At 39.1% G+C, this 72,089-nt stretch overlaps 3 protein-coding genes across 11 annotated transcripts; 2 read left to right on the top strand and 1 right to left on the bottom strand.

Annotated features, from left to right (window-relative positions):
• Positions 1-41,071: 41,071 nt before the first annotated feature.
• On the top strand, positions 41,072-48,320 carry LOC133721200 (uncharacterized). Its single transcript, XM_062147750.1, has 12 exons — positions 41,072-41,181; positions 41,386-41,561; positions 41,663-41,725; positions 42,236-42,370; positions 43,318-43,420; positions 45,429-45,499; positions 45,656-45,760; positions 46,308-46,341; positions 47,122-47,222; positions 47,328-47,387; positions 47,447-47,650; positions 48,068-48,320. Exons 2-12 carry the CDS (start codon positions 41,451-41,453, stop codon positions 48,164-48,166), a joined length of 1,086 nt encoding a protein of 361 aa, XP_062003734.1. The 5' UTR covers positions 41,072-41,181; positions 41,386-41,450; the 3' UTR covers positions 48,167-48,320.
• A 2,366-nt stretch (positions 48,321-50,686) lies between these two features.
• Positions 50,687-51,507, top strand: LOC133723755 (heavy metal-associated isoprenylated plant protein 21-like). Its single transcript, XM_062150622.1, has 3 exons — positions 50,687-50,799; positions 51,015-51,090; positions 51,160-51,507. Exons 1-3 carry the CDS (start codon positions 50,728-50,730, stop codon positions 51,447-51,449), a joined length of 438 nt encoding a protein of 145 aa, XP_062006606.1. The 5' UTR covers positions 50,687-50,727; the 3' UTR covers positions 51,450-51,507.
• Positions 51,508-57,396: 5,889 nt separating this feature from the next.
• LOC133722212 (uncharacterized CRM domain-containing protein At3g25440, chloroplastic-like) lies at positions 57,397-64,233 on the bottom strand. Of its 9 annotated transcripts, none has more exons than XR_009852561.1 (9): positions 63,833-64,233; positions 63,159-63,304; positions 62,677-63,051; positions 61,995-62,433; positions 61,445-61,846; positions 60,751-60,906; positions 58,903-58,976; positions 58,408-58,797; positions 57,397-58,320 (listed from the first exon to the last, which is right to left on the bottom strand). XR_009852561.1 is itself a non-coding variant. In XM_062149032.1 (6 exons), the coding sequence occupies exons 3-6, from the start codon at positions 62,697-62,699 to the stop codon at positions 60,754-60,756; spliced, it is 1,017 nt and encodes a 338-aa protein (XP_062005016.1). In that variant the 5' UTR covers positions 62,700-63,051; positions 63,159-63,304; positions 63,833-64,233; the 3' UTR covers positions 58,987-60,753. The 9 variants fall into 9 exon arrangements, 1 of the variants encoding a protein (XP_062005016.1); XR_009852557.1 differs by having other exon boundaries at positions 57,398-58,325; positions 60,746-60,906; XR_009852556.1 differs by having other exon boundaries at positions 57,399-58,325; positions 62,677-63,054.
• Positions 64,234-72,089: the final 7,856 nt, after the last annotated feature.

Here is a 72,089-nt window from a genome sequence, read left to right as displayed (position 1 = left end):
ATTTTATTTTGATAACGATCTGTCAGCTCTTTTATAATTCAGCGGGATTACATAACGACATGCCCACCTGGGTTGACAAAAAAAAATCATTACATAAGCAATTCAACCTTTTAAAATTCTATGAAGTCCAAAATCTAGTCATCACTACCCATGGGGCATCAAAGAGTCATAGATAATGTAACCAGCCTTGGCGACATCTCGTCTAAGCAAGCACAGAGGTCGCAGATTCCCCATCCATCTTAACAAAATAAAAAAGAAAATTAAAAACAACAAAACAAATCCTAACAAAAGTGGAAGCCCAAGTCCTGTTAAAGGCCCAGGCCCACCCAATTCTACTCAGGGCACCCAAGGTACTAGACAACCCAGACACAACACCGCCACCGTCACTTGAGCCGATGCAGCCTCCGCCGGTGTCGTAGTCGCCAGCCCCAGAGTCGGAGCCGCCGCCATCAATGATGTTGCCGCCCCCCTCAACATATCCACAATAACTCGAATCCCAGAGCAACTCAAGGACGGTAGCAGAAGAGTGACATGCTCCCTACCTCCGGCAAGCCGCCACCAATCTGGCCTGGACAGAGATCTCGACGCTCCTTAGGGCTAGCCCCCAACCTAAACATGGCCAGCCATCACGAGAAGGCTGCCAACTATTAACCGTGCCGCCACTATCACTGAACCCAGACCCGACCTCCACCTTGTGCTGAAGCCACAAGTCTCTGCCATCTCCACAGATCAGCCTCGACCCTGGATCCAAACGACCACATGTAGACCAAACCTCCTGGAGCTGAAGACAGATGTCGCTGCAACCACCATGATCTGTAAGCTTTTATTTGGACTTGCATATAACACAGAATTCATCAAGCACATGCATTTAAAGTTTAATTAAGAACAAGAATTAAAGTTTGTACATTGACTACTATCCGGATCATATTACAATTAGGAAAGTGAACAAATATTGTAATATGTGGAAATCTAATTAAGATGTGAAGTAATATTCACATGAGCATAATATCTGGTAATGTTTGCAGATTAGAGACTAACCATATGCAATTAGGATTCCTCAATGGGTAAGGATCCTTAAGCATTGTCTCCTATAAATAACATGGTCCCTGCCATCACAATACACACAAGCATTATACTATCCCCATTATAGAGAGTATTGGAGAAAGGCAGAAGATCAAGTTATCGGCTTCGACACAATGGCGTCTTCTTCATCAAGTAAGTATTCCGGAATCATTGGCCTCTGTTTGATATATCTATGTTTGTGTTCTTATGGTGATATGCTATTTCAAAGGATTATTTTACATTTGGTATCAGAGCCCTAGCATGTTTGCCTAGGAACCAACCAAAGTAATTTTTAAGCATGCCAAAAGTTTTTGTCAAGAAACAAAAAAAAAAAAAAAAAAAAAAGGAGGAAAGATTTTTTGTTTTTGGGCTTGTAAAGAATAAAATAAATAATCCGGAAGCCCACCATTAACCTTAAACCCGAAATCTCAGCCTTAATCAAGAACAACGGCAAAAGATAGTTTTTTCTCGACTGTTGACAACAAAAGAAGGAGGGGCTGAGGAATTCCTTTCCTCTGAAAGTTTTTCAATTCAAAACCCGATTGTTCCTTGCTTGAATTATGAATGCGATGTCGAATTTTGTCTGCCATAACCTTGATTGCAGGTTGCTGTGCTTAAGGTACGCAAACTAAACTCTAGATTTTAATTTGATAATTTCTGCAAATTTATGGGATTGTGTTTGTGTTGTTGGTTATAATGATTCGTTGTTGTGATTGGATTGATGGGCTGTTTCTTAATTGCTGCTTTAATTATAATCACGGATAGAAGCTTAGGATTGCAGGAACCTTAGAATCCTATGAAATTTTTTTTTTTCCAACTACTGAAGTTCTTATCCCTTAAAGGATTCGTGCAGATACATATGTTTTTATTCATATGAGCGAAATTTTTTGTCAAAACATCTTTCTAAAATCAAGTTTAATTTCCGCTGCAATACAGTTTTTCAAAATCAATTTTATGCTTGTATGAACAAAACAGTGAAACATTCTTGATCCAATTGAGAAGTTTTGATAAAATTTTCAGCCAAAGCAGTTAGTTTTGTTAAGATTTCTCAAAAACTACAGATATAAAGATCAAGGTTGCAGGGATGTACAAAGCTATTAGATGTTCTTCCAAAGAAGGTTCAAAAATTCTTAATAGATGTTGTACATAACTGGCACATTGCAGAAACTTTAAAACACATAAGGAAAGAATAATTTCTTAAGGCCAAAGCTAGGAAGTTATTCATAAAAAATTGATGTTTTAAGACCTCTGGTGGTGTGATAAAAAACATAAGGGTTGGTTGTACTTCTTGCTCAAATGTGTTGTGCAGCTAACAAAAATTGCAGAATGGGGTTGTTATAAAGATTGATTGCTTGTATGATTGTTTTCCATGCTTATGTGTTATTGACGTATGTATGTAAATCTAAAGAAACATGCATAATTGTTAGGCTAAAATAGGTACTTATGCTAGTTTATTTCTATTTTCAGCCATCAACCCTGCTACCATGAATCTCACCATTGAGACCTTGACTGGAAATAATTTTAAGAAGTGGAAGAATGACCTAGAAATTTATCTAGGTGTGTGGGATTTAGACTTAGCTCTCAGAGAACCCAGACCAGTTATTGTGACCACCAGTACTAGAGCTGAAAAAGACAAAGCAGAAAAATGGGACAGAGATAATAGATTGAGCTTAAAAATTATGCAGAAAGCTATGACGAAAACAACAAGGGGAGGGATTCCAATGTGTAATACAGCTACAGAATATCTTGAGGCTATAGAGGAGAAATATAAAGAGAGTGATAAAGCCAAAACAGCAAACCATTTGAATTCTCTAATGACCTTGAAATTTGATGGAGTTAGTAGTGTTAGGGAGCACTGCTTGAAGATGATAGATGTAGCCAACAAACTGAAAGCATTAGAGTCCCCTATAGCTGATCCTATGCTAGTACACATGATCCTGATGTCTCTGCCTCCTCAGTATAGTCAACTTATCACAACCTACAACACTCAGAGGGAAAAATGGAGTATAAATGAGTTGATTTCAATTTGTGCGCAAGAAGAGAGTAGGATCAAGAAAGAAAAGGGAAAAGGTGTGACTACTGTAAACCTAGTGAATAAAGAGGAAACCAAAACTGTTCACCAAAAGAAGTCTTCTAATTCATCAAAGAAATTCCATAAGGGCTCTACTTCCGCTGGAGGATCTCACTCACTGAAAGTAAATAAGAATCCAACAGTCTTCAAGTGCTATTTTTGTGATAAGGTAGGGCATCTGAAAAGGAACTGTCACAAGTATAAGGGATGGTTGTCTAAAAAAGGTAATAAAATCTGTTTTGCTTGTTTTGAGTCTAACTTAGTTAATGTTCCATTAGATTCTTGGTGGCTAGATTCAGGGTCCCCTATTCACATAGCTAATTCTTTGCAGGGATTCATAAGAAGGAGGGCACCAAGTAGGGCTGAAAAGAACCTGTTCGTAGGCAATGGGATGAGAGTCGCAGTAGAAGCCATAGGAGATGTCAGACTTAGATTAGGACCTGATTTTGTTTTAGAATTAAACAATGTTTTTTATGTACCTTCCATGAGAAGGAATTTGATTTCTTGTTCACAACTTGTTGAAGCTGATTTCAGCTATTTCATTAATAAAATTGAGTGGATTTTGTTTTACAACAATGCTCCTGTTGGTAAAGCTTTTATTGTGCATGGTTTATGGCAATTGACTTGTTCTTATGTCTCTGAAACTTTTCTTGTTGAAAACTCAGGAGTTAAAAGGAATTTTGTGAATGAAAAATCTTCAAACCTTTGGCATAAAAGACTTGGTCACATATCTAAAGAAAGAATTCAGAAGTTAGTCAAAGAAAACATTTTGCCTGATCTAAATTTTGCAGATTTAAATGTGTGTGTAGACTGCATTTAGGGAAAACTAACAAATAGCAGTAAGAAGGGTTCAACTAAAAGTCAGAATTTGTTAGAAATAATACACACAGACATCTCAGGGCCCTACTCCCCCCAAACCATATGTCGAAACCAGTATTTTATAACCTTTATAGATGATTTTTCTAGGTTTTGTTATGTCTACCTAATTTCGGAAAAGAGTCAAGCACTTGAAGTATTTAAAATTTTTAAGAATGAGGTTGAGAATCAGTTGGAAAAGAAAATAAAGATAGTGAGATCCGATAGAGGAGGTGAGTACTATGGAAAATACGATGAAACAGGACAACATAAGGGACCTTTTGCACTTTATTTAGAAGAGTGTGGCATCGTAGCTCAATATACAACACCAGGGACACCACAGCAAAACGGGGTAGCAGAGAGAAGAAATAGAACACTAGTAAACATGGTGAGGAGTATGATGTGCACTATAGGGTTGCCGAGATTTTTATGGGGAAATGCTTTAAAAACAGCAAATTATATTCTGAATAGAGTCCCTAGTAAAGCTGTAGATAAAACTCCTTTTGAGTTATGGACAGGGAGAAAGCCTAGTTTAATGCATTTGCATGTCTGGGGGTGTAAAGCTGAAGCAAAACAGTATGATCCTCAGTTGAAAAAGCTAGATTCTAGAACTGTCAGTGGCTACTTTATAGGATATCCAGACAAATTAAAAGGTTTTAGATTTTATTGTCCTAACTACCATCTTAGAATAATAGAAACGAGGAATGCAAAATTTATTGAAGACACTGAAGCTACACAGAGAGAAGATATGAGTGATTTTCTTTTGGAAGAAGAGGAAGCTGTTGCTAGAACCTTATCAGAAAACAATCAGCAAAATTTTGTGTTGCCTGCACCTTTCCCTATTACAACAAGAATTGATAACTTTGAAGGGATCCCTGAACATGCTGAAAATCCACCTCAAGTTCAGATACCAGAACCAGTAATTGCACCGAATCCTCCACCAAGTCAGCAACCTCCAGAGCATCCTCAACCACCTATTCAGCCACAAATGCCAATTCAACCCTTGAGACAATCGCAGAGAGTTAGGCGACCAGCAATCTCAAGTGATTATGTCCTTTACCTTCAAGAAACAGATTTTGACATAGGAGAGGAAGATGATCCACTAAGTTTTAAGCAAGCTGTTGAAAGTGTGTATGCCAAGAAGTGGCAGGAAGCAATGGAAGCAGAGTTACAGTCAATGTATGAGAATGAAGTATGGGAATTAGTTGAGCCTCCTCCTGGTATCAAAACAATAAGCTGCAAGTGGGTATATAAAACAAAGAAAAATTCAGATGGGAGCATAGAAAAACATAAAGCCAGACTTGTAGCTAAGGGGTTTACGCAGAGAGAGGGAATAGATTATAATGAGACATTCTCACCTGTTTCAACTAAAGACTCTTTCAGAATAATTATGGCCTTAGTTGCACATTTTAACATGGAACTGCATCAGATGGATGTTAAAACTGCTTTCCTGAATGGTGAATTGTATGAAGATATTTATATGAGGCAGCCTGAGGGTTTTATTGGTGAAGGCAGTGAGCACTTAGTGTGTAAACTTAAGAAATCTATCTATGGTTTAAAGCAAGCGTCTAGACAGTGGTATCTCAAGTTCGATTCAGTAATGGTGTCACATGGTTTTGTCGAAAATCCACTAGATGAGTGTGTATACCTGAAAATTAGTGGGAGCAAGTTTATTTTCTTGGTTCTATATGTCGATGACATTCTTCTTGCCAGCAGTGACTTATCTCTTTTACATCAAACAAAAGACTTTTTATCTAGAAACTTTGAGATGAAGGATTTAGGTGAAGCCTCCTATGTACTTGGTATCGAAATCTGCAGAGATAGAAAGAAGGGTCTTTTAGGTTTGTCTCAGAAAAATTACATAGACAAAGTTCTTAAAAGATTTAAAATGGATAAGTGTGCTCCAGGGGATGCTCCTATGACTAAAGGTGATTTGCTGCATAAAGATCAGTGTCCCAGGAATAATTTAGAACAAGAATCCATGAAAGATAAACCCTATGCCTCACTTGTTGGGAGCCTGATGTATGCTCAGGTTTGTACTAGGCCTGATATTGCTTATTCTGTTGGAATGTTGGGTAGATTTCAAACAAACCCAGGTCATGCACATTGGGTGGCTGGAAAGAAAGTCTTAAGATACTTGCAGGGCACTAGAGACCATCTTTTAGTGTATAAAAGAATTGAAAATCAAGAACTGGAAGTGATAGGATATTCAGATGTTGACTATATAGGGAAAAATAAGTCCAAAACTCAGAAAAAGTCCACATCTGGTTTTGTGTTTATGCTTGCAGGTGGCGCAATTTCTTGGAAATCTGTAAAACAGACTTGTGTGACTACATCTACGATGCATGCTGAGTTCATTGCATTATATGAAGCCACTATACATGCTGTGTGGCTTAGAAACTTTATCAAAGCCATTAGAGTAATGGATTCCATTCACAAACCCTTGCAGATTTATTGTGATAATAGTGCAGCAGTGTTCTTTTCAAAGAACAATAAGAGATCCTCAAAAACTAAGTTTGTAGATCCTAAGCATCTTCTGGTTCGAGAGAAAGTGAAGCATGATGAAATTATAGTTTATCATATTAGTGGAGATAACATGTTAGCATACCCTTTTACAAAACCCTTAGCAATTGGGGTTTTTAGGGAACATGTTATGAATATGGGATTGATTCAGTCATTTGACATGGCTTGAATCAGTGGGAGCTTGAGAGAAGCTCAGTTTTGTAATTTTTCTTTTGGTTTCTGTTTGTAACCTCTTGAATGCCATAATAGACAATATTTCCAGATTTATTAAACTCAATATACATGAATTAATGTCTCAGATTCTTATGTTTTATGATTGCTGCAGCATATGATTGTTTGATAAGTATGTACATGTACTAGTTTTTCGGATGTTTGATAAATGCATCCATGATATTAGATCTATTTGGCTGTTTGATATGTTTTGACAGTTGCAGAAGATCTTGGTTCTCTTTATGAGAAATAGCAGACTTCTCACGAAGTATAAAGAATGATTCTGCAAGTGCAGAATAAAGGAGGACCTTATGTGGAAATTCAGGTACTTTCATTCACAATGCAGTATTCCACATGATTGTATTATGCTGTTGATGGTTTATGTGATTACAACTTTGTTTCTAGTGATTATAGAAAACTGGCATTGCTGATTTAGATGCAAGTTTTTCTTTAGTTCTGCTACAGTGGTTGTGATCATATTAACCTTGAAATTAGATTGTAGAAATGTACAATATCAGTGATCACAAAAGAGGTTCTTGTCATTGCAGTTGCTTGATGAACCAATATGAAAGTCCAAGTGGGAGAATGTAAGCTTTTATTTGGACTTGCATATAACACAGAATTCATCAAGCACATGCATTTAAAGTTTAATTAAGAACAAGAATTAAAGTTTGTACATTGACTACTATCCGGATCATATTACAATTAGGAAAGTGAACAAATATTGTAATATGTGGAAATCTAATTAAGATGTGAAGTAATATTCACATGAGCATAATATCTGGTAATGTTTGCAGATTAGAGACTAACCATATGCAATTAGGATTCCTCAATGGGTAAGGATCCTTAAGCATTGTCTCCTATAAATAACATGGTCCCTGCCATCACAATACACACAAGCATTATACTATCCCCATTATAGAGAGTATTGGAGAAAGGCAGAAGATCAAGTTATCGGCTTCGACACAATGGCGTCTTCTTCATCAAGTAAGTATTCCGGAATCATTGGCCTCTGTTTGATATATCTATGTTTGTGTTCTTATGGTGATATGCTATTTCAAAGGATTATTTTACATGATCCTCAAAACAGATCCAAATTAGACCACCACCCCCAAAGCTTTGATACACCAAACGTAAGAGGGAAAAGAGAACAATAAGGTGATGGAGACAGCTAAGGTAACCGAAGAAAGGAGAAATCCCAAATCCACCGGCGAAAATTCTAGCACTGCCGCCACGAAATCCTAGCAGCGGCCTACTCCTCTCTCTTGCGTTGAGAGAGTATTTCATTTTTTTTAACAATAGAAGTGTGTTATTTGGTCTTAATAGCCTGTTGCCCAAAAGTGTCATTTTAAAAAATTTACATTATCAATTAAGTGACCATATGTCTTTATTCCTCATAAAAATATCACTGCATTTTTACTTTTTATTATTTAGAAAAATGCTACTGCATCCAACAATTATTGTTATTAATTGAAAACCTACTACCTATTGCCCAATTGTTTGCTAGTAGTAAACAATTGAAAAGGAAGTGTGTTATTTTGTCTTAATAATATATAGCAAATTGCCTAAAAGTGTCATTTAAAAAATTTAGGGTCATCAATTAAATTGCCATATGTCTTTATCCCTCAAAAACCCACCAAAATATAAAAAATATCACTATTTATAAAAGTGCCACCGCAATTTTACTTTTTATTATTTAGAAAAATGACACTACATCCAAACAACTATTGTTATTAATTGAAAGGCTACTACCAATCAACGAAAAAGCTACCAAATAACAAACAAACTACTTCAATGAACTGAAAAACTACTGTTATTATTCTTGAATATTACTGTCATTCATTGAAAAAGTCACTACCATCACTTAAAAAGCCACTACCCCACAACGAAAAGCTATTGATGAAAAAGTGAAATGTTACGGTCATTCTCCAAAAAATTTACGGTCATTGACGATAATAGTTTGAAAAGCTATTGGCATCTTTCGAAAAACTAGTGTCGATGAACTATAAAGCTAATTATAGCAAATACTTACGAGTGACTTAATTATCCATTAATTTGCCATATATTTTTATCACTAATTGTAAAAAAATGACAATATTCTTAAAATTTGCAATAGCTTTTCGATTTGTTGATAGTAGTTTTTTGGCTATTTGACTATAGCGTTTTTGTTCATTGGCAGTAGCTATTTTGTTCATTGGCAGAAAATTTTCAATTTATGAAAATAGCTGTTTTGACACGTATTCGTAAATAATAAAAATTAAAAAAAGCTGTGGTATTTTTTATATATTGATATTTCTTATATTTTAGTGGTGTAATGAGGGATAAAAAGATTAGGTGGTCAAAAAAATATTGAATGGGCCGAGCGGGCGCCCATGGGCTTTTGGGCCCGTGGGCCAAATGATGACCCATATTGTGTACTTTGTGTTGTATTGAGTGTGACCTTGATATGATTAGGTGATTGACGGGATGTGTGAGCGGAGGTTTAATGATATTGTACTTGTCTCGATTTGTGTGTGTAGACACACTGGGATAGTGAGGTGAGTAAATCTCACGACGTTTCGGTTGTTAAATTAGATATGTTTTAATTTAGTAAATTTAATTGTTAGCATGTAAAATCGTATTTAGCAAAATAAATATTTGTTTTGAAATATATGAACTTGATCGTCAACGGTTCATGGGTAAGTTAAAATAATATTTTGTTATAAAATGAATTTTCAGTAGGGTAATTTGTAAAACTATAGTTGATATTAGTGGCATCCCTGAGTGGAGGACTAGATATATATATTTACGTGAAATATGTATATATATCTCTATATATATCTTGGTAGAATTGTGTGTGTAGTTTACTATTGTTGTGCAATGTGATGTTGAGGAAAATAAATGATTTTTTGGAAAGAAAAGAAGGTTTTGTCAGCTTTGTGTTTTGAAAGAAGTAGGTATGATTTTAGTGATGGTTTTGAGTTGAGAAAACAATATTTAGGAAATGATTTTGTTATTGTTTTGAGGCTGTTGGAGATGGGGAAACAATATTATGTGACAACCAGTGTGGTGATCTGTGTGATGATCTATGTGATAATTTTGTGTAAATGATGTGGGTTGTTGTTGAGTGATTAATGTTGTGATTGGTGTGATGAGTAGATGAATGTGTATTGATTTCTAGTTTATTTCTGGTATTAAATTGCTTGGATTTAATGTAATATCCTGAACTAAATTTTATGCAGGGATTACTATGATTTTAAATTGATTGTTTTAATGTAATCTCCTTAACTAAATTCTACGCAGGGATTACTGCTTTTTGAATTGATTGTTTTATTGTAATCTCCTGAACTAAACTTTACGCAAGGACAACTGTGATTTTGAATTTATTATTTTCACGTAATCTCCTGAACTAAATTCTACGCAGGGATTACTGCTTTTTGAATTGATTGTTTTAAGGGTTTTTGCACCAACAATGTCTGAAGACTTGGGTGACTGATAATATGATACCCGAATTTATAAAGTTATCAAAGTAATACCCAGACTCAATTTTTTGTATCTCTGTCGTATGGTCATTTTCTGTCACGGCGCCGTTAATCTTGACCACGTGTGGCGCACATGAGTTGCAAAATGAGGCAAAATAGACTTTTTAACTCTATCAAAATTGAAAATAAAAACTGAAGATCCCAATTGGTGGAGGGAGGTCCTAGTCGAAAAAAAATCGGTGGAGGGAGGTTATGGGACTTGAAATCTCATATTCGCTGAAATTTGGGAACTGGATCACGTCCGGACCAAGGTTTTCTGTTAAGAGAGAGAGAGAGAGAGAGAGAGGAAATCACAGAGTGAAGTGAGAAGCTTTCATGAATTCCGACAAGTCGAAGTTGAACTCCGGTGAGGAAGGGAAAGGGGTTGTCTTGTATGAACCCATGCCGCCGAGTTCGAGTCTTTTAGAGAATAGTGAGGCGGCTACAGACCATAATGGGCGGCGGCGGGATCAAAGTCGGATTTTGAATGTAGTTCAAATTTGGGGCTGCACACCTGCACGGGACCTTCTTCTGATGTTTTGTTGCAGCAGGTTGGCAGAGGTGAGGCTGGGATCAAAGTTCTTGTTCACTGATGTTTTTGTACACGTGATCCCGCGATCGAAGTTCTTGTTCACTGACCTTGGTTTGGATCAGATTGTCCGGATCTAAAATTAGGTAGGTGGGTGAGCATGATTCAAGAGGCCTCCTGCTGGTCTCTCACCCCTCTATTCTCCCTCAACCACGTTCTGCACACAGAAAAGAAAGGCTAAAAGGGCTGTCATGTTTTTAGAACGTTTTGTTAGGTTTTTGTTTTTCTGTTAATAACCTACCTAAATGTTAGGGTAGTGTAGCTTGTTGTTGACTCTTTCCTTGCACATTTACCACGTATAGTTGATAACGTGGGCTGTTCTTCTTATCTTCAAGTTAGGTCTTTTGTAGGCTATATAGCCGATATGCATTCATGAATAAACTGAGGTTATTCTCTCATATATGCTACTTAGTTTGTGTTTTGCAAAATCAAGGCTTTGTAACAATCTGGTATCAGAGCCTCCTCACGAGAATAGAAAGGAACCGCGGTTCCCTAAAGAGAGAGAAGGAGAGAAACAGGTGAGAAGAGTGATTGAAAGATGGGAACTGAGGGAGGCAGCTTTGTTCAATCCTCCATACCCAAGTTCGATGGTCATTACGACCATTGGGCTATGTTAATGGAGAACTTCCTCAGATCAAATGAGTATTAGGCTCTCGTAGAGACAGGATATGTTGAGCTGGAGAATGGAGCAGAAGGCACTAAAATACAATGAAAGAAATTGGATGAGTTGAAGCTTAAAGATCTCAAGGTGAAAAACTATCTCTTTCAAGCTATAGACTGCACTATTCTGGAAACAATTCTTCAGAAAGACATTTCCAAGCAAATATGGGATTCAATGAAAAAGAAATTCGAGGGAAGTGCAAGAGTCAAGCGGTCACACCTTCAAGCTCTCAGAAGGGAATTTGAAACTCTAGAGATGAAGTCCGAAGAAGCAGTAACAGAGTATTTCGGGTGATGATGGTGGCAAACAAAATGACAGTCCATGGAGAATCAATGCAGGATGTGAAGATTGTGGAGAAGATACTTCGCTCATTAACAGAGAAGCTCAACTATATCGTTTGTTCTATAGAGGATTCAAAGGACATCGATACACTCTCTGTTGATGAGCTGCAAAGCTCTCTAATAGTGCATGAGCAGAAGTTTCGAAGAACAGGCCTTGAAGGTGACTTTTGAAGGTGGTTTAGGACGTGGACGTGGCTCATTCAGAGGCAGGGGTAGAGGAAGAGGCAGAACCGGGCTCAACAAAGCGACTGTATAATGTTATAAATGTCACAAGCTTGGACATTTTCAATATGAATGTCCACCTTGGGACAAAGAAGCGAACTATGCAGAGCTTGGAGAAGAAGAAGAGATGCTTCTCATGTCCTATGTTGAGATGAAAGGTGCTCGGAGGGAGGATGTGTGGTTCCTAGATTCAGGGTGCAATAACCACATGTGTGGTGACAAAACCATGTTTTGTGAGTTCAAGGAAGATTTTAGGTAAAGAGTGAAACTTGGGAATGATACAAGGATGTTGGTGATGGGGAAAGGCAATGTGAGATTGAAGGTGAATGGGATGAGTCATGTCATAATTGAAGTGTTTTTTGTACCGGACTTGAAGATCAATCTGCTAAGCATAGGGCAGTTGTAGGAGAAGGGGCTAGCTATTCTCATTCAGAATGATTTGTGTAGGATTTACCATCCTCAAAAGGGCCTCATCATTCAAACGGAGATGACTGCTAATCGAATGTTTGTGCTGCTTGCAATGACTAACCAAATTCCACAAGACCTTCAGGCTTCAACGCTGCCACAGAAGATCTCTCACACTTGTGGCATCGTCGTTATGGACACTTGAGCCAAAAAGGTATTAGAAACTCTACAAGACAAGCAGATCGTTCATGGTTTGCCGAGGTTACAAGCTTCAACAAATGTGTGCAAAGATTGCGTGTTGGCCAAGCAACATCGAGAGTTATTTCCGAAGAAAAGCACTTGGAGAGCCTCAAAGAACTTCAACTAATTCACCCTGAGATCTGTGGGCCTATCACTCCGACTTCCAATAGTCATAAAAGGTACATCATTACCTTCATCGATGATTATAGCAGAAGAACTTGGATTTACTTTCTAGTAGAAAAATCAGATGCATTGAGTATTTTCAAAGTTTTTAAGAGTAGTGTGGAGAAGGAAACATGAGAATATATTAAGTGCTTACACACTGACCGTGGGGGTGAATTCACTTCAACCAAGTTCAACAATTTCTGCAAAGAGCATGGTATTAAGAGACAGTTGACCGCAGCTTACACTCAGCAGCAAAACGGAGTGGCGGAAAGAAAAAACCGGACCATCATGAACATGGTACGTAGTATGCTATTGGAGAAGAAAGTCCCCAAGATGTTTTGGCCAGAAGCTACAAATTGGACCGTGAACATTCTTAATCGAAGCCCTACAATTGCAGTGCAAAACAAGACCCCGTAAGAGGCATGGAGTGGAGGTAAACCTTTAGTTGAATATTTTAGAGTTTTTGGCTGCATTGCTTACGTACATGTGTCTGATGTTAAGAGGACAAAGTTAGATTATAAGAGTGTTGCTTGTGTCTTGCTTGGAGTTAGTGAAGAGTCAAAGGGTTACCGGCTTTATAATCCGGTAGCAAAGAAGGTTGTTGTTAGTTGAGATGTAATTTTTGAAGAAGAAAAAATCTAGGACTGGGATAAGAGCTACAAAGAGCAGATTTCGATGGACTTAGAATGGGGAGATACAGAAGAAGATGCAGAAGTAGACAGTACAAGTGGGTCGAAAGGCAATGAGAATGGTGATGCAGAAAACAGTGATTCAGAAGGAACTGGTTCTAGTTCAAGGAACTCAATGAATGATGAAGATTCTTCAAGTTTAGTAGAAGCAAGAAATCGAAGGCCACCTGTTTGGATGCAAGAGTATGAAAGCGGAGAAGGCTTGTCTGGAGATGAAGCTAATCAAGCTTTATTCGCTGGCACATATCAGATTCATTTCAAAGAAGCTGTGAAGGATAGCAAGTGGAGAGAAGCTATGGAGGTAGAAATGAAGTCTATTGAAAGAAATGAAATGTGGACACTCACTGACCTACCTGCAGGAGCTAAAGCAATAGGGGTTAAATGGGTGTACAAGACCAAGATGAATGAGTTAGGAGAAATTAACAAACACGGTTGGTGGCGAAAGGGTATGCACAAGAATATAGAGTAGACTATTCAGAAGTATTTGCACTGGTAGCTAGACTAGATACAGTGAGGTTGGTTATTGCATTTGCAGCAAGAAAGGGATGGAGCATTCATCAACTTGATGTAAAATCAGCTTTCCTTCATGGGGAGTTGAGTGAGGAAGTATATGTTGAGTAGCCGGAGAGATATGTGCTACATTTTGATTGTTAGTTTATATGTCGATGACTTAATATTTACTGGAGATGACGATGTGATGATTGATGAGTTTAAGAGGTCAATGAAGAGTGAATTTGATATGAGTGATTTGGGGAAGATGAGATATTTTCTCGGTATCGAAGTTCTACATAAGGATGATGGGATCTTTATTTGTCAAAAGAAGTATGCTCTTGATGTGCTTAAGAGGTTCGGAATGGAGGGCAGTAATGTTGTGCACAACCCCATTGTTCCAGGCTTCAAGAGGGATAGACATGAAGATGGTGTCAAAGTTGATTTGTCAGGACCCACCCCGGAATTACCCTCCTAACTCCGAGATGGACCTGCGGGGCCCACTTTTCGGGAAAATTCGACAGAACCTCCCCTAAAAGTGGACAACCCTAAACCTGCTGAAAACAAGAACCTCCCCTAAAAGTGGACAACCCTAAACCTGCTGAAAACACTCCAAGGTAACAATTTGTATGCTTGAAGCCACCCTGCTTCCAAGCAACAATCCGCAAATTTCCAAGTATAAACATCGAACTACTTATATAAATTACAACCCAGCAAGTCAAGTCATTCAACTTCCTCCAATATTATACAACTCTCATACACACATAATTATACAAATGTATAAATCCACCCTTTTTAAGTAATCAGAGCAATCTAAAGATCATACTCGAAATATAATACATAAAGTAGTTTAATAAATAACCTACTGAGGATAGATGGCAAAGGTGGTGCTAGCCTCCACTCCTAAGCCGGTCAGCAACGCTGCGATCTGGGCAATTGAAACCAAAGGGCCCAGGGGGAAAGTACATAAAAACGTTAGCGTGAGTGGACAAAATAAATAAGCATAACGGAAGAACAGTTTATACTTTCCCACAGATTTATATTTATAAAATCTCGATGCATGCAATGTTTATAAAATGTGTTTCTTTAAATTCAAAACTCGTGAAAAACATACCAGCCCCGCTGGTTAAAAGAAATCGGACTAGCCCCGCTAGTCAAGTAACGATAAAATATGGGGAAGAAATTTCACCATACGAAAGAAGGGAGCCTCCCAGGCTCGGGTCGGAGTGTCCCACACTCTGGAGCATCCCATGCTCTGCTCTTACTCACCCACAAACACATAGTAAGCAGGGAGGAGTACTAATAGGCTAGCTAGCAATAAATATGACGACCCAGGTATGGTGGGTTAAAAACTAGTAAAATCCAATAAATCCTTAAGGCTTCCCCATGTCCCACGAATAAAGAAAACACGGGTACAATTCCCAACCGTACCCGGAAATTCTCGTAAAGTCGTATAAATTAACAGCGTGTCCCACACGCTAAAGGAATAAATAGGTTGTCAATGAGGCATTCCCAATGCCAAAATCGAAAATCGATAAATAAACATGAAGATTTACTCCATCAAAACTCATTTCGAAAATAAAATCTCAAATCGACGAATATAAATAGAATATAAATAGTATAAATCCGGAAATCACATCGGAAATAATAATTCGTCGAATAGGATTATAAATCATAACCAACTTCGGAAACAAATCACGATCGAAAACAATTATGTGGGGTAAAGCGAAATCAATCTCCGAAAATAAATCATATGCTCGAAATGTAATATGTTAATTAACTAGAACATGCTTTAATAAATAAATGCATGCATCACTTATTTAAAAACAAAAGTCCACTCACAGTGTACGGCTAAGCCTGCCGTCGATCCGAACCCTCCTCGAGGGAATCCTCCTCACGTCCTGTACAATATAATGTTCGTAAACCTTAATTACTGGATGGAAAACTAAATTACGATAACTAAAACCAAACCCTAACATTAACTTTATTTGCCCAAAACCTCCAAATCTTCTTCACTAATGTTATTCCTTTGGTGTGTGGGCTTAAGGGCCGAACCGAGGAAATCCGATGGATGGATTCCTCGCAATTCAATTAACAATTCCACCATTGAACAACATCAAAATCCATGTTCATTACATCCTCAATTCTATCCCAAAGCTGCAATTATAAAACTAGATGTATAATTGATTAATTATCTCTACAGCAGAAGTCAAAGTTCGGCCCAAAACAGTCTCACGCGCCACCAACAGTGGCGGCGCGTGGCATCCACGCGCCGGTACCAACCTCCACCAAATTCCATGTATAGCTACAACTCAACCCACTGATTAATTTCTTCAACTACAACACATCCAAATAACAATTAAAAACGGCCGAAATCATTTGATGAACACAAACCCAGAAATTCCCAAGAACCCTAGAATTTCATTTCGTCAATTCGACTTCTACACAATAAATCACGATACAAGGCCATAGGGGAAATGATCAGTGATGAAAACCGAACCTTCGACGCCGGTTTGGTAGCCGGAGATGGCCGGTATCGCCGGAAATCGCCGAAAAACCAAAACTGCTACAGTGATCTTCTTGGTTCAGTTCCGAGCTCCTCCGGTCGAGACACCGTGAAATACCACCATGGGTGTGACCAGGAGGAAGAGGCGAGCCTAGGGTGTCTGGGTTTCGTCGTGGGGTGGCCGGAAACGGAGGAATTCGGAGGAGGAAGAATCAGGCCGAAAGGGGGAGGAAGAATCGGGGGAGAAGAGAGAGAAAGAGCCGGGTAAGTTTCCAAATTTGGAAACTTACCACAGTAACCCGACTATTTAAAGAACTTACTATGAACAGTAACCCTGAATAGTAACTTTAGTTTTTCGCTTAAAACTTTCGCATACGAGCTCCGATTTTTACGAACCACATATGCACGTTCTCGGTTTAACATCCCCTACAAGTTTCATGAAGAACATTTGCTCAAATTTTGACCCGAACAAAAAGTCAACTTTTAGGGCCACTAAAAGTACTAAACCGAAGGTAAAAGTGAAAGTAAAGGTCGTTTACCGTCCAAACGACTAGTAAACCGGTAGATTCAGGTTCGGGACGTAACATGATTCAACCCACTTCAAGCAAATTGTGGGCTGCTTGATGTACCTAACAGCCACACGTCCAGATTTAATGTTTGTGGTGAACTTAATCAGCAGATTTATGTATCGGCCAACTCTACTTCATCTCCAAGTTGCAAAAAGGGTCTTGAGGTATTTGAGGGGAACTACAAGCTTTGGAATCTTTTATAGAAAGGGAGGGGTTGATGACTTGGTGGCGTATACTGACAGTGACTACGCCAGAGACCTTGAGGAGAGTAAAAGCACCTCCGATTATGTGTTTATGATGAGCTCTGGTGCTGTTTCTTAGTCCTCAAGAAAACAACCCGTTGTTGCGTTGTCTACAACCGAAGCTGAGTTCGTGGCTGCAGCGGGGTGTGCATGTCAAGTTGTTTGGGTACAGAGAATCCTAAAGATGTTCAATTGTTTGCAAAAAGACTGTACGACTGTTGATAGGAGCACAATGTGTGACGTTTTTAATATGTATTTTCCCTCATTTGGCTAAGTTATTTTCTTAAAATTACTAATTATAATATTATACTATATACGAAAGGCCGGTTGGGTTGGTACTGTTACTACTGTTCATCAGGTCTTGAAAAGTCGCTTTTGCCCTTACTTTTGGATTCATACCCTTTTGTCAGTTTCCAAACCGTGTTTCCAGATTCTTTGAAAAATATCTGGTTTTTGTCTTCTTTATCAAGTTCTAGATCGATCTGAACTTTACCCCAATTTTCAGTTATGCGATTTGCCCTTTCTGGAAGCATCCTTCTACACCGACATCTCAACACCGACATCAACTCTTCCAGACTATAAATTGAAATCAACTCTTCTAGATCGATCTGAACTTTACCCCAATTTTCAGTTCTGCTTTTGCCCTTTCTATTCGGTTTACTTACGGTTTTGTGGTTAGAGTCCTGACCTTGATATATCACCTCCACTTGATTTCTTCTTTCTTCTACAGTCTTGTAAACCATCTTTATCAATTATCAAGAACGATCGAGGAGAGAGAGAGAGAGAGAGAGAGAGAAATCGGTTGTGTTTCTTTGCTTTGCACGAAGAGATAGAGAGATAGAGAAACGGGTGTGTTTCTTTGGTTTGCACGAAGAGAGAGAGAGATCGGAGGCAAATTCTCACGTCATCATCTGAGATCGGAGGTTAGTTTCTCTCCTTCAAGTTTCAACCTTTATTGCTTTGGATCGTTCGTCGTATCGTTTGTTTAGATTTTGGTGAAAGACGTATGAGATTGAATAAAGTTACTGTGATTAATGAATCAATTCACATTTTGGTCTGAGGTGAGTTGGTTGCTGACTTAGAGTTTTATTTTTGCTTAGTTTTTTCAGGTAAAATTGTAGTGTTTGATCATTTGAAAATTTTGATTGATTCTGGGGTCTAGAGTATTCAAATGTTTTTCGTTGTTGTTGTTGTTGTTGGAAGTATATGGGGTTCTAATTTGATAAGAACTTATTGAGGTATTATTGGGTTTTGATTTGGGAAGGAAGGAAGGAATGTATCTCAATGTATAAGTTTCAGTTACCCATGTTGTTATGCTGCTGTTTGATTTAGTTTTCTAATCTATCAATTTTGGTTTATGCTTTAGAAAGTGTATATCTGGTATGTCTCAAAGTAAATGCCTCCAAGCATAAGATAGGAAGGTTAGCCTTACATTATAGAGTCCAAAACAAAAAGGAGTAAATCAAATAAACTTCAAAACAATATCAGGTATGTTTCAAATGGTCTAGGAGAAAAAGGCAATGTGCTCTTCTAGAACATGGCTAAAAGGAAGTGATTAAGTAAAAAAGCAAAGAAGCAAAATGTGTAATTTTGTTCATCCTTATTCATCAAGGGAATTATTACATCCTGGCCAAGTTTATGGATATCCACAGAATATGAATAGACGGAGATACCGTCATGAGGCCATTAACATATATTATGTATCAAGCCTCCGTTTCTCTATGTTGGTTTTGCAGGTGAGACTTACTCTTGAAGAGCCTAAAGCTGAAACCAGAGGCTTTGAAAATCTAATTTTGAAGGTCTGGTATTGATTCCATTCTCACTCTGTTCACTAGGTTTCAGTTCCGACTTACTTTTCCTCCAAAATTTTACTTTGATTCTCTATACACGACTTCATTTATGTACATATTGACTGTTTGGAATTTTTTTTTTTTTTTCTTTTTCCTTCGTCTTGAGTTTCTGAAGATGTTGGTTTAGTTTTCACCCAAAGGAGGGAAACATTTGATGCTAGGATGCTCCATATTCTCATACTATGTGCTGGAGAGAGCTGAAGATTTGGAATTTATTGGGTTTTGTTGACTATAGGAGTGGAAACAAAACACTGCTTTGACTCTTCCTTTGTATTAGTATTTTGCTGGGGTTTCTTATTTTAACCAAATATTGTGCAAGTGATTAACCACAGAAAACAATGAAATCTATGCACGTTGTCCTCTTTTCTCTTTTGCCAAGAATGTTATCGCTTAGTGTTGGTTGAGTTCCAATTCCATCATTTTTACTTTGCAATTCATGTCATATCATATCTGTATCATGTGAGTTAAAGCTGGCCTTTGATTTTTGAAAAGCAAAAGCTTATGTCATTTTCTTTGAAATGCATGTATACTCGGTAACTTTGGCATTCATGATTGTTTTCATCCATATTAATTAGCTGTAAATTTTGTCTAATGTGTTTCAATGAAATAATGAATTGTGGTAAAAAAAAATGAACAGTTTGTGTCTCTTCACAAAAACACTATTCTGATTAATGTAATATATGGTATGTTATCAGTTTGATCGATAATAAAGTCATTTTCAATTATATTTTTCATTATTGTAAATTTTTATTACCAAACAACAAATCCCGCAGCAAAGCGCGGGTACCATGTCTAGTAGTTTCTGTTTTTAGGTACTTCAAGGTCGGAAATGGAGAAAAAAGGTAAAAAAGAGCATAAATGAGCGTAAATGAAGGACAAGTCATTTTAGAAACTTTCCTATTTCATTTTAGGAAATATTTCCTATTTTGTTTTAGGGAACTTTCTTCATTTGAACTTTCCTATTTCTAAAGAGAGTCCATCCCATTGAGAACTCTTGAGTGATGAAATCAAGGAAACTTGAAAGAGAAGAAGACCTTGCATAAATCAGGAAGAATTCAAGGAGATAAAAGGGAGTGTTTATAGTCAATATTTATTCCTAATTATCTTATTTTCTATTGATTATAGACACTAATTAATTTCTGATTTTTCTTGATTGTAGGAGTTCATTTTGTGCACAATTCTTGGAAGAAGAAATTAGTGCAATTCAAAGGAGAAGAATAAGGGATGTATTTGGTCACTATTCAAAGGAAAGAGAAGGAGCATTTTAAGGGGAAAAGAGATCAGAAAAATCAAGACTATGTCATGAGAAAATCAAGGAAATTTGGAGGAGAAATCACCTCTAGATGATTGGCCATGATTGCATCACAAGATAGGAGGATTTCACTATAAATAGCAACCATTCTCTACTCCAAAATCATCACTTCTTCACACAAAATGCAGTTCATTAGCCTAGCTCTCTTCTCTCCAAAACCCTCTCCAATATTCAAAAAAAGCCTCTTGTCGTGAAGAGCTTTAGGACTTCTCCAAGGCTGTTCGTGTTCTTGAAGGCCTAGCCCTGTGTTCTCTTGATGTTCTCCAAGCTTCCTTGAAGATCAAAAAGTGTAATCCATGGCCCTTATTTCTGTTTTCGTACTCTTTAGTATTGAATTTCAGATTTTGATTATGAACTTTGTTATTGGAGTTGGATTTTTGTTGAGAATGAGTTTATATTAGTAATTTTCAGATTCATTTCTTTATGTTCTTGAGTTGTTTATGATATTTTACAATCTGATTTTGTGCCATCCTTTTGTATCTTTAAGCATATGATTTTGGTTGAACAATGATGTTAATCTGCAGGTTAATAAAGCCAAATTTGTGTTCTAATTCCCCTAATCGTTTTAGGGCAGAAATTGAAGTGGTAAAGGCTATGCACAATGGTCGAGATTATATGCTACATGTTTGTGCGTTTGTAACTTCTTATGGATGCATACATGTTTGAATTCAGAATTCTAATTGCACTTAATGATTCATATTTAATGTTGACGGATGCTCTTCAGTATTAACGTGATGTTTTATATGAAATATTTTAAGTTATGGACTTTTCCTAACTTAGGAGATTAAAAAGAAGAATTCAAGTGGTACAAGATCTCTTCAGACTTGTACGTCGAATTCATTTATGATATTTAGTGTTGACACGATTTTATGTTGTATAGATTGAAACAATTCATTGCATGTTGATATGGTTTGAAAATTCTGATTTGAGTGTGAAGAAGTCGATCATTGTAGATAGTTTTATTTATTTTGTTTTTATTTTAAGTAGATTAGAAACCAAATTTCAAAACCCAACATTTTATTCTTTTATTTGTTAATTGACCTTTTTGTGTATGTGTACCCTACAATCCCCGGACTGAACGATCCCTGCTTATCCTATACTGACAACTACATTTTGCAGGGTTAAATTATGAGGCTATTTCAGCCGCACCAACTGTGTTTTATAACAACAGCTCAACAATCAAATTGTTTAAGAACCCAGTTTTACACTGTCGCAGCAAGCACATAGAAGTGCGATTTCACTTCTTAAGGGAATTGAAGAAAAAAGGAATTGTAGAGATGGTGCATTGTGGGACGAAGGATCAAATAGCAGACATAATGACCAAACCACTCAAGCTTGAACTATTTCAGAAACTGCGAGGTTTGTTGGGAGTGTGTTAAGAACCTGTCGTAAACTAATGTCTTAGTGCAGTTAGTTTAAGGGAGGGAATGTCAGGTTTTTAGGACGTTCTGTTAGGTTTTTATTTTTCTGTTAATAACCTACCTAAATGTTAGGGTAGTGTAGCTTATTGTTGACTATTTCCTTACACATTTACCACGTTTAGTTGATAACGTGGGCTGTTCTTCTTAAAACAAGAATGGTGAAGGATTTCTTAGTTGAACATGAATAGGCTCAAGAACATGAACAATTGCTAGGATTTCTTAGTTTTTTTTTTTTTTTTCAGGCTTTTTTACTGGATTTAAGAAGATGAACATGAAGAATTGCTAGGTTCAAATACTTATCTTGATTATTGTCACTGAGGTAGGACTAGTGGTGGATTTGAATGGAAAAGAAAATTGCAAGAGATTGAATTTGATGAGAGATGAAATCAGAACAATGATAGTTAACCAAATCTATTTCAAGGAAGAGGATGATGAATAAGAGAGAGAAAATTTAACGAACTGAGTATTCTTAAAAAAAAAAAAAAACAAACAAAAGAAAAAAATCAAATTGAGAGCAAATAAGTCTTTTTTGCCTCATTTAACGAGTCATGTGCGTCACACGTAGTTAAATTAACGGTGCCGTGACGGAAAATAACCATAGGTACGACAGAGATACGAAAAATTGAGTCTTGGTATTACTTTGATAACTTTATAAGTTCGGGTATCATATTATCAGTCACCCAAGTCTCTAGACACTGTTGGTACAAATTTTTTTTGTTTTAATGTAATCTCCTGAACTAAACTCTATGCAGGGATTACTACGATTTCTATTGATTGTTTTTAATGTGATCTCCTGAACTAAGTTTCTACGCAGGGATTACTGATTTTACTTAATTCGTATTGTGAGTGCAATTGGGGTTTGAGATATGTAGTGAGTTGTAATGTCATAATTTTGACAAATGCTTTATGTTGAGAGGAAAGAAGTGTGATTTTGTGGGTGTGTCGTTGAGACTAAAAATGATTTGAGTCGTCACTGAGATGACAACAACTTTTGTTGAGACAAATGAAGGTTGGTTTTGTAGATTGTTGTGTTTTAAAATGTTTAAAACGTCACTAGAGTTTGATTCTTTGTTGAAGTATTGTGAAATTTGATGCATGAGTCGAGAGTCAGAGCATGTGGATTTTTAATATGAGTTAACTTACATGAGCATGATATTGTAGGATGTGAAACTTGATGTTATTTGTCGTGATAATTGCATATCGATTTTTTTTAGGTTGAGATGGTTTAAGCATGTGCTTCTGTTTGTTTGTTTTGAGTTACTCACACGAGCTTGGAAAAGCTTACCGGGTTTGTTATTTTAACCGGGTGCACTATTAATCAATGGTGTAGGGGGTCTATTCTACAGGTTAGGGTGCACGTGATGGAGCTGTGGTCCCTTGCCATTGCAGTCGTGAGTTTAGGAACTTATTGTTGTATGTACTTGTTAGTCTTCCGCTGTGTAGTAAGTGTGGTGGGGTTGTCTGCTTATTGAATTGTTATTTCAATTTAATTTGTAAACTTGATGTAATGAAAGATGTGACTCTAAAGAACGAATCTGTATTGACATTGTGGGTTCAGCGCATCATTTTGTACTTGTTTTAAAAAAAAATTTCTAGGTATTTAGTGTTGATGTCTGAAGCATCACGCCCGGGGTATTTGTGTTTGTTAATTTGTGTATTAATTGTGCTTGAAAATCGGGGCATGACAGTGCGCTTCAAAGTGACTCTGAACATGGAGGAATAAGGGTAATTGTGAGAGATGAGGCTGGAAACTTAATGGATTGAGATCCACTTATTATTCCAAAAAAAATGTTTATTTTTAGGTATAATAAGTCCTAAATAGAATGCAAACCGGGTTTGAGAAATTGAAGTTGTGTATAAAAGATTTTTCGATGTAAACCTTAAATCCACTATGCTCCACTCTGCCTATTCTTGGTACTAGTAAAGTTTTAAACTGTGATCAATTTTAGAAATTGGACATTGATGTGCTCATATTGTCATATATTTATATGCCCTCTTAATCTTGGTTTTTATGTTTAGTTCTCTATATTTATGATTCATTTACATCTTTTAGTGTTTTTGTAGGTTTGTTTCGTAGAAAGAAGAAAAGAAGCTAAAATGAGCTAAGTAGGATTGAAAGGCTAGGTGCAATCTGAAGCAAAACTAATGAAGATTGAAAAAGAAAAACGAAAAGTGGAACCAAAATGTTGGTGAAAAATAGATAGAGGAATTAAAGCAACTGCCATAGAAAGACGAATAACATTATGGATCTAAAGCAAGCTTTAGAGGAAGAGCACAGAAAAAAAAATATGAAGCAAGGATAAGAAATTCACTCCCTCGCTCAAAATTCACAGACGTAATTTAAACTTTGAAGACAACACAAGAAACTGCCACATTCAGAATTATAGGCTTGTTACAACTCATTTATAGGCTATTAGCATTATCGCAACAATAGATGTGGCCAACTCAACAAGCCAACAATTATCATATGAGCAAGCCAACTCAACAACTCAAGCAGAACAAAAGTTTGCAGCTCAACGATAGCATATGAACAAGTTTCCAACTTTCCATATTCAACTCAGCAATTATCAAATTGATTATCAATTGACTGCAATTGACTGCAATTGATTGCAATTGATTATCAGTTTATCACTTATCAGAACAAGAAGATGAATTATTCCCAAAATTGATTATCAAAGTTTCCAACTTTCCATATTCAACTCAACAATTATCAAATTGATTATCAATTGACTGCAATTGACTGCAATTGATTGCAATTGATTATCAGTTTATCACTTATCAGAACAAGAAGATGAATTATTCCCAAAATTGATTATCAAAGTTTCCAACTTTCCATATTCAACTCAACAATTATCAAATTGATTATCAATTTATCACTTATCAGAACAAGAAGATGAATAATTCCCAGAATTGATTATCAAACTGACAAATTCCAATTTTCTAATTCAAGCAAAGATGAATAATTCCCAGAAACCCAGATTATCAATTTCTCAAAACAAGAAGATTGGAAGAATAGAACTTACGTTAACTCATTAAGATGTAAGGCTGGAGGCTGACGGAGGATCTTTGGGGAGGAGGGGCGCGGTGGGGACAGAGAGAGAGAGAGACAGCGATGTGAGATAGCAACGGCGAAGAACTGATCAGCGACGACGATGTGAGATGGCGACGGCGAAGGCTTGATCAGCGACGGCGAAGTGGGACTGACAGTGAGTCAGTGACGAAGTGAGATAGCGAATTAAAGTAGCAGAGGGGGGAGGGAAGCCAAGCCCCAAATTATAAATCCAAGCGTGTAATACCAAATCAATCAAAACAACATCAATAGATCCAAGCCAAAGAATCAAACCACACCAAAAAGATGAACTGGCTATTGCTCGAAACTCCGGGAATCTAAGTCCCAAAGCAGCAGAGGGCGAATCGAAGTAGCAGAGGGGGGATGGAAGCAGCAGAGATCGAAGCGGTGGTGGTCGACTGGCGAACACTGCGGTGGTGGTCGACTGGCGGTCACTGCGGTGGGAGAGAGAGCTGAAAGTACAATCAAACAGGCAGCAGAGAGAGAGAGAGAGAAGGTCTTAAGGGCTGAGGGCAGATGTGATTTTGAGAGAGAGGAGGGAGCTCGGGTGTTTTGGTCGAATGGAGAGGGAAAGAGTTTAATTTTTGATTTTTGTCCCAAGTGTTGAAACTTGAAACTTTGAAAGTCATATATCTAACCCTAGCTAAATTAAACTCAGCTTGTATCCCTTTCAAAAAAAAAAAAAAATTCAGTTTGTATCGGGAGAGGGGGAAAAGAAAAATCTAACTTCAGACGACAGCATTTAGGGTGCATTGTCTGAAGATAACGTGACAACAGACGAATAGAAACAGTTGTGTGAAATACAAATCAGACAACAGCATTTAGGGTGCATTGTCTGAAGATAATGTGACAACAGAAGAATAAAAACAATTGTGTGAAACAAATCAGACAACATCTTTTAGCGAGCATTGACTTAAAGGTTGTTGCACAACAGACAACGAATAACAGTTGTGTGATTGAAAACAATCAGACAACATCAAAAATCAACCATTGTCTGAATAAACCTTGGACAACATTGAAATAATAACTGTTGTCTGAATCGATCCATTCAGACAACATCATAATATCAACCATTGTCTGAAAAGTAATTGCACAAGAGCCAAGTAATGACTGTCGTTGGATTCAAAAATTCAGACGACATATATTTTTTTGCTGTTGTCTGATTATTTCAGACGACAGTTAAAATGTTTGCTGTCGTCTGATATGTGTTGTCTGATTGAAAAATTGATTTAAGGTTTTGTAACATTTTGTGGAAGGAGAGCGCATATTGGATGTTCTAAAATTAAGAAGAGAGTTGAGGTTTTGGTATAGTAACCTTATCAATTGGTGGCTTGTGCTTTAGTTTTTTCCTTGTCCTTGTGTTGGTTCCTCATAAGGCATAGCTAAGGATCCTAAAGATGTTCACAACGGAGTGTGCATGTCAAGCTGTTTGGGTACACAGAATCCTAAAGATGTTCAATTGTTTGCAAAAGGATTGTACGATTGTGTTTTGTGACAACAGCTCAGCAATCAAATTGTCTAAGAACCCAGTGTCGCAGCAAGCACATAGAAGTGCGATTTCACTTCTTAAGGGACTTGACGAAAAAAGGAATTGTAGAGATGGTGCATTGTGGGACGAAGGATCAAATAGCAGACATAATGACCAAGCCACTCAAGCTTGAACTATTTCAGAAATTGCGAGGTTTGTTGGGAGTGTGTGAAGAACTTGTCGTAAACTAATTGCTTAGTGCAGTTAGTTTAAGGGAGGGAATGTCAGGTTTTTAGGACGTTCTGTTAGGTTTTTGTTTTTCTGTTAATAACTTACCTAAATGTTAGGGTAGTGTAGCTTGTTGTTGACTATTTCCTTGCACATTTACCACGTTTAGTTGATAACGTGGGCTGTTCTTCTTATCTTCAAGTTAGGTCTTTTGTAGGCTATATAGTCCATATGCATTCATGAATAAACTGAGGTTATTCTATCAGATTTGCTACTTAGTTTGTGTTCTGCAAAATCAAGGCTTTGTAACAAGGGCACCAAAATCACCCTCTTGATTGCGGGTTCAATTTGAGATTAATGGCTGGAATGGGTTTCTTCCAAATTGAAGCTCAATCCCATCACCAGCCTCTCTTCTCTCGAAAGCTCAAATGGGTTTGTTGGGTTTAAGAAGATGAACATGAATAGGCTCAAGAACATGAACAATTGCTAGGATTTCTTAGTTTTTTTTTTAGGCTTTTTTACTGGATTTAAGAAGATGAGCATGAAGAATTGCTAGGTTCAAATACTTATCTTGTTTATTGTCACTGAGGTGGGATTAGTGGTGGATTTGAATGGAAAGAAAATTGCAAGAGGTTGAATTTGATGGGAGATGAAATCAGAACAATGATAGGTAACCAAATCTGTTTCAAGGAAGAGGATGATGAATAAGAGAGAGAAAATTTAACGAATTGAGTATTCTTAAAAAAAAAAAAACAAACAAACAAAAGAAAAAAAAATCAAATGGAGAGCAAATAAGTCTTTTTTGGCTCATTTAACGAGTCATGTGCGTCGCACGTGGTTAAATTGACGGCGCCGTGACAAAAAATAACCATAGGTACGACAGAGATACGAAAAATTGAGTCTGGGTATTACTTTGATAACTTTATAAGTTCGGGTATCATATTATCAGTTGATTGGTTTAATGTAATCTCCTGAACTAAACTCTATGCAGGGATTACTACGATTTCTGTTGATTGGTTTTAATGTGATCTCCTGAACTAAGTTTCTACGCAGGGATTACTGATTTTACTTAATTCGTATTGTGAGTGCAATTGTGGTTTGAGATATGTAGTGAGTTGTAATGTCATAATTTTGACAAATGCTTTATGTTGAGAGGAAAGAAGTGTGATTTTGTGGGTGTGTCGTTGAGACTAAAAATAATTTGAGTCGTCACTGAGATGACAACTACTTTTGTTGAGACAAATGAAGGTTGGTTTTGTAGATTGTTGTGTTTTAAAATGTTTAAAACGTCACTTAAGTTTGTGTACCTGCATGTGCATTTGCAAGTATAATTAGCTATAACGAGCCACGCTCATTGTACCGCCAGAGGTACCAACTCCCACCAAAGGAGTGACCTATGGAAACACAGCCAGGCGGGCTACCGCCTGAGCCCCTGATCGCCCCCAGATCACCGCCGACGTGCGGCCACACGCCGCGTCAAGATAGCATCAGAAGCTCCAGATGCTGGGAATTGAAGCATATCAGTCCCACATCGAAAACAAGAAGAAGATCGATCAACCTTCTCCTCACCTATAAAAGGTTCTCTCCTCTCTCCTCATTGATTACGCATTTACTACTCATTTATTGTTATACTGTCTATATGCATCGACTGACTTAGGCATCGGAGAAGTGAAGACCGCCCAATGCGGTCTCCCTCTGACGCCCTGTCTTTCATTTGACAGCTAGCAAAGATCATCAAGTCATCAGGGTAGCGGTCCGCCCACTGGACCCGCGTTAAACGAAGGTTCGGCTACCGTTGGACTTTGAGTATTAACATTGGCGCCGTCTGTGGGAACTCTTGAACAAAAGGTCATCCCACCACAATTACCATGACTAACGGTAGTGGGGGAAACGCTGAAGAGCAGGCAAACCAGTCCGCCATTCCCCAACCCACCAACCCAGCGGTAAGCATCAACCGCGCACTATTCAGCACCCCGGCCAACCCCGACGGTGAAGTAAATCCAAGCAGCAGCCTCCCACCAAGCCAGGATCTCGCCGCTCTGTACGAGTTGGCACTGACGGATCTTCACAAAGCAAACAGAGAGCGTGAAGAGCAACGCAGAGAGAAGGCCGAGGCCCAAAAACAAGTGGCTACGCTGATGTCATGTTTTGATGAACTAAAGAGGACGCTGGATGCAAACGCCAACCCAGCACAGAGCGAGTAGTCACAAAGCACCAGGCGTAGCCGGCCCAACACTGGTACGTTGGTACCAGGACCAATTATACAGATGCGGGTACCGCTGAACCCACCTGAACTATTGGAGATGGGGCCACCGCCTGTCCCCCAACTAATGTTGGAGCAGGAGGCGGAATCACTGCCACGCACCAACCGCTCGGAAGCTAGGGCAAGAACTGAGGGCAATCCGCCTGCCCCAAGGCGCAGGCAGGTTCAGCGGAGTATCCAGGCAGGTCCCGCCGGCAACGTAACAGCCCAAATACTGGAAAGGATGCAACAATTGGAGCAGAGATTAATCCGGGCGGAGTCGGGCGCCCCGGCGCCAACTCCAAACCCGCTTTTCGCGTCCAGACTAGGACCATTCACCGCTACGATTCTGCAGGCTATCAGACCAGCGTACGCAAAAACCCCAAAGATGTCACATTACAGCGGCATATCTGACCCCTTCGTCCATATGGACACCTTCAAGAAGGTCACCAACAACAAGGGATTTGACGACGCCACCCTGTGCCACTTGTTCAGCGAAATGTTGGACGGTGAGGCAATGAATTGGTTCTTCGATTGTCCGCCGGGATCCATTGACTCATTCCACACGCTATCACACGCCTTCCTCTCTCGGTTCATCTTATTGTCCGCCGGACATCACAACACAAGTCAGCTGTTCGGCATCAAGCAGGGGGCAGACGAATCACTGAAGGCATTTGTCACAAGATGGCGGGCGGTAGCATCTCAATGCCGCGATCTTGATAAAACAATGGCTTTGGCGGCTTTCAAGCAGGGACTCCTCAAGGGGCCATTCCTCTATCACCTCAACTACAATCATCCAAATGCGGTATACGACCACCTCATGAGTGAAGCGGTCATTCATGCCCAAGTAGAATTCATCACATATGGAGAAACCCCACCGCCACCAGCAACACCAACAAAGTCAATACAACCCTCCTCCAGCCATCAGGAGACCGCTAGCAAAACCCCCGCTGCACCGCCAACTGACAAGAAGAGGGAGTGGCAACAGGGCCACTACCAGAACAAGCGGCAGAAGGACCAACACTACAAAGGCAACCGCCCATCCCATGGGGATAATTGCAACAAACAAACGGAGTCCTCTCAGCGGTATGCAGTGTTTACAGTCCTCACAGCCTCGTATGAGGAAATATACAATCAGTGTAAGGATCAGATCCCACCGCCACCCCCTGGAAGATACCCAAAAACGGTAAAACCAAGAAACACTGGCGGGTGGTGCAAATACCACGAGGACAGCGATCACAATACCAACAACTGCAATGCTCTCAAAACGGCCATTGAGACCTTGTACCGTGATGGCAAGATGGAGCAATTCAAGGTGCGCCAACCGCCACCTGTGATCGCCAACATTGAGCCCTTGGGCCGCATCAACACCATCGACGGCGGTGCTCCAATCACCAACATGTCTCACTTGGCAAGAAAGCGTTATGCACGAGCTAATCACCCAAAAGAAGTCTGCAACGTCCGCTATGAAAGATCTGCCAAACTCCCAAAGTCTGGTTGGGAGCCCATTACCTTCTCAAAGGAGGAGGAACGCGGAGTGCATCTACCCCATGACGACCCATTCTTGATCGATGTCATTCTCGATAAATGGTCAGTGGGAAGAATCTTAGTGGATAGCGGATCCGCTGTCAATGTCATGTTCAGCGGTTATTACAACAACCTTAAGCGGAACAGAAAACTACTCCAAGATCATGAGCCACTGCTTAGCTTCTCCGGTGACATCACGCAACCGCTGGGTTCTGACTACATGCGGCTAGCTATCGGCACTAGTCCATGTATGGCGGAGGTACATACAGAGTTCATAATCGTCGATTGTTTCAGCTCGTATAACGCCATCATTGGCCGGCCGGCACTCAACAAGCTTAAGTGCATCATCGCCGGATACATGCTTCTCATGAAGTTCCCCACACCCAACGGCACGGGCTGTGTCAAGAGAAGTCAGCAGTTGGCACGAGAATGTTATTCAACTACTATAGCACGGTCAACCCACCGCCATGAGATCCTAATGGTAGGAAACCATGCACCGCCACCAAATATCTTCAAGGATCCCAGGGATGAGGAGAAGAAGTATGTAAAGAAGGAGCTAGTCAATCAAGAAATGTCGTTGAAAGTTGTCAGCATCTCTAACGAGCACCCTGAGCGAACAGTCTGCATAGGCGCTCAATTAGACCTAGAGGTGGCGGCGGAACTCACTCAGTTCCTACGTGACAACGCTGCGGTCTTTGCATGGTCATATGCAGACATGCCAGGTATCTCCCCTGAAATCATCACGCACAAGTTGAGCATCAAACCATCCTTCTATCCTATTAAGCAGAAGAGGAGAGCCTTTGACGAAGAAAAATACCGTGCAATAGGAGAAGAGGTTGCCAAGCTCCAGGGCATTGGGTTCATCCACCAAGTCATCTATCCCCAGTGGATTTCCAACTTGGTTATGGTTAAAAAAGCCCAGCGGCAAGTGGCGGATGTGTTTCGACTTCAAAAATCTTAACAAAGCATGCCCAAAGGATAGTTTCCCACTACCCCGCATTGATCAACTGGTTGATGCAACTGCCGGACATGAGCTCATCAGCATGATGGACACTTTCTCCAGCTACAATTAGATCAAGATGCATCCCGGCGACCAGGAGTGCACCACCTTCACCACCGACAAGGGCCTATACTGCTATAATGTTATGCCTTTCGGTCTGAAGAACGCTGGTGCAACTTATCAACGACTGATGAATGCCATGTTCGCGGAACATCTAGGCAAGATTATCGAGGTCTACATGGACGACATGTTGGTCAAGAGTATAAGGGCCAGCGGACATGTGGCAAACCTCAAAATCATAGTGACCATCCTTTTGGCTTATGGTATGCGCCTCAACCCAGAAAAATGTTTCTTTGGCGTCACCGCCAGCAAGTTTCTGGGTTATATCGTCAGCGAACGAGGCATCGAGGCTAACCCGGACAAGGTACAAGCCATCCTCGACATGAAGGACCCTGAGTGGAAGATACACGTCCATAGCCTCAAGGGCAAGTTAACCGCCCTTTCTCGATTCATCTCCAGACTCACCGATAAGTGTGCCCCATTTTTCAAAGTCCTCAAAATGACTCACAAGAAAGTCATCAACTGGAACCCAGAATGTCAGGCGGCGTTCCAGAGCTTGAAGGAGTACCTAGCGGCAGTCCCACTCCTCTCTATCCCTGTGTAAGGAGAAACACTATACATATACGTACCTAGCGGTATCAGTGTCAGCGGTAAGCTGCGCCATTGTCCGGCGGGAGGGCCAGGAGGAACTCCCAGTGTTCTACGCCGGCAGAGGCATGAATTGAGCAGAAAGAAGGTATCATCCCTTAGAGCAACTCGCTCTCGCACTCATCGTTGCCGCCAGACGCCTTCGCCAGTACTTTCAGGCCCACACGATCCATGTGTTAACCAATCAACCGCTGAGACAGATAATGCAGAACCCTGAGCATTCAGGGTGCCTCAGCAAATGGGCCTTTGAGCTCAGCGAGTTTGACATCGAGTACAAACCAAGAACCGCAATGAAGGGCCAGGAGGTGGCAGACTTCATTGCTGAACTCACCAAGCGTCAGCTCGAACCCAGCAACGAAGCAGAGCCCGGAACGGAAATGGTGACCGCTGAAGAGCCAGCTCCCCAGCAGTCAGGTTGGAACTTGCATGTGGACGGCTCCGCTGGTGCCAAGGCCAGCGGCGCCGGAGTCATCTTAACAGGATCAGGGGGGCTGAGCGTGGAATACGCGTTGAAATTCAACTTCAAAGCCTCAAACAATATGGCGGAGTATGAAGCACTCATTGCCGGCTTACTCCTCGCCATCGACTCAGGGGCTGACAGTGTCAACATCTTCAGCGACTCTCAGTTAGTTGTTAATGAGGTCAACGACAGCTTTCAGGCCAATGACCAACAGTTAGCGGCATACTTAGGGTACGTCAAGACGTTGCTCAAAAAATTCAAATTTCACACCATCACACAAATCCCCAGGGAAAAGAATGCCAAGGCTGATTCACTGGCAAGACCAGCAACCGCCCAACCCCACCAAAGTCCAGCGGACACAAGAGTGGAATGTCTTGACAAGCCAAGTATTACAAAAACCCTGACGGAGATCTTCAACATTGAGGTCAATCCTAGCTGGATGGACGAGATCATCGAACACAAGCACAACGGGGCATTGCCAGAAGACAAAGTCAAAGCGCGATAGCTCAAGCGGAGAGCAACCCGCTACAACATCCAAAACGACAAACTTTACTGCCAGGGATTCACCCATCCCAACCTCCGCTGTCTAACCCCAGAAGAGGGAAAGGTCGTGCTGACAACGATACACGGCGGAGAATGTGGAAACCACTCGGGCACCAGATCCTTGGCCAATATCACAATGCGACAAGGCTACTTTTGGCCTACACTCGGTGATGACGCCCGGCAGATATCAAGATCTTGCCACAAATGCCAGCAATATGCTAATCTCCCACATGCACCGGCGTAACCACTGTCGGTCATCATCGGTCCATGGGTTCACTCAACGTGGGGCCTGGACTTGATGGGAAAATTCCAAACCGCCAAAGGCTAGTTCAAGTACATCATTGTTGCTATCGACTACAACAGCAAGTGGATAGAGGCGGAGCCCCTGACGGCAATAACTACCGCCAAAGTAATTCACTTCCTCTGGAAGAACATCTACTGCCGCTACGGTGTCCCGCATACAATCATCACAGACAACGGCACACAGTTCAATAACAAGGAACTCATCTCTTTCACCGCCAACCTTGGCACCAAGATGAGTTTTACATCTGTCGCTCACCCCCAAACCAACGGCTAGGTCGAAGCAGCAAACAAGATAATCAAGAAGTTGCTAAAAAAGAAAGTCGACAACGCCAAGGGCTTATGAGTGGAGAAGCTTCCGGAAGTTCTATGGGCCATCAGGACGACCCCAACTTCCGCCACTGGTGAAACTCCTTTTTGCATAATGTTCGGAACTGAAGCCATCCTACCTATCGAGGTAACTCAACCTACCGCTAGGGTCTAAGGCTACTGCCCAGAGACCAACAGCGACGACGTCAACCTTGACAAGGACCTCCTAGAGGAAAGATGACACAAGGCCCATTTGCACAACTTGCAAAACAAGCAGCGGGTATCGAGTTTCTACAATGCCAGGATCAAAGCCCGGAACCTCCAATTGGGGGACTGGGTAATGAAGGAAGTCATTCCACCGCCAACAAAATTCCACCCAACTTGGGAAGGTCCATACAAAATTGTAGAAGTCGTTAGCCCAGGCACCTTCTACTTAATGGACAAGGATGGCGTCACAACGACCCACCATTGGAATACCGAACACCTTCGGTATTACTACAAATAGTCATCCCGCTACCCAAGAGCATCTTGACTTAGCTAAATTTTTGTTCAATATTTAGCTAAGGGAAGCTACCCAACGGGCACTACCCCGCTTTTGGAAACGCTGATCAGTCAGCTATCAATGAAACGAGGAATTATTCAAACCATTGTTACCAAGTCTAGCACTGAGGGCAACTGGCAACGCCAACAATAGTCAGCGGACCACGTCCACTACATTGTGCACTTGGACCAATCTTAATTCCTTTAATGTTTCATTGATTGACAAAAGAAAACTCTAAGTCAAAACTCTAGCGGAACAGACATATCATGACAAACACAACAAAATTTCAAAATTTCACTCCATATATATAGGGTTGGGACTCCCCACCCAAAAAGTTCATTACATCAAAAAATTACGCCTCAGCGGCTACAAAAAGTAGAAGGAGCTCAACATCAATTTTAGGGATTGGCGCGATTGCCATCAGCGTTTTCACCTTCGGCATGCGGCGGCGGATGTAGGCAGCTTGTTTGGTCAGACCCTCGAGCAGTAGGGCTGGGAGTCTCTATTGTACCATCTGCCCGGGTATGGGCTGCCAAGAAACCAGCACGGGACATCTCCGACTGGGTAGGAGGAGTCCGCTGGGAGTCATCCGCCGGGCGTGCGCCACTTTCTCCGCTTCCCTAGCGAGCGCCTTCAGCTTGGGCGGGGACCGCACCCTTCGCCGGCGGGGCATTCTGAACTGGCGGCACAGTGGGCTGGGACGCCTTCACCCAGTCGATAGCGCCTTTCTGCTTCAACATTTCCACATTGGCGACGGCACCGGCCTTCGCCGCCTCAGTCAGCGCCTTCTTATAGTCCGCCGACTGCTTGAATGCCTCTACAGCGGTGGCCGCAGCACGGCTCCCTTCAGCTCCCAAGCGGGTGATCTCACCCTCTAGCCTCTTCACCTCGACTAGTCTGGCGGCGGACTCCCATTGCAGGATCTCAATCTTCTTATCCTTGGCTACCACCCGATCCTGCAGCAGGGATATGTCTTGCTCCAGCTTGCAGACATGGTTATTCCGCTCCACATCCCGCTCGACGGCGACTGCCAGCTTGCCGCGAGCATCCGCGGCATCACAATCCGCCTTGGTCAGGCGCCGCTCGGCGTCCACCAGCCTGTCCTTGGCCTCCCCCAGTTCTCTCTGGAGACCCAGGATCTCCTCCCTGAGTTGCCGCTCGACCCGGGGTTGTTTCGACGCTGCCAGGAACACCTCGTGCAATCCAACCGACAGATGACCGAAGGCCGAACAGAATGGCGATTGGTCAACGGCGGTTGGGCGCACAATCCCCGCTAGGCCGCCAAACCCGAGTGCTCGCAGAGGTGGTAAAGAAATTCCTGCTCATCGTCGGTCATGAACTCTGCGTATGCGGCGAACGAGTCCAGATCGCTCGCTGGCACCTCCCTCTCAGCAACCACTGGCGCCTTGGGCGGACCCTGTCGAGCCCTCTTCTGCTGGCGGGACCCGATGGTCTCCACATCGTCCCCCTCTTCCTCGTCAGCGGAGTCATTTTGGCGGCGTTTTCGCTGAAGCACCCTTGTGTTTTCAGCAGCAGGCCTTGAGCCCTTCGGCGGCGGTTCCAACCCCGCAGTGGCGACAGTCCCCGCTGGCTGCACCACCTTCTCCTTATGTCCGCCCCGCCGAACAGCAGGCACTCTTTCTTTCTGTGGTACGATCGCAGCAGGACCCTTGCTCCCACCGACGGCCCCACCGCCCACACCGGTCCCCGCCTGAACAATAGGCGAACCGTCGCCGCCAAGGTGGGAGTGGTGTGGCATAGGTAGCACCACGGGGCCTTCGGACTGGCTTAGCGCCAGTGTGTCCGGGTTAACGACGGTCTACTGAGCCGCCAGCCCGGAGGCGTACATACTCTCCAGGAAGTTGTCTATTTCAACGCGGTCCATAAGTCAAAAGCGTCGCGACTCGCTTTGTTATCGGGCGAAGATTCTAAAAAAAAAAAAAAAAAAACCAATCAGCCTCAGATAAACTGATCAAAGGTACGGTGTGGCGGAGATTGCTTACCAACAGCACGAGTCAGTTGTTGATCGACCAACAACTCCCAACCAGTGAGGAGACGAAAGTCCAGCAGGTTGCGATTCCGCCAGCAGCCTCTAATCCGTGCCACGCGACACTCTTCTTCATGAGTTAGGTTATAGCGCAAGCCCGCTACACAAGAAAGAGTAATCATTAGTACAAAGTACAAGGCTATATATAAAAAAAAACCGCCAACTATGATCAGCGGAGACCGACAAACAACCTCGGATGGGCTGAAACTCCGACTTAATCCTAAACGTCGGCTCCCCCTCGTTGGACCCAGCTTGGTATTCCCACCCTGCCGTGGCAACACAGAAGGTACCCCGCCAGTAAGACATGGAATCCCTCAGGTTCTCGATCAGCTTGGGCACCCCTGGCGGCGACTCAAGTTCACTTGCCCTCTGCAACCTTGGCGCTTCACGCACACCAGCTCGTAGAAGTGCAGCACCTCTGCCACAGTTGGCCCCTCGCAAACGGACAACCGCCATAGTGAGTTCACCGCCATCAGCAACCGCCATATGTTGGGGCAAATCTGCCCAAAAGCAAGGCCAAACTCGCACACCAGGATTTGGAGATTTGGCAGCAGCGGGAACGTCACTCCTTGGCTGAAGATCGCTTCGTGCACGGCGGCAAATCCAGCTGGCAGAATGGAAGCTTTCTCGTCCACCGTCGGTGGACGCAGCTTTACCACGCCTGGCAACCGAAAACATTCGCTTTATCCGGTTGACGGCGGCAACAGTCATCCGCCCTCCCGCCTCGTCAACGGGGGTGCCATCATGGAGAACCCACGCTAACTCAGCATCCTCTCCCGCCACCTCTGCCCCGTCAGCGGAACCACTAGCAGCGCTGTTACTCACCAACCGCTCCTCACTCCTATTTTGAGCAGCGGCAGCCTCCCCCGCCCTAGAACTCTCTGGACGCGAGGTACAACCCATGGCTACGTCCCAGGGTATGGTTTGTAGCGGCTCGATCTCTAGCGGTTCTGGCAGTGAGGTTCCTGCACGGGCAGACGGACGCAACGAGTCAATAAAAATTCTATCCGCCACGCTGAACGACACGTCAAACTCGGAGTCCTCACTGCTCGAAATCTCTACGACGTTAGCCATCCCAAACCCTAAAACCCAAACAGTTAGCTCAAACAAGATCGAGCCTATTCCTATACCAGTTGCATCCAAGAACATCAAGAATAGTTACCCAGAAAATACCAAAACAAGAACAAATGCATTCAACCCAGATTCAACCATCTAGCAAATCCCTAAACACCAACTCTCTGCCAAACACCATAACCCACCTCCAAATCTCACTCTACACCCTCAGAGCGCACCAGAGAAGAGCAGATCACACCCCAAAAACAGAAACAACAAAACCCAGAAACCAACACTAGAAGACACAGACCCAATAAAACAGGAGTGGGATTCGGGATACCAACCTCAAAGGTGAACACTGGTGTGATCGTCAACACTAGTCTTCGATACAGGAAATCTTCGCCTTTTCCAGGTATGATAACTCCACGAAATCCCAGCAGCCTCCTTCTCAAATCTCAGACGAACAGAGCGTGAAGACGACGAGTAAAGTTTGAAGCTTTAGCAAAGTGTCAAATCTCGCTAGGTTCCCCCCCTTTTATGTCAACGTCAAAGAATTCTAGGCCGTCCACTGAAAAACGACATCACACACCAGCCGGACACGTGTCCCACATCTGCACTAACTCTCCGGATTAACCGAGGCGTCGCCTCGGTTACAAAATCCATAATTACTCGCATTAATTACGAGAAGACGGCTAGGTTGAGGAGGCACACCTCCAGACGCTAACCCTCTAGGAATCGGCCACGTGTCGACCACCATCAGACGAAGCGTCTAGTGGAAGTAACCACTTGGCAGGAGACCACCAATCGACGAAGTCTCCACTGAACGATACTCCGCCAGCGAAACTTCTCCCTTGTCACCTCCCAAGTGACGAAGTCTCTGCTGAGCGATACTGCGCCAGCGAAACTTCTCCCTTGTCACCTCCCAAGTGACGAAGTCTCCGCTGAGCGATACTCCGCCAGCGAAACTTCTCCCTTGTCACCTCCCAAGTGACGAAGTCGTCGCTGAGCGATACTCCGCCAGCGGAACTTCTCCCTTGTCACCTCCCGTGACAAAGTCTCTGCTGAGCGATACTCTGCCAGCGGAACTTCTCCCTTGTCACCTCAAGTGACGAAGTCTCTGCTGAGCGATACTCCGCCAGCGGAACTTCTCCCTTGTTACCTCCCAAGTGACGAAGTCTCCGCTGAGCGATACTCCGCCAGCGGAACTTCTCCCTTGACACCTCCCAAGTGACGAAGTCTCCACTGAGCAAAGCCCCGCCAGTGAAACTTCTCTCTTGTTACCCTGCAAGCAGGGAATCTTCCGCTACACGACACACCGCTAGCGGAACTCCCTTTCCATCTTGCAAACTGCGTACTTTGATGAGCGCAACACCGCTTAATAAAATATCGCCAGGCACGTCTCCGCGACGCTGCTTCCTGCTACAACCAGCGGGGGGATATCCGCCAGCGGCGGATCCCGAGGCTACGCCTCACTCTGATAACGACCGCCACGCGGCGTTACGGTCAGACCGTCCCTACGGGACATGGGGACTTGTCAACAGTCTACGATAGCCCTGATCAGGTACGTTGACCCCCGTCATTTGGGTACTAAAGATTGGGCTCGCTACCCAACACCCTCTGCTCCGTGCAGCTCCCCCTCAACAAACAATTTACCGACCATCCGGAGGTCCATCTTAGCCGGGGAGTGGGGGACTCCCTAGAGGGCCTAGCATGGGCCGACCCGAAAGGGTATAAAGCGTTCGCTCAGTAAATCCATAGTTGACAATGCACTGACGCTAATTATGCTTTTGCAAGTCTAGCAGAAGTAACGCTTCAAACCGCTGAGCAACTCCCCAACCAAGATTGCCCTCCTTGACTGGGGACTTGGGGGACTTGTACCTGCATGTGCATTTGCAAGCATAATTAGCCATAATGAGCCACACTCATTGTACCGCCAGAGGTACCAACTCCCACCAAAGGAGTGACCTACGGAAACACAGCTAGGCGGGCTACCGCCTGAGCCCCGGATCGCCCCTAGATCACCGCCGACGTGCCGCCACACGCCGCGCCAAGATAGCATCAGAAGCTCCAGACGCTGGGAATTGAAGCATATCAGTCCCACATCGAAAACAAGAAGATCAACCTTTTCCTCACCTATAAAAGGTTCTCTCCTCTCTCCTTATTGATTATGCATTTACTACTCATTTATTGTTATACTGTCTATATGCATCGACTGACTTAGGCATCGGAGAAGTGAAGACCACCCAACGCGGTCTCCCTCTGACGCCCTATCTTTCATTTGACAGCTAGCAAAGATCATCAAGTCATCAGGGTAGCGGTCCGCCCACTGGACCCGCGTTAAACGAAGGTTCAGCTACCGCCGGACTTTGAGTATTAACAGTTTGATTGTTAGTTGAAGTATTGTGAAATTTGATGCATGAGTCGAGAGTCAGAGCATGTGGATTTTTAATATGAGTTAACTTACATGAGCATGATATTGTAGGATGTAAAACTTGATGTTATTTGTCGTGATAATTGCATATCGATTTTGTTAGGTTGAGATGGTTTAAGCATGTGCTTCTGTTTGTTTGTTTTGAGTTACTCACACGAGCTTGGAAAAGCTTACCAGGTTTGTTATTTTAACCCGGTGCACTATTAATCAATGGTGTAGCTATTCTGCAGGTTAGGGTGAACGTGATGGAGCCGTGGTCCCTTGCCATTGCAGTCGTGAGTTTAGGAACTTATTGTTGTATGTACTTGTTAGTCTTCCGCTGTGTAGTGAGTGTGGTGGGGTTGTCTGCTTATTGAATTGTTATTTCAATTTAATTTGTAAACTTTATGTAATGAAATATATGACTCTAAAGAACGAATTTGTATTGACATTGTGGGTTCAGCGCATCATTTTGTACTTGTTTTAAAACAAAAAAATTTCTAGGTATTTAGTGTTGATGTCTGAAGCATCACGCCCGGAGTATTTGTGAATCGGGGCATGACAATGCGCTTCAAAGTGACTCTGAACATGGAGGAATAAGGGTAATTGTGAGAGATGAGGCTGGAAACTTAATGGATTGAGATCCACTTATTATTCCAAAAAAAATGTCTATTTAGGTATAATAAGTCCTAAATAGAATGCAAACCGGGTTTGAGAAATTGAAGTTGTGTATAAAAGATTTTTAGATGTAAACCCTAAATCCACTATACCCCACTCTGCCTATTCTTGGTACTAGTAAAGTTTTAAACCGTGATCAATTTTAGAAATTGGACATTATATTTCGTAAGAGGGTGAGAGATAAGTTGATCTCAATAACATATGTTGTTGAATATTGATTATTGGAATAAAGTCACGTGTCTAAATATCACTAGATTCATGGAATGGGTGAGGCAAAAAAAAAAAAAATTGTTGTTCCACAAAAAAAAAAAAATATATTCCTTTATTTTTAGCGGTCACTCAGCGTGACTTAAATTTCTGATGAAAAATCTTATCAAAAACAAATAAAAATAATAATTCCGATGAAAAGTAAAAATTACTAATATATTAAAGCCCGGTTAACAAAAAAAAAAAAAAAAAAAAAAGCCCGGTTACTGTTACTACTGTTGATAAGGGTCGGAAAAGACGATTTTGTCCCTATTTGTTTTTGTAATCACATCGTTGCCATTCGTATAAGGCACACACCTTTTTTTTTTTCTTCTTTCTCCCTCCTCGCGTCTGCATCTGAAGACGAAAATTTCCAGAAGCCCAAGGCCGCACAGAGAACAATCAGCCGCACAGAGAACAATCAACCAGGTCATCACTATGCTAAAGAGACTTTGTTATCCCTCAATTATTATTGTTTGGTAGTTGCTTTCTTTTATTGATATTAGTATATAGAGCTCGGTATGGTTCCTCTAGCCACTTTTGGCTTTAAGTTTCAATTGATACTAACGTCTTTTTTAGCTCAATCAAGGCTTTTAATTCATTGATAACACTAAATTCCGCGGCAAAGCGCAGGTAAAATTTCTAGTGATATAACAGAGGTTGTTATCTGGTATTGGTCCGGCGCGTAAGATAAGGTGATGTTGCGTCAGTTGTTGTGCTTCAATGCCTCGCCTCCATCTGCTTCTTCTATTCTATGCTTCTCTTCCAACAGGAATAGGAAGCCCCTCGTCTTCTTAGGCTCTCCTCAGGTGCCCTCTCTCGCCTCATATTACGTGGATATGAATGATAAAATATGCGTTTCGTTAATTTTTTTTTTATATATTGCCGCTAAATGTGCGTTGTATCGAAGGTCTCTGCAACTGTTCTTGACGCCCTGCTGAACGCATCCGGTGCCCCAGATTCTCTGTTTGAGGTGTGTTTTGGTTCAACTTATATGTAACTGCTTAGTTTACTTCACATGTTCTGCTTTCCATTTGTTTTGGCCCATTTTTACTATTCTGTTATGTTATTCTTGCTTTATGATATATAAGGAACCCCATCTTATAATGGGTCTTTAAGGCTCTACACAAATAGTTATGTTTCATCTTGCATTCGTGTTTACATATAATTTAAGGTTTTGTAACATTTTGTGGAAGGAGAGCGCATATTGGATGTTCTAAAATTAAGAAGAGAGTTGAGGTTTTGGTATAGTAACCTTATCAATTGGTGGCTTGTGCTTAAGTTTTTTCATTGTCCTTGTGTTGGTTCCTCATAGGGCATAGCTAAGGCTTATTTATTTATTTTTCCCTCAGTTCTGCCACTCTTGTTGAAATTTAGGCTTTCCTTGAAGAAATTATCTTTCATACAAGCAACGTTATTTTTCTTATGAATTGACTTTGACTAATTGCTTTGCAAGATAGATGACTAATTTGGTATGATTTAGGTTGCAGCAATTGTGACTCAACCACCTTCCAGGAAGAATAGGGGGAAGAAGGTGCTGCCGTCTCCTTTAGCACAACATGCTCTTGACAGAGGCTTTCCTTCAGACCTCATTTTCGCACCTGCACGAGCTGGAGAGGTAATTTGGTATCATCTTTTGTTATTTATTGCTTATAAATGACCTATATAGCCATTAGTTACAACAGAGTTAACTGTAAAAACATGTTGGTTAGCCTTTGTGCTGTATAACTGCAATCTTTCAGTTCTTATGCTGATGAAAATCATAAACTCACAACTCTTGTAATAGTATTGCATTGTTCAGTTTAGTGGGAGATAGTTTGAGATGATTATGAAGCTCCACAATTTCTTCTTTAAGTGGATATTGACATGTGTGTGTCTGTGCGTGCGTTCGTATATTTTAAATCTTCCATTTACTAAATAATCAACCATAGGATTACACATGAACTCTTGTTTACATGCTTATGACCCCAAATTATTTGCTGACTTGGTATCTCTTTAAATACATAATTAGTGTTTTCTTATATTTTTAAATACATGCACTGCAGACCTTTTAAATTTTAGCCTGCAACATGAGCAATGTTTTATTATTTCATGTTATATGAGACTGCAGTTTACACTGAAATTTTTGATTGATATAGTAATGCTGTGTTTCTCTGTTAGTTATTTCTTTTATTAAGTTTTTAACTTGGGTGACATGGTTCCTAATTTTGGATCCAATTTGGTTGAGAAATTTTGTATTCTGTTATGGGTAGCATCCCATCGTTTGCTATATTGTTTGACCTATCATATATTTTAACTTGCTGGGATACTAAGTGCAATTTTACTTTGTAGGCATAATTACTAGGCCAGTAAAAATAATATGGCATTTCATACATAACCATGGGAGTAGCCTTTTAGCAGTAGCAGTGATCCAATACTGTTTCTTGTTACATGACAATGATTATAAGAGTTTTCGTATATATATTCTCAGTGTTTCTTTACATTACTGTTTCTGAAGATTTTGACACTTTCAGAAAATGGTCATTTTATTTGAAGAGGGCTCATATATGCATACTGTATGTGCAGGATATGTTCCTGTCCAGCTTAAGAGCTTTGCAGCCAGAACTTTGCATCACTGCCGCATATGGGAACATTTTACCTAGCAAGTTTCTTAATATCCCGACTTTGGGTTAGTTGAATGAAATTTTCTAACGATGTTTATACTGTTTTCTTTTCTGCAACATATGAACACAAATGAACCATACTTGTTAGTTTATGTTTAGTCATCAAGACATTAGAATTCTGTCTATGACTATTCAAATGTGATGAGGACATCATAGTCAAACCTTTTAAGGTTTATGAGCGAAAGAAATGGAAAAAGAGAGCAGCTAGTCATTCCCTTTCCATATGGTTTGATTAATTGCTTTCATTCTAGAAGTCTCTAGGCAGGTGTCTTTCAGTTTCAGTTTGGGATTTTTAAGGTTTCTTTATTATTTCAGTTTCAGTTAGGAGTTTAAATTCCTTTATTAGGTCTTTTATGCTTCAGTTCTGTGAAGTGTAACACCCCTAGCTATGAAAGAGTCTTTAATGCTAGTTAATATGAGCTATCTGCTCAAATATAAATAAGTGTAAGTGCCAAGTGGCCAGATATGTCTTGATGAATAAAAATACAGAGTGTTTCTGAGTTTTCCTGAGATTGGAGTGTTGGTGTGAAGCCTTGTGTGTGAGTGAGAAACCTGGGAGGGATTCCTAGTTCTTAGTTTTCACTTTCTACCCTACAAAACCCTGTGCGTTAAAGCCCTAAACCTTAGAGTTTGTTGATCCTGGTGTCTAGGCAGTGAATTTACTGCATCAAAATGCATGGCTATGTGATAAGCATGTTTACTTGAGTAGGGAGTTATTCCAACGTGCACATTAATTAAAAAGAATCAGGAGAAATTCTGGGCCCACATGTGCCCTACATGAATTGAGGAAGTACATTTTGAATTCATTATTTATTGTCTTGGCTAGAATGTATTGTGTTAGTTTCATCTGGACCAGACGAGAGTGGTTGCTGGAGTCTCATTGTTAATATTCATTCATTCTAAAGGCATTTAATGATCAACCCCGCCAATCCTCAGCTCATTCCTCTTTTCCATAATATGGACTAAAGTTCCTCCTAGTTGAGGGTGTTAGCTTGGATAATTGCTCTAGGAAAAGTTTGATACCTGTGCCATGGTTCAGAGGAGTTATTCCAACGTTCACATTAATTGAAAAGAATCTGGAGAAATTCTGCGTTTGCATATGCACCACGTGAACTGAGGAAGTGCATTTTGAATTCATTATTTATTGTCTTGGCTAGAAGGTATTGTTGTTAGTTTCATCTGGACCAGACAAGAGAGAGTGGTTGCTGGAGTCATCTGGTCAGTATTCATGTAAATCATTCTGAGGGCATTTGATGGTCAACCTCTCCATTCCTCACCTCATTCCTTTTTTCCATAATATGGGCTATAGTTCCTCCTAGTTGAAGGGTGTTAGCTTGGATAATTGCTCATGGAAAGGTGCGACACCCGTGCCATCATCCAGAGGTGAAGGCCTGATATGTGTCTTTCCCGTAATTGGTGTGTACTGTAGAGATTTTTCTGAATGTGTGAAGCATTTGTTTTTATGATGTGCAGTTGCATCAACTCTATGGAACAGGGTTTTTGGGGAGTCAAATCTGAGTTGGGACAATCCAGCAGATTGTGTTGCCTTATTCTGTGAAAGGCATGAGTTATAGAAGTCTTTTTATGGGAGAGAAGGGTTTGGTCTTGGGAAGATGCACTGTAATGGCTGTTTCTCAGGTCATTTGTATGGAGAGAAACAAGAGAACTTTCAATCATGTCAAGGGTGAAGGAGGAACTCGAGTTTTTGTTGGTTTAGGAAACTCTATGGGCATCACTTTCCTCATAATTCAGTCGTAGTTCTTTCTATGCTTTACTTTAGAACTGGAATGCTGTTGTTGTTAAGTTTATGTTGTTTTGCTTGATGCTATCTTGAGTGCAGTCTCATTTCTTTAGATAATGTTGTCAGTGAACATCTTGTTCCTCATGTTTGTACTTTTTAACTTTTTAAGAAGAATGTTCTAGTGAGAAATAAAATTAAGGTCAGAATTTTGCTTTCCCTCATGGTCATCTCTGCCAGCATTGTTTCTCAATCAAAAGTGACTACCTTCTCAGGCACAGTAAATATACACCCAAGTTTGCTGCCGTTGTATCGTGGTGCAGCACCTGTTCAAAGAGCTTTGCAGGTGTTTTGAGATTTGGTATTCCTTATTTCATATAATAATGGAAATTAGCATATATGTTAGCCACATGTAAATTATTGCAAAAATTATAACTTCTGTTAGCCACGTGTAAACTTTCTGACTCTGGATATTATCTAAATTTTTTATTTTCCAAATTAGGATGGTGTCAAAGAAACAGGAGTATCCTTAGCATTTACTGTCCGTGCGCTGGATGCTGGACCTGTGATAGCCAGTCAAAGACTGGAAATTGATGATCAAATTAAGGTATTAACAATGCTTTTGTGGCATTAATGCTTACATGAAACTTATGGGTGCAAAAGTTTTAGATTTTATACATGATATTTCTACTTCTCAGAAAAAAAATGCGTAATTCTTAAGTCTGAGTAAAATACTGATTTTTCTGGAGGAAGTAGTAGTGCACAAGTTGTGGTGGAAGATCTTTGATACATGCTATCTTATGTGTACATGTTTTTTGTATTTCGGTACCGACAAGTAAGTTGAAATTCTTGGCCAAAATAAAGGGAAATGGTTGACCTTTATATCTGTGATGCCAAAGTTATGGGTCCAAGTTAGCAATGGTCCATATAGATCAAGCAGTAGCTGTACCTTGAAACGCAAGATCTACGAAACATGGTGGTTTCTGTGTGCTTGAGGATACAACAATGATAGCCAATACTGATGTTTATTCCTTACATTGAAATTTTCCCCTCTGGAATAACCTTTTAGATTATTCACAAATATCAAAATTATGTTAGGGTTGCTGCAACTTCCGAAGCAGTTCCTCATTTATATCTATTCTGGGTAAATGCAGGCACCAGATTTGCTTGCTCTCCTATTTTCTGAAGGTACGCTTTATTCTGTTAGTCCCCTTGTCTTAAAAACCTATCTCATGGATTGTAACTGATTCGAGAACAGTTCTCTTTGTTTTAATTTTTAATTTTTTTTTAAAATCTATATTGCCTCTTCAGTTTCATTAACAAGAGCCACATGTAACAGCTACATAAGGGCTGCATAAGGTGATGAGTCTTATAATATATATATATATATATATAAGACTTGTATATATATGTATATATGTATACTTTCTATGATCTCCACATGTCTTGTCTAAGATTTAATCTCTCTCTCTCTCTCTCTCTCTACACACACACACACATATATATGTATGTGTGTGTGTGTGTAACTAATTATTATTTTTTTGTTTATTTGAAACCTATCCGGTATCCTGTTTCTGAATTTATTTTTATGTCAATAGAAAGTAGATTGGTCCTGTATCATTTCCAAGACCAAAAAAAAAAAAAAGCCCTAAGTAACTAAATTAATAGGAATTGAAAAAAGATGCAGATTGCTCTGAAGATTCCCATCTAATCTTTCTTTTCCAAAGTACAAATTTACGGCATGAATACCTCATTTGCTTCGAAGATTTCTAAGGCTGCCTCACCAGACGGCCAATAAATGTTGACACGTCTTATTTCACATATACCACTGTCCTGTAGTACATTTACATTGAACAGTCGCTGTTGTGCTCCATAGTTTAGTTGATCTATTCAAGTACGATCAATATCACCAGTTTACTGTTGCTTCAGTTACAAATCATTTAAGTAACCTACTTGCTTATTATGCAGGATCCAAACTATTGATTCACCAGCTTCCTTCCATATTTGATGGTTCAGCTAAATTAAAAGCGCAGTCCCAGGATGACTCTAAAGCTACATTAGCTCCAAAGGTAGTTAACTAAGTAGTATATTTGTTTGCTGCAGCAGAGCGGTGGCCTAATATGTTTTTAATGGTTAGTTTCTTGTGCAAGTATAATTTATTTTGTGTTACATAGATTTCTCCTGAGGAGTCATGGCTATCATTTGATCAGGAAGCTGTAGTCCTACATAACAAGGTATGGTCTTTCCTTTTCCTAAGATTTTATTACAGAGTGACAACTTGCAACCTCTATAGGTTCGTGCATTTGCAGGATGGCCTGGAACTCGAGCTAAAGTTGTAGTTGTTGACAACAAAAATGGTCACCGCAATATACTGGAGCTTAAAATTATCACAACCAAAGTTTGCAGCCAAAGCAATATTCATGTCAACCAAGCAGATGACATCTCTTTTCGAAAGGGTGCATTAGTATTCCCCTGTGGTGGGTCCACATCACTTGAGGTGCGTTTGCATTTAACCAATATCTGATACTGTCTAGTATTACTGCTAGGATAGGATCATGACATACGGTTACGCCGTCTGTTTTCTGAACCATTTCTAGTGCTCTCCAAGGTGTTGTTCTTGTAAGAACACATTTACCAAAATTGTTTTGGAACACATTCTATCCAAACACCAACTTTCAAAAGTCATGTGTTACTTTCTTGTTTTATTTATTGTTGTGTTCCCCCCACCAGAAAAAAAAAAAAAACAACAACAAGAAGCCTTTCTATGATCTATCTATTACAAACTGAATCTTACGATTTTGCCTTTTTTTCCTGTAGTTTGTTTATCATCTACCTAAACACGTCGGAAGAATATGGAACTAAATGTACATTGTGCTTTCAAATTGATAATTTTGTTTTTTGGCAACTTGATCAGGTGCTGGAGATTCAGCTTCCTGGTAAGAAGGTTATGAATGCAGCTGCCTTCTGGAACGGTTTACGTGGTCAACAACTTAAAAGATTTGTTGATGAGTAATATTGTAGGTTATTTTTTTCCTTCTTTTCTACTAATCCATTTAGTTAATTTCATTGGAATTGATACTCGATCAAAGATGGGCAGATGTAATGTTATCAGAAAATTGTTAAAATTTGGTATTTGTAATAATACTAATAAATAGCAGATTTCTCGAGATAGTTTCTTATGAAGTGTGGTTATAGCATCTAAAAGGGGATCATTTCACTTTTGGAAGGAAGAAAGGGTGAGAAAGGAAGTGTTGGAGCGTAGGCTGATAAAATAAATCAGTCTTATTTTTAAAAGCGAGGCTGACAATGTAGAATTCCTGATTCATTTTATGCTCAGATTATTGTCGAAGCATCGACAATGCTAAAAGGGCACTTTTTTTTTTCCTCTCTCTCTCTCTCTTGAATAAAGCACTTTTCTCTTTTATGATGCGTAAAGTGACATGCGAATATGTGGCTTTTCTTTATTAAAAACAAAATAGCCACAGTATATCTAAAGGAGCTTTGCAAGTTTTGAAAAACAAATTATTATAATTTAATTTATTTTATAGAATTCCCAATCAGGTCAATAAATTCAAAAGCCTTTCCAATTAGATTTATGTTTCCTTACGAACAAGGTTGGTTGAAAATTTGTTCAAGGTCCGATGTTTCCTAATCATGTTTTTTGCCCTTGCTTCAATTAATTGTGTTTATTCTGTCTATTATTGTCAAACAATAACTAGCTTATCGTCAAAGGATAAACCTTGTTACAAAGTCACAAATCCGACAGTAACTATTTTACTATTGAACAACTACTTAATACAAACAAGAAATCCTAAATCGTTAAGGACTTCTTCAGACTGTCATATCTAGCAGTTGTGGCTTCTTGTTGTGCCGTCGGTAAGAATGCGGCAAGGATTGGCTGGGTTTGTTTGGTGATCCGGTAAGGACAGAGGCGACAAGTACAATGTTAGTGCTCGTTGATTTGACGTAAGAAGAAGAGTAGGGGTGGCGTTTTGCTGGAAATCTTGACGGCGGTGATGATAGGTGGGCAGAAGATGGCCAGTGCTTTTGCTAGCTTCGCTTGTGTTTGGGGTTGGGCCTTGGGGCCTGGACTCATATTTGGGTTATCTGGGTCGATTTCATGGGCTTTCAAGGAGGGTGCCGTGCCACCCTCACTTATTACTTAGTGATTTGGGCAGGCCTGGCCTAAAAAATAGACATTCTTGAGCAGTTGAGTTGATATATGGTCTAAGGCCAATCGTGTTCAGATCATGATTTCTATCGGAGTTGGTAATTATCTGGAATAAAACTAATTTTTTTCAAGCAGCTTATGGATAAAGAGTTGCTCCTATTTGTTTGCTAGGAAGGTGTTCTGTTAGTACCACAATGACCTACAAGCTAATGGGAGGCTATTCAATTTTTTTCCCCCTAGGAGACACTGAGTTGTTTTTTGTTTATAAGATAATAGCAAATTCAAAACAGATTTGTAATGAGTTGCATTTACTTGATAGAGTTTCGGGATTCTTATCTGTTGTCTTATTCAAGTACATGTTACACTCTAGCCCCTTTTTTAATGACTATTAACTCTAATTATATAAATATCCATTTAAAAAAAAAACTACTTAATACAAAAGAAATTGGAATTGATATCACTTTTTGACAATAAAAAGTTTATTCTCTGACAATAAAAAGTTTATTGGTTTGACAATCAATTTCTAATTGTCACATGCAGACTGAAATAAACTTCTAATTGACAGTTTTAAGTTGTTATAATTTCTGTCTTTGAATTTAATGCATGTGGTTGAGATCCAGTTTTCCCTCATTGTCCCTTAAAACTATCCATCCTTTTCCATTTATCTATACTATAAAAAAAGGCTTGCGGTTTGGTGTAACTGGCTTCAACAAATTTTGTCAGTTATGTCACCACTATGTTAAAACAAATAGAGTAGCTAGAAGAGCACTCTTTGCTAGTTGGTGCCTGGTTGAATACATTTTTTCGGTTGAGACTCGTGATATCATTTCAACATGTTCTCTAAATGCTTATTGTAATCAAGAGTTTAGACTCATTGTTCTCCTCTTGTATTTAACAGTTTCATTAATTAAGGCTTGAGGGCAACTGCATCATTCCTTTATTAAATAAAAATATAAAATAAAATTAAAAAAAAACATAAAATTGAGAAAGTGAGAAAGTGAGTGAGAAGAAAACTTTCACGTTCTCCTCATTTCAACAATAACACGTGTATCACATGGATATAAAGTTAGTAATTTAAAAGCAAGCTATAATTGGGGTTATAATCTAAATAAATTTTGCTTTTAACTTACAATTATTCCCACTAACCAAACTGATGTATAATAAATTAGACCCAGAGCAAAAGATGTGTTTATTAGCCTATGCTTTGTGGGCATTTTATTAGACTGAAGATTCTAACCAATGTTTTCTAGCCAATGCCCCATTTCTAACCAATGCTTTATTGAGCATTCTATTTGACTCTAAAATTCTAGCCAATAAGCAACAAATCTCCTCGTAATTTAGTCATATAAATACCAACTCTCAGAGTTGGAGTGTATCAATCAATCATCTCTACTCTTTGCTTAATGGGTGCTCTTAATTATCTTTCCAACTTTTGCACTGTCACTAGAACAAGGACCAAGAGGAAAACAATGCAGGTACTCATCATAATTATTACATACCAATTGGGCAATAGTAGAATTACTAGAATCATGAAATTAAACACTTCATCCTTGTACTAGTTCTCCTCCCCAGCTTTAATTCCACTCTATCTGCATATATGTATCAATAGAATAGGTGCAGATGCCATAGCTAGTTTCCTCTGAGGAGTTGTTTGCTGAAACATGGATTATGTTTTCCCATTGATTCCCAGAAAGTTGAGATCAAAGTCAAAATGGATTGTGATGGCTGTGAAAGAAAAGTTAAGAAGGCTGTTTCGACTATGAAAGGTCTCTCTCTCTCTCTCTCTCTCTCCAATTACATCTATAGTCAACAAACCATGCACTAATGGTACGCAGGTGTAGAAAGTGTGGAGGTGAACCGAAAACAAAGTCGGGTAATTGTAAACGGGTATGTGGAAGCAAACAGGGTTTTGAAGAGAGTTAAGAGTACGGGCAAAAGAGCTGAAATTTGGCCATACATCCCTCAACATCTAGTCCATTATCCACACGCCTCCGGAGCCTACGACAAAAGGGCACCACCAGGTCACGTTAAGAATACATTTGCTTTTCCGGCCTCTGATGCATCTGACAACAACATTGTCTCATTTTTCAGTGATGACAATGTAAATGCTTGTTCTATAATGTAGAATCTTACAAAATCAAACAACTTGCCTTTAATTTCCTTCTTAATCAATCATACCATAGCTGACTACTTGATTCCAGAGTATGAATAAATCAAATTCTAAATGTCAATTGACATCAAATGTTTGGCTCAATTGATTTGAGTGTGTTATCAACTTATCTAATGTAGAACAACAAACACGATCATTAAAGTTGGAAAGTATTTACATTGGGGTTTATCGTATATGGAGATTAAGAACTAACTATGAATCATATGGCTTTAGGTCATTGAAAATCATTTGCATAAACAAATAAAATGAAAACATATGGATTTTGAAAGCAAAGGTATTATGTATCATTTTTTTTTGAGATTTTTATTTAAAAATTAGATTAAGTAATTTCAATGACGAAAAATAAAATAAAAGTAAGATAGATAGATAGAATGATGGAATGCATAACACCATAGGACCACAATGGAGTTCAAGATTTTCCTCTCAAATTTGAAATCATATAAAATGATGATTATTAATTCAAATGATGTTTTCCATGTTTTCTCAGGTCTCTACTTAACATTTAAAGGCTGAAAAGAAAGCTAAAGTCTCTACTTAACATTTAAAGGCTGAAAAGAAAGCTAAATCGATTACTTGTAATTGCAGTGATTAAATCCTAGGCATAAAGAAGAAAGAAAGTGTATAATTTAATCATCATACTGCTCGATTTCAATCCTGATTTCCTTAAGGTTACAAGTAACCAAAATTTGGCGCATTAAGTTTTGTCATCAATTGTAACTCTCTATCAATTATTACCATAAGTATAAGATAAAAAAGAGTACTTTTGACAACAATTACCTTGCGCAACAATTTTAAATACTACCTGACATTCAAGAGAAGAATCACCAGAGTTAAGAGTGATCGGACAACCACAATTTAGAGAATCCGAAATGGAAATAGAATTAAGCAATGAGTATTTCACCATACTCATGCCATAATATCAATTGAAGGGAGCCCTTCTAATGAGGACTACTAAAATGAGGATTAGTTGAGGACTTTCTAAATAACGGTTTGGGAGACCCACTTTTCGATTATATTATGACAAATCAACCGTTAGATGTTTATGTATGCATGAGTGGTCCTCATTAGAAGGGCTCCCATAAATTGAAATACAAATTCTCCAATTCTATATTCCAAGTCCAACTCATCATGACATAGATAAAGGAGGGGTAAACCTAAACCATACATTAAAAGTAAAAAAAAAACTAAAGCAAGAGTACACAAAGCATATGAATAACATCAATTTTTCCCAATTACGCATAGTAAAGGAGCTATAAACCATTCTAACATAAAATTTCAATTATGTATTCATCTAATTATATGTTTTATTGTACATCCTCTTATACCCAAAACCATAGCAAACTATAAATACGAATACTCAGTAGTCAGATGTAAGGAGTCAAATTTAAAGTAAGCTAAAGCTGGGAATCCATATGAAAAATTAGGTTACTTGCAATTGGAAAACTGACCTAATAAAAAATTCTCTTAGCTGCTTGATAAAGATCCTATGATTCGATGAGACTCTCTCTCTCTCTCTCTATGTGGATCAAACCGGTGATCAAAATCCAACCCTCCCTCTCTTTCTATCTGAAATACCAAACATGTAGATGGAAACATGGAGGCCATATGGCGCGATAGGATCAGGACAGCAGTGAGGGACAAAAACATTAAAGAACAAAGAAAAGAGGGCAAAACCGTCACTTCACTATTCATTGAACATTAATGAACAGTGAATTCACGTTTGAGTTTTAGTATAGATATACCTTATTCTTTTACTCAAATTGTTTATATAATTTATAGGACAATTCTTAGGTTCAGCCTTGGGGTGAACGAGCATATTCACTTCTATTGTCGATTAACATACTTACTTAATAAATTTATCATCCAACGGTCCATATATATCTTAAATTAGCTTTTAAAGAACATCTCTGTAAAAATTCAATCGAATAAGAAATCGTTTAATTATCTAATTGAATCAAATAAATGGATGGTTCTAACAACACTTACTACTATTATGATGAATCGTCTATGTATTTCATAGAAATGAATAACTAAAAGCTCTTCAAGTTGATTGATTTTTTATAGAGCTAATCTTTTTATGTGTTATGCAGGATGAATGGTTAGATTAGAAAATTATAAAGTTAAAGTGCATTAATCGCAATAGAGGGTGAATATTGTTCACCCAGGGGTGAACTTAAGAATTGTCCTAGTTTATATAAGGTCAGTTGCATCCTCAAATTGTTCCATACCTGACTATTTGACTATTTTACCCTTCCACCTAAGAAAACCAACTCTCTCTCTCTCTCTCTCTCTCTCTCTAAACTCCAAGTCGCGGTTCTCAATCCTCCTCCGTTCACAGTGTTCCCGCGAATCCAATTCCAAGCCCAAACCCGAAATCGAAACCATTATGATCGAGAATCTGACCCAAATTTCTCTCTTAGATTTTGATCCGAGCTAGAGATGGAGCTCGGGCTCAGATGGGGGCGATCAGATCACCGATCATGTCGTTGGAGTCAATAGCTTCAACCTTCTCGCCAAATAATAGTACTGCTTCTTCACCGTTCATCTATAATCGGAGATCAAAGTTTTTTTGTTGACTATCTCAATCAGACACTGCACCAGAGCACCTTTATCTTCCTCTATAGCTGTATTTTTGCTCTGATCTCAATAAGTGACACCGTATCTGATTTGATTGATTCTGGAGGACTTGGTATTGAAAGAGAGCGAAAATGAGAGCATGTATTAGTAGTCGTCTAAGGCCCCGTTTGGGATTGCTTCGCTTTTAAAAAAATCAGCTTTTGTTTAAAGTTTTAGATTTTAATGTGTTTGGTAAATAAATAAAAAACAGCTTTAATTGAAAGTTATAGGTCACTGGCAGCAGATTTTAGAAGCTGCTCAGAGGTTGCTTTTAGAAGCTGCTGTGGATCAAAACACGCTCTGAAGTTGTTTTATGTACTGACATCACTTTTAAAAATATTATTTACCAAACACGAAACTGTTTTGATTCACAACTGATTATTCTCACAACACAGCAGCAGCAGTTTTATTAAAAAGTCGCAGCAATCCCAAACTAGCCCTAAGACAAGAGGAGAGTATGTTTTCTTGAGAGAGAGAGCGCTAATCAATTTGGGTAAATTTGCTAATTAGTCACTGTGGAGTTTTTTTTTTTTTTTTTTTTTTTTTCATAAAAAAGAAGTACAAGAGGTTAAATACAGGAGCCTCTAGGGCATTCATTAGTCCCTATGGAGTTTTGGTGGAGATTCTTTCACGTTTTCGCAACAATTGGGAATTACAGTAACTTTTGGTGTTGGTAGGAGTAACTTTTAGTATTGGTGAGAGTAATTTTTTGTGTTGGTCAGAGTAGTTTTTGGCAATGATGAGATTAACTTTTAGTGTTGGTAGGAGTAGTTTTTGGCAATGATGAGATTAACTTTTAGTGTTGGTGGGAGTAGCTTTTAGTATTGGTGAGAGTAACTTTTAGTGTAGGTAGCTTTTGATGTTGGTCCGAGTAGCTTTTGTTGTTGTTGAGAATAGCACCAAAAGCTAGTCAAAATTGCTTTTGTGACCTCGCGAGAATTCGCCAGAGGCCTTATCAGAGTTCGCCAAACCTTGCCGGAAGTCGTCAGAGGCCTTGCCAAAGTTTGACGAAGGACGCCGAAGAGGAGAAAATGAAGTGATTGGTGGCTTTTTATTCTTGTGGCATTTTTCTAAATATGTTGGTTTTTTATATCTAAAATTCAAGAGAATTTTTAATGTGGTGGCTTTATGATTAATGGCATTCAAAAATGACCTCATATATAATTGACCTTCTTTTTTTTTTTTTTTTACAATGTGCCCAATTCGATCTTCGATCCATCTTTGAATTATGGAGCGTCTCAAACTCTCAACAATTTCGCTACAGTTCTGATTTCATCCAGCATAGGGTTCACTCATACTTTGATCACCTCCAAACCTCTGTCCAATAATTCTCAATTAAGCTCGACAAGGCTGGTTACGCACTCAACTCGGTAGCTGCCAGCACACGAGAATTTGAATAATCATTGATATTATAATGCAAATGAACATGAAATTTAGGACACAAAGGCGCCCATCTATTGCCCATTTACGTACTTGACCAAACGACCTTACATTCTCCTTGAGAGTCAAGTATTGCAACTAGGTGCTCCGCATGAGGTCCTAAGTTTGTACAAGTGATTTGAAAGAGGCTCCTAGAGAAAATATTTGCTCAAGTAGTTACGTTGAGTCCCAAAGAATCTAAAATGCTGCAACCTTTTTTGGCAATACCTAGGCATCAGCAGTTTACTTGGTCAGGCTTCCCACATAATACAAATGCAAATATTAGCAAAGTAGCCAACAAGCATTTCATTTAATAGAGTGGTAAGGCATAACACTCTGCAGAGGTCCTAAGTTCAACTACTCCCTCCCCCATCAAGCTAACAAAACATAAATGGAAGTTATATACACATCAGTAGAAAGTGGCCCTTCTCAACACGTGAAAAGATTTCACATTCCACCTCAAAGCACAATTTTTCTGGTGGATAGTTGCTCTTTCCAACCGTACAAAAATTTCACAAAAGAAAAAAATAACAGAAAATAAGACGAAAGATGCTGCTCTATTCAGCAATATACATTCATTGCAGAGTGCAAAATAACAAGATATTAAATCAATTGAAATGGAAGGCATCTATTGATACATATGTTAAAAGAGTGGATCCAACAGTTTACTGTAATTTCCAGCACAATACAGAATTGATAGAAGAACTCATTTAAGTAAGATTGATAGATTGGAAGGACGGAGAGAACTGACCATTACGCCATATGCAGCTATCCATCTTGAGCTGGCCACAAGAACTGAAAAAATCACCTGGGATTATAAGGGAGCGAGATGAAGTAGGGCTATGACAATGGCTTGGAGTGCTGTTTATGAAGGACTGTAATCTGAGTAAACATCCCTTGGTTTTAGCAGTAAGATTATAGAAAAAGCCTCCCATAAATCTAGCGGTATACTTACGACCTTTCGAAGAGCCACCCCATTGTGATTCCTCATATTCCAGAGTTTAGATTTGCAAGGCAATGGCAGACATTATGGATCTTCGACGGTTTCTTGTGGCGGCATCTTCTTAATCTTTCATCAACCATTTTGTCAAACGATTCATTGCAGAAACAGTTTGACAAAATCAAAATGAAAAGAATATGAAGATTTGTAGAATTTGGATATAAGAAGTGTTTGTGAACTTGTGAGAGATGAGGGTGACAACGACTCCATTTGGTTTTGCAGGAACATGCAAATCCAGTTGGTTCAAATTACAGTTACATTGCTTTCATTCAGACTGCATATGGATATATTTTTGTTCTTTCTTGAGTGCTGAAGGAGTTGATTAGGAAGGAAAACAAAAAAAAAAAAAAACCAGAATTGAAGAATCTTAATTAAACAAGATGATTATCAAAGTAACCTATCATAGTAAAATACATAAGCTAATATGCACGGTAAAGCTTAAAAGAAAAGAAAAAGATTGTGGACACCAAATTGCTTTTACGGTTTTACCTCTATCTGCTTTCATTCCCGGAAGATGACTGATTCAATTTAAATATTTTGCTGTAACAAAGCTTCGGTGCAATAAACCTAAAAAATGGCAATAGACTTGATGCAAAACATGGGAGACTGCCTTGTCTGAAGTCTGAACTATAACCGGAGCCGGTCTAGAATTATCAGCACCAGGAATTGAACTGTCAATTCTCTTTTGCCACAAGAACCAACAAAACATAGCAAACTTCTCCCATTGAAAAACACTACACGATTGTTTCAGCCACCCATTCCCTAGCACAAAGATTTGGCTCCCCTGAAACTTGCAAGGCAGACTATTACACAATGCAAAACAATTTCGACTTGCGCATGACACCGAAAACGAAAGTCAGAGGTACCAAAAACACTAGATATGAAGATAGATACTACAAAGAAGAAAACATGATTTTTGCTACATATTCTGCTTAATTTCCAAAGTGATAATGACCAAAAGAAGTCTGAGCAGGGAAGCTTAATTAGTTTTTGCCTTGTTTGTTCCCCTACTGGAATCATTTTCTTCACATCTTAACATCTACCATGTTAACATTAGTTGAGTTCGGTTTGTTCCTAGATTTCTACATGCCTATGCATGCAAAAGTTGAGTTACATCACTACATTCTTAATCTGCAAACCCTCAAGGGGTTGCTTCCTCCTCTTTCCAGCTGCAAATTACTTGAAAAAGTTGCTGCATCTGAACCCAAGTTGCTTCAACCGATAGAAAATCCTTTCTAGCTTGCAATACTTTCTTCAATGAAGTGTTCTCATGGATACAGTGCATGGGACTGCTCCAATTCCTTCAAGCATGCTTCCTCTGCAGCCAATTTTTCCTTGAGATCTTAAATCATCAACTTTTTTCCATTGATTTGATTCAGCAATTCATATTCTTCCTTTTGAGCTTCAGATGAGCAGATAGTATAGTATTTCACTTCTCGTCCCAGCTCTAACTTCCTTTTAGATGCTTCATTCACTTCATCGGTGATTTTGCTAGCTGTGGAATATTTAAACTCCAACAAAGCCAGCTTGCCCAAGACAAGTTCAATATTTGCCGACTGAGCTCCAGCTCTGACATCAGATTTCAGCAAAAATTCCAACGATGATTTGAAGCTTTGAACACACTCAGATTCCATGACTTCATCAATAGAGAGAGAGGAAATCCTTTGGATTTTGGCCTTAGCTTGAGCAACCTCATGCAAATTGGGGATTGAAGCTTCGTTGGTGCTGGCCAAGCTTTGTTGGTGCTCGCCGAGATAACTTTCCAGAAACCCCAAAGCTTGGATAGAGCGCCTAGACTTAATACCAAAGTACAAGAACCAGTCAACAGCACAACATGTAAAATGATAAAGAAATACACAAGTTAGAACAAATACTCACGCCTGCAGCTACTGAGGATTGTGATTGCTTCACCTCAATGATTTGGACGACATCCTCACTACCCGATCCTTTGTTGAGTGCTCCAACTTCTTCCTCACTCCATGCATGCCCAATGCTACATTGTTCAGCAGGCGGTGGTGAAGGCTGCTCTTCGATAGCTTGCACCTCCTCTTCTTCTCTAATTATTTCTTGCTGTCCTCCTGTTTCTTCCACTCTCGATACCTGCCTAATGCTACATTTTTCAACAGGCTGCTGTGCTGGCAGCTGGTCAACTGTTTGGACCTCCATGTCTTCTTCCCTCCCTTCTTTCTGTCTTTCTCCGGTTTCCTCTCTCTCGACATGCTCAATTCTTTCATTTTCACAATTTCTCAATTCAAAGTTCTTCAGAGGCTACAATAACAAACATAAACTTGTAGATTAAATCAAGATTGTACTCATAATAAGAACACAAATAGGCAGGTATAATGAACAAATTATTAACATATAGAAACTAACATCAGTTGGCCATAATAGATCTTGTCCTCTGAGCAATCCTGTATGCAGTCCCTAAATGACACCTCATAATCATGCTACAATAATCATGAAGACTATCAGAAATGCCTCAAATGAAGCTGATACAAGTTTGACTAACTTGTGTACATATATATGCTAATAATGAATACTGAAAACAACTTTATTACTCGAGTAAATTTAATAAATTGCAGAGTACATAACACAGTAACTTAAGTCAAAACTTGCTTAAATAAAGTACTGAAATTAAATGGAACGTCAAAAGGTTATTGAAATGAGCTTCTAAAATGTAGAAGACTCAGAAAGTGTGGTGTCTGTAGTCAAGGAAAATATTCTGCAAACATAGAAGAATAAGCACTCCCACACATTCAAAACATCAAGTGTTCCCAAATTCACAACATGACTAAAGGAATAATGCATTTGGTCCAACTGATGATGTTGAAAATCTTAACCTGAAATAAAAGTTTCAATGAAGAATAATCTGCATTGTAGTGCACTCAATTAATAATAGCAGCACAAACTTAATGTTTGAACAATGTAATTTAGCAGAATATTGGGTATGCATACTGAGCTGAAACCTTTGCATTTCTATTATTATTATTGAATAGGGACAATCATATGAACACAGAATCAAAAAGTTCTCTAATAACTCTGAAATTTTACCAAGGAAAAATGAACCAAAATTACAATAATTTAGAGTAGAAGATCCTCTAATGCCTGATGCTCCTACTGATCCATTAAATTATACGCATTCATATGTTAAGAAGATCTAAAACAAGTACTAACCTTATATATTGATCATGCACATTCTTTCTTTGGTGTTGAAGATTTCAAAAGTGAAACCACTTTAACTTATAGACGATTAACCAGATGAACAAAAACCAATGACAAATTCTTTTTTATTTTTTATTTTTTATTTTTTATTTTTATTTTTATTTTTTTTATTCTTTTTTAAAGAACCTCATTACAAGCCCAATGTATGTATCATCTCATACAAACTAAATACCAAGCTATGATATAAATCATGCATAAATATATTTGAGAATTTCCAGAATCATTGTTATCTCTATCAAATATCAATTATTCCTTTTATATGCAATGCCAAAACTAGTTCTTAAACTGAAGATAATTATGACAAGGTTGCTGTAATTTACTGAAAAGAGCTTTTCACTTTTAGCAAGTGAGTGAATCTGAGCTCAGAAGAAATGAAGGGTGAAGGGCAGTCCACTTAAATTGAGTAAGCAATTCTGTTATGGTCTAATATGATATTTCTTCTTAAAAGACTCAAAGAATTAACTTAATTAGTCAAAAACTCGTTAGGAGGTTAATATACCATAAGACCAAGAAAACTGAATCATGCTAATGAATAATGCCATACCAAAACAAGAGCTGAAAATGTATTTTTATTCAAAGAATTTGCAGCAGATAATCTATGACCCCTTCTACAATGGTATAGTACGTACGTTGCTCTACATTGTGACAACCTCTGAAGGTGATTTTTACCTCTTGTTGTATGCTAATATTAAACCTTAAAGGTGTGAATGTTTAAACCTCCTTTCGGAGAAAAGACACGAACCTTTAAAGTTTAAAATTACAAGTTTTCAGTCCAATACTTATGGTAAACCAGAACTTCTAAACATAAGATTGCTATGGCAACACGGAATGTTTAAGAGCTCTAATTTAACCGCGACCAAAAAGGCTGAAGTTTTATGTGTTTGATTCAACTATTCAAGTAATGAGTAGTCCTTACATATGTTCAACATTTTATTTGAATTCATGCATACAGAAAAGATTCAATTCACATGTTTGCCAGACAAATGAAGAATACCTTACCAATCATCTATCCATCAAACAATCTTGTGTCGTATCCTCTTTTACTTTCTTAAACCGAGCAAGATGCTGGTGATATTCCTCTAGTTCTTTCTCCAATTTTTCAATAAACTGACTTGTATGTTCGAGGGACTGCTCATACCTATATTTTTCGAGCGCCTGCAGTTTTTAAATTCAGAAACAATTATAACAGATAAGTTTAAAATCTGGGAGGATCAATGATTTTTCAACCAAATTATTAAGGATGCTTTATAAATAAGCCATACACTATTCAATATCATGATGGGCTGAAGGGTTTGGCCCCATAGAATAAAAGTTTTGTGTGTATCATGTAAGGTAGGACTTTCAGTTTATTGAAACACCAAAGCTTCTCATACCCTTGAAAGTTGCATTCATGAAACTACTCTAGTGCATAATGGCCTAACCAAAATCATATCAGAAAATTGGGCAAATGCCCTGACCAAAGTAGGAATTTTTTTAACACTTAGTGCATCAAAATATGTAGTTAAAAGACTGAAATTCTTAAGACGCTCTAAATGACTGTAAGATAAATATTAATAACAGACAAAAACTGGAAAAGCTGTTACCACCTTTCTTTAAGGACTAGACAGGAAAGTTCTCCCCACCCCCTTAGTTTATCACATTAACTTCTCTGTTCAGAGAAAGAAAAATACAGAATCTATAGATAACTGAGTACCTTATTTTTGGACAGTGTATCCGGTGGTGACATTACTTCCGGCTGCACATAGTTCTTCCCCCGATAGAAAATTATAGTATTATTAGATTTGATGTCAATCACTATGCCTTTGCTCAGCCGAGCTAGCTCATCAGCATATTCATGAACCTGTCCTGGCTTACAAGGTTTGCATATAACCTTTACTGTCTCATGCTTCTTCCAATGCAGATGCATATTTAAAACAACCCCTCCAAATACTCCCCGCCTTCCAACTGGCACATAGTTCTTCTTTTTCTCACCAGTTCGCTTAAGATAATGCTTTTCTTCTTCAGTTAAAATTTCAGGATCATGTGTTTCAGCAGAAGCTTTGTGAACCTGGAATTTTCTCAACTTCTCAATCAACCATGCTTCCTTTCGTTTTGCCTGAAAAATACATGACAGGGATGTAAAAGATAATTTACTATATGAGAAGATAAATAACAGTGTAACACCAAGCAGGATGACATTAGTATTGGAGATCTGCGCATAAAATGATGTTTGCATAATAATTATACATAGTAATGCATCCAACCTTTTCAAGTTTGTATCTAATCCTAACTTCCGGATTTGGAGAATTGATCTTCTTTTTGGCCTTTAGACGATAAAATCGTAGTTCATTCAGTTTGGCCTTCTTGGACATTTTAACTCGTTTGGCCACCTTCTTCCCTTGTGTCAAGGAACCAGTTTCATCAAGTGGCTTACCAATTGAAAACCGCACAACACCATTGTCTGTTTTGAGCTCAAACAAAGTCCTACTCATGCATCTGGTGGGTGGCAAATTTCTGAGAAGAGTTTGATACTGATACATATTTGATCTGCTCAGCAATGCAGAATCTACTGAGAGTATGAAAGATGCCATAACCCGGTAGCTTTGCCTTTGTATACACATGTGACAAGGAAGAGAGCCTACGGTTGGCAGAGAGAGGCCTAACACATTTTTGGCCAAACAACAGAAGCGGAGCAACAAATTCCTGCATAAAGAATGGCCATCCAGAAATGACTAGGTGATATGACAGTAAAATCATGTTCAAATCTTCAGCACAGGATATGTTGTAAGAACAAGTGTAAGTGTTACAGTGAATGAAGAAGTTGATGGGGTTTGTTGGTTCATGGGGTTGTATCAAATATCAAATATCAAATATCAATCAGCGGTAGAAATATAGACAAGAGTAGTTAGTGAAGATATGAGAAAGAAGGCAATGCCTGAGCCTGACCTTGTTCCTCCTGTGATGCCCATCCTTGAATATCCAGCCACAGCCAGAGTCTATCTTTCCGGAGCAACCAACAGCTCACTTGCAGTGGTGGATCCAGGATCCGAAACCCGTCTAGGCTAATGTGCACAAAAATTTTAAAATTTCTCTATATATATTTTTTTTTGAGGTTTGGAACCCAATGGGAGGCTCATCCTCATGCCTTTATTATTTTTTTCAATCAAAACATATAACAGGGGGGACATAAAACCGATGATGAAATGCCTCAGCCTCTATATATTTTATGTATGCACATACTGCTCTGCTGTTTCCACCATCTATATCAATTTTGTTGCCGAGTAGTATAAATGGAAATGCCTCAGTGTCAGCTGGACCTACCTGCTAACCGATGGTGAAATAATGTCAATAATTAGAACTTCAGATAATCAGGATAACCTTACAAGCTAGATAGTGCAGAACCGCAGAAGAGGAAAAATTTAACAGACCTATTTGAGAAACTCTTGATGCCAGTTCTGAAGTGTTTCAAATGATCTTAGAACATTCACATCATAAACAAGAACACAACAATCTGCTCCACATAAAATGCTGCCCTGAGACTTTGAAACCTTTCTTGTCCTGCTGTGTCCCAAATCTGTCAAGTACAATAGCACAGATGTGGCAAACAGAACTAAGATTACTTGATGTTTCAGGTGTGTGTATATAGAGAATACATATTCTAGTAAATGCTTTAATTATTCACTTGCAAAGTCACCAATTTGTCATCAATATGAGGTTCCAGTTTGCATAACTGAAAATGGAACCAGTTTATTGGTTTCAGTTGAGTGCTTGCACAGTTAAGTCTATCGAGAATCTTAAACGGAAGAAGCAAATATGGTACAGGAGATGGCCTTGTATAGCAATTTTGTCCAAATTTGGGAGACATTTGACTAACAACAGCTAAAGCCTTGCTGTATCAAACATAAACATGGCATTTCAAGAATCATACTTTGGCTCCTCAATTTTTCTTATGGCAAACAGAATTGATCAGAAAAGAAAAGTAATCAACAACAAATCCATTAAACCCATTACAACAATCAAGAGAGAATTGATCGGGAACACTATTTCAATCAACAAACCCATTAAACCAATCAAGAGATTTAGCACAAAAGAAGAGAAATACCTGCCGTTTGGAGCAAATCAGAAAACAAAGCAAGCTTGGATGGGGAAAGCCGGAGAAGATGACTGCAATGAAAGGAACTGCAGGAAGAAGAACCCGACTCGAGGGACTCGATGTGCCGCTGCGCGTCCGAGGAACTGGTTGCAGATAATTCTCCTTTTTTTCTCTTTGGGCTACTATGGCCTGATGGCTATATATACCTATACACCACTTGCATACGCCCCTGCTCACTTGTCATAATCGATTTATGCAAATGGAAGATGAACAATTCCGGGAAAACCCAAATCAAAGACATGACCTATTCTCGCATTTTGGGCGGGAACAATAAAACGACGGCAGCAGATTTGAGAGAGAGAGAGAGAGAGAGCAAATTATAGGAGTTAGATTCACCATTAGTCCCCCAATTATGGTGTCAAAGCTAATTAGATACTTAGACTCTCTCATTTTTATATATATTTTTTTTATTAAAGGAAAATTCCATTGGAAATGGACAACTAACCCATAGAGGTACAAACAATCCCACAAGGGGTACACATACAACAGAAAGAATGGGTCGAAACATGGCCCAATAAATAACCTAGAAATACAAGAGGCCCAGCCCAAGTCAGTGGTTATCGAAACCCACACAGAACACGCCTTCATCATTAGGGAACGTGCCGCCATCAGAGAGCTTGATATGGATCCTTCGTCGTCTTCCTTCCCCTACTTGGTAGCATGAAGCTGCAAACCTTCTATCCGGCACATATGGTAGAATCTCGACCAATCTCCGAACACATTTGTCCCTCGAAGGAACTGGGTCGTTCTAGAGTCCATAACACCATACGGATCCGGTTCCGGGGACTTTTTTCTGGCGGAATAGAAGATATGACACTTGTTGCAGTTGGCCAAGGAAGGAAGAACATTTTCTGGATTTGGGTAGGGTGGGTTGAAGAAAAATAAGAAATAGGATGGGAAGAGGATTGAGGTGATGACACAGCGATATTCATGGATCAGAGAGGATCTCTATAATTGTGTTGGGAAACAAACAGCAAAAGAAAAAAACTAAACACCGGGATTAGTTGTCTGAATGGCGAACGCACTCCCCCTACCCTCTAGCAGGCGATCAAGATCATGATCCGAAGAGATCCAGATCTAAGCTAGGAGAAGTGGGAGAAGAGAACGAGATCTACTTTCTCTCTCTAGCTTTCAAAGAGAATGGAGAGAGACACATTAGATACCTAGACTCTCAACACTATCATTCTAATGGAGAGAGACACATTAGATACTTAGACTCTTTTTTTTTTTTATTAATTCACAATTACCATTCCCAATGGATTACGATTTTGGGATATGGTAGCTTTAAAATACTTCACTTGTAATTTACTTCATTTATCGAGATCGAATGTCCTAATTTCACTTATCGTACATAGTTTGTTTTAAACCTTCTTAATTTATTATATATTTCAAATTCTAAAAATATTTTGGTTGTAAACTTTTAGAATTTTGAATGTATAATAAATTAAGAAAGTTTAAGACAAACTAAAATATTAAGTAGATACAAGTAAATTTGACATTCAACTTAAAACTGGTCCAATTGAGTGAAGGCATCTCATAGCTTCAAATTATACTTGTGTAGGCAACATGATCTACTGCTGTAATGAGTGTGATTTCGAAACGACCGTAAAGAGAAAGATGGAAAATCACATGGCCAAGCATGAGAGAACTTAGAGCTCACTAATACAAAGAAATACATTATGATATTTGAAAAACGCCATCCCCGGACGCCGTAAATGCCGATGTCGTTTTTCCTAGACAAATTAATGGCGTTTCAAAAACGCTGTTAAAATCTTTCACTATGTTTCCTCATCTCCATTTCCAAACACCAAGATCCTATCATCGACACCCTTCCAAAACCTACATGTTAGCACAGTCACACATCTCCTGGGCACCTCTGGCTATATATGGTCATATTGATGAGTTGGAAACATTAGTTGCTCGTATATATGATTTTTCTTTTTAATTTTTATGATGATCTATTGTGTAGGATGAGAAAGATTTATGAATGCGGTCATTGTGGAGTAGATTTTGATAAGAAATCTATGTTCGAAAAACACGAGCTTCAACATGAGGAGGAGAAAAAGATATAGGAGTTAGAGGAAAGTCTAGCAACACATCTCAGCTTGAACAAGAATAAAGAACTGAAAGAATTTGTCTGCTTCACATGCAACTCAAGCTTTGTGCTTGAGAGTGAGTGTTGGACTATTTAATCCATTATGCTCTTAACATCCGGGCACCATCTCTTGATATGTATTTATCTTGACCTTGTTAACTTTGTAGTTTGAATATAATGGTCTTGCCTTAAACTGTTCATCTGGGTATTGTTATCATAATCTACGAGATAGAACAATACTTCTGCCTTTCCCTAATTAGAACAATACTCATATTGTTATGATTAGAGCTTAACTAAACATTTCCCTAATTAGTATCATACTGGCTTAAATTAAATATTCTTCTTAATCCCGACAGAACTGCCGGTAGATTGTGGTGACATACTGCATGTACCACGACGACGACAACGTAGCTTTTAACAAGTTTTTGCACCGTCATTTCGGATTGAAATATGAGATTGTACGTTATTCTCTAGAGTCTTGGATCGAACCCTACTTGAAGTGAACTACAAAATATTAAAAGTTTGGTCTAAAAAAACCATCTCAAGAGCACAAAACATGCAAATGCATAGTGTCATGTAATGGTTCAAAATTCATCCCAGATTTATGTGTAATTGTTTGGATTTATACTAGATATATATATTGTATTTCTTCATCAACAATAATAGAGTTGGATTTCATATCTCTTTTCAAGTACGGCTAACGATAGCGAAGGTAACTAGCTAGGTGTATGATTACCATGATAAGTAAATTGACTCCATCCGACATATACTCTCACCTTAGCATTTTAAATAAATTGACTTGTGTATGAAAAATGCATCTCTTTAACAACATCACATTAACATCTCTTGACGGTGAAAGTGGCACTACTAGAATTATGCTCATAGACATCGGTTTCTAGCCAATGTAAAAAAATAAAAATAAATAACTAAATAAAATCTACCAATGTCTTAGTAGGTGATGTTAAAGATCATGAAAAATCAGTCATACAAAAAAAGGACATCGGATAAGCATCTAGAATCAATGTAAAACGATTATTATGATCACAAATTGGTATGTTTAGCTATTGTCAAACTTCTATATTCTAGCATTTAATGCTTAATAAAGTATAGGTCCAACAGCACAAGTATGCATTTTAACATCATTATTCATTCTAGAAACGATATTTTATAATGTGTTACACATCGATTGCGTTGAACTTTTGCTTGTTATTCATGAGCTTCACGCATATTTGCCATATATCTCACTATTTAGGATTCAATCTACCTTTACGCATATTGCATGAACCGATATAGTTGCTTACTGCAACATCAGTTCTTGGAGAAGAACGATGTCCATTATTATGTAGATCATCGTTTCCTTCTATGCAGCGATGTTCATTCATTTATCGAACATCGATTTTTTAGGTCTGCAACGATGTCCATACTGATACGAGACATCGATCTCCATATAATAACACATGTGCATTTGTTTTTGTTACATTGATTCTAACCTAATAACTCAATATCCACTGTATAACGAGACATCGATTTTTATTTCAAAACTGATGTATCATCTCTTTATTGACATTGTTTTTATAGTTAAATACTGATTTGAAATATGTAGAGTTTTGTTTTAGTCAGACTAGCTTTGTTTTTACATTTTGATGATTTGATCGATTAAAAGAAAGAAAAAATTAATACAAATGGTTTTCTGGAGTTGAGACTCCTTTCTCGGCTATGCCCCATAGATCTTGAGATATGAAGAAGGTTCTCATCTTGATACTCTAACAGTCACAATTTTCTCCCTTGAATATAGGAAGAGGAATAGATGAGATTAAGGGTGATGGGAGTGAGAGTGAAGAAGAAGAAGTTGAAGGAGAAGAGCAAGAAGAAAATATTGATGACGTTGAAGGTGGGCACGGCCGTGTGGTTTCTGTACGTTGGCTTATTAGAAATGGAGATGTGTATGAAGCTCTGATTATTGACCATGTGCGTCCAGATGATTATGCTGATGTCTTCCAATTTTATCAAATGATCCTACAGATTATGAAGGAGAATATACATGAAAATGAGATAGTGCATTATAAAATTGTATGTTGGAATAATGACACAGAGGATATGGGGAATAAAGGTGACAGATTAACAAAATTGTTCTGTCTCTACACAGAAAACAATGACTATACTCTCTATATCATAATTATGCCTTACGAACCGTACTACACCATCCCCATGACAGACCAGTTGCTCCGAATATTTCGAGTACAGGGTAATATTGCTGATGCAGAAGAAATTGGAGAATGTTATAATGAAATCCTTGCTGATCTGTATCCTTCAAGGAATGCTCTCCACTTTGATGTGCTTGATGCAATACATAGCTGCTGGATACTCAACTCTCCAAATTCTTTGCCACAAGGGTATAGAGTTTTTTATGTTACAGCTCTCCCTAATGGGCATGGGGATGGGGATGGAGATGAGGATGTGAATGTTTGTGAGGATGGCTATGTGCATGGGGATGAGGATTGGAGGAAGCTAGGCCTAAACATTCATTTCCAGTTGTTTCTTCAGATTCTCATCAGGGTCTATGTGTTCGATGATAGAGATGGTGCTAATTACCACTATTTAAGGTTGGAGGTCTATAACCCCAGGAACAAGAATGGAGAACGTTAGGCCATCTCCAATGGGGGGCTAAAGGGTTGGTATAGCCCAAAAAATGGTGTTTTCCATCTCCAATGGCAGGCCATGCTATTACAAAAAAGAGATTTTATGGGCTAAAAGGGCACGAGCTGGGGTATAGATAGCCCTTTCTTTAGCCCTTGGGCTTCGTGGGGACCACGTTGGTGGCTCCAAATCCAATCTGAACCAAACGGTTGAGATTAAATGGCTGATGTCAGCTAAAGACTAGCTGTTGGAATTTTTTTTTTCTTTCAGTTTGAATGTAACGGTAAATTTTGACAAAAAATAATTAAAAAAAATCTGCCAAATATTCCTATAAATACCTTCTCACTCCCATTTTCATTTCTCACATTCACTCATATTTTTTTTCTATCTCCTCACTCCAATACTACTTGTTTCTCATTGTGCAATTTCTCTCATATATTCTTTGTTCAAAAATGGCCTCCACCACAAAAAAATTAGGAAATTGGATGCCAAAAGAAGATGAAGCTCTTACTATTGCTTATATCAAAGTCTCGGAAGATATGGAGAAGAGTGTACTAACCAATCAAAGGAAGGGCTTTGGGCACGATTCAAACATACTTGAAGTATTATGAAGGCACCAAACTTCCGAAGGCAAGATCGGAAGAGAGTTGTAATTCTCAATGGAAAAAACATATATTTCCAAACATGAACAAATGGCACCAATGTCTCAAGCGTTCCTAAAGGAGGGATCAAAGCGGAGCAAATCTCCAAGATATAGTGAGTTTTTATTTTTATTAATTTATTGTTTTATTTATTAGGGAGAAAAATTGTAAACATATATTTTTAATTTTTTTTAGTGTTTGTTGTGTAATTTAATTTTGTGACAATTTTTGTTATTGATTGAATTTGATAGCAACGACAAGCCGAGAGTTTCTATAGGGACGACTCCGGAGGACAACCATTTAAGTTTGGTAATTGTTATAATTTGTGCAAAGATTGGGTGACGTTTCAAGATCCACCTCAAGAACAATTTGGTCCAACACCGGTTCAACGAAACACCTCAATTTCTTTGGAGGAGGATGAGGATTCTCCTACTTCATCTCAAACGCGAATTCCTAGGCCTATGGGAAGAAATGCCGCAAGAAAAACGAGGCAAAAGGGCAAAGAGGCGGAAGTCAAAGCCATTGGAGAAGAAATGGTTGCCAGAATGAGAGAAATGGCGGCACAAATGAAAGAGGCGGAAGAGGAAAGGAAGAGAAGAGAGAAGAAAAGGGAGGATCGAAGAGAGGTTGCTAGGTTAGAGGCTATTTTAATGATGCAAACCATCAATTTTACTCCAAGAAATAAGGACTATCTTGATGGGAAGAAAAGAGAAGCTCTCCACCAACTCCAAGGACGTGAATTGTTTCCAAATTCCAGCAGGACATCCGATGTCTATCGTCCACAAATGCCATCCGATGAAGATGAAGCTTAATTTATTTAATCAATTTAAATTTGTGCTTAGATTAAATGTTTGGGTTAATAAACTTTTAAAGTTGTAGGTTAGTATGGGTAGTTGTCGTAGGTTATGAAGATGTAATTTTCAAGTTAAGAAATAAATTGGTAAGAAGTTAGAATGATATTTATATTCAAGGTACATTGGGGTTATACATTAAAAAAAGATGATAATTAAAACAACTTTTATTCATCATAATTAAACAAGCCACAAACCAATATAACAATGAGAAAACAAGCTACAAATTATGACAATAAATTGTCAATTATTACAACCACACACACAAACAAAACAAAGAAAAAAAACCACACTCATAAGTAAGTGCTTATCGATGTCATTAGCCTTTAGTTGCCCAAAGGTGCTTGATAAGATCTTGTTGTAGATCATTATTTGCAGCTCTAGAGCGTATTAGTCTATAACGATGCATGTACTCCTCCATTGAGATTTGGCCGATTCTTGGGTTGCGAGGTAAATTTGGACCATCATAAATTCTTGCCCGGGTTCTTTTTGACTTATTTGGGTCAGGTTCATCATCGTCGGAATCACCATCATAATAGTCATGACGCACATCCTCTATGATCGTATTATGAAGTATTATGCATGTAAGCATAATTGAGTTGTTATTGCTTCTACAATTGTGGAAAGATTTGAATTAGTGTGCTTGGTAGATGGTTGAATAAGGCTATGGAGTAGCCACTAGGAGTATATTTGATGAAATGATGTCAAAATGTACACACAAAGATGCAGTTAATTATAAAAGTGGAATATTATGATTACCCAATTGTAGCATAATTTTCAGTTAACCTCTTGATTCTGAGTTCTGACCCATTTATGAACTCACAGAAACAACTGCGTTTGCCTCTTCCATATGACTTTGGATGAAGTCAAGGCTTTCGGTTCCAAACTTGTCCAATTTGAAACTCAAGCCACCCTTGAAGATTTCGTATTTCAAATAATTAAAAATCGAACCTTTGGTTTTGAAAAGTAAATATCTTGTTTTCACTATAAAAGGAATGGCGAAGCTTTTGTTACTCAACGTTGCATTATTTGACACTCCAACTTATGAAAACTTGGGAAAGCATACCCATAATAGTCGGTTTGTTGGCTTCTTCGTAATTATTGATTTTAGTATGATTTTCAGAGGTCGTGGTGTTAGAACATAATGTGTACTAAAACATAATCACATAAACTGGAACCTATACTAGATCAAATCATGAAATTAAAACATAACATATTTGTAAGTATTTTGACAAGTCCCCATTCAACGTCTCCTGAGTGTACTAGGAGTTTATAGAATCAAAGCCTTAGGAGAACTCTTCTCTCATACTTTCCCGGCTGCTCTAGGAGATTAAAGATCAAGCAAAGAAGTTACAGCAGCTGACATGGGATTTGTGGTGGGTGCATCACAAGTATGAAAATATGTGCAAATTTGTGTATGATGTGCCCTACTTCCAAGATTAGGAGATCAAGTTTTAGTAAAGGGGAAAAGTAAGAGTATTGTACCCAAGGGATTGAGTAACTCTACCCTAGCTAGATCACCGCGAAAATAAACCTAGAAAACACATGCAAAGTCTACCTTTTTACAAATTCACAACATTAGCCCTTTGGAAGCTAAAGATCATGAGGATGGTATTTACAATTGTGGTAGTGAACGGTTTGGTTGATTTTAATTTTTATGAAGTAAATTAAGTTGCACAAAAATAAACTAAGCTAATAAAAATAAAATAAAATAGAGACTTTGATCAATGAGATAAATAGGAGCATAGGTTTTGCACCTAACCTCCCTCATGCATATACTGTAACCCATTTTCAAATAACAACATGCTTTGATAAATTCCCCCTTGGTTTTCGCTAGAAAAACCAAGATACCAACTAATCATGCAACCTAACTATGTCGCTAAGCAAACCTAGATCACACAACCTTAGTCCCATTTACATTCGCTAAAACATAAAAGGGCTTTGATGTCGTAAAGCGTAAGGCCTCTCGACTCTTAAACTCA

Source organism: Rosa rugosa, chromosome 7 (genome assembly GCF_958449725.1).
Source record: "Rosa rugosa chromosome 7, drRosRugo1.1, whole genome shotgun sequence".
Lineage (NCBI taxonomy): Eukaryota > Viridiplantae > Streptophyta > Magnoliopsida > Rosales > Rosaceae > Rosa > Rosa rugosa.
This window is presented reverse-complemented; position numbering and strand designations above follow the sequence as displayed.

Excerpts from the sequence above, each read along its gene's own strand:
- LOC133721200 (XM_062147750.1), top strand. The coding sequence starts at position 41,451 with ATGTTGCGTCAGTTGTTGTGCTTCAATGCCTCGCCTCCATCTGCTTCT. Across the intron at positions 45,500-45,655 it reads CTGTTCAAAGAGCTTTGCAG|GATGGTGTCAAAGAAACAGG; the intron begins GTGTTTTGAGAT and ends TTTCCAAATTAG. Across the intron at positions 45,761-46,307 it reads AAATTGATGATCAAATTAAG|GCACCAGATTTGCTTGCTCT; the intron begins GTATTAACAATG and ends GGGTAAATGCAG.
- LOC133723755 (XM_062150622.1), top strand. The coding sequence starts at position 50,728 with ATGGGTGCTCTTAATTATCTTTCCAACTTTTGCACTGTCACTAGAACA. Across the intron at positions 50,800-51,014 it reads CCAAGAGGAAAACAATGCAG|AAAGTTGAGATCAAAGTCAA; the intron begins GTACTCATCATA and ends ATTGATTCCCAG. Across the intron at positions 51,091-51,159 it reads GGCTGTTTCGACTATGAAAG|GTGTAGAAAGTGTGGAGGTG; the intron begins GTCTCTCTCTCT and ends AATGGTACGCAG.
- LOC133722212 (XM_062149032.1), bottom strand. The coding sequence starts at position 62,699 with ATGGGCATCACAGGAGGAACAAG. Across the intron at positions 61,847-61,994 it reads TTAGATACAAACTTGAAAAG|GCAAAACGAAAGGAAGCATG; the intron begins GTTGGATGCATT and ends TGTATTTTTCAG. Across the intron at positions 60,907-61,444 it reads ATACACTGTCCAAAAATAAG|GCGCTCGAAAAATATAGGTA; the intron begins GTACTCAGTTAT and ends TAAAAACTGCAG.